This window comes from Eptesicus fuscus, chromosome 15 (genome assembly GCF_027574615.1).
Source record: "Eptesicus fuscus isolate TK198812 chromosome 15, DD_ASM_mEF_20220401, whole genome shotgun sequence".
In the NCBI taxonomy this organism is placed as follows: domain Eukaryota; kingdom Metazoa; phylum Chordata; class Mammalia; order Chiroptera; family Vespertilionidae; genus Eptesicus; species Eptesicus fuscus.
The window spans coordinates 15,035,442-15,107,530 of NC_072487.1; the positions used below are offsets into that span (position 1 = coordinate 15,035,442).

The following is a 72,089-nucleotide window of genomic DNA, read 5'->3' on the forward strand; positions in this document are numbered from 1 at the left end:
TCACTCACAGGTACTTTCATCTCCTCCACTCCCACCTCAGAACAAACTCAGAATGAAAGATACACACAGACTAAAAGTAAAGGTATGGAAAAGAATATTTTATGGGAATGAAACAAAAAACTGGGATAGCAAAACTTATAAAAGACCAAACAGACTTCAAATCAAAGGCTATAATAAGCGACAAAGAAGGACATTACATAATGATGAAGGGAGCAATCCAACCAGAGGATATAACCCTTGTAAACATTTATGCACCCAACACAGGAGCACCTAAACACATACCATCAAGCAAATGTTGATGAACATAAATAGAGGTCAACAGTAATACCGTTGTAGTAGGGAATTTTAATACCCTATTGGCATCAATGGTTAGATCCTACAGACAGAAAACGTAAAAGAACACAGTGCCCTTCAATGACACACTTGGTGAGATGGATTTAATTGATATCTTCAGACCATTTCACCCCAAAACAGCAGAATATACATTTTTTTCAAGTGCACATGAATCATTTTCTAGGATAGGCCACCTGTTAGAACACAAAACAAGTCTCAATAAATTTAAGAAGATTGAAATAATATCAAGCATCTTCTCTAACGACAGTAACATGAAACTAGATATCAATGACAAACACACAAAAAACTGAAAACACACAAACACATGAAGGCTAAACAATGAATGGGTTAACAAGATCAAGGAAGAAATCAAAAGATAACCTTGAAACAAATGAAAATGAGAACACAACAATCCAAAAATCTATGGGACACAGCAAAAGCTGCCCTAAGAAGGAAATTCATAGCATTACAAGCCTACCTCAAAGAACAAGAGAAATCTCAAATAAACAATTTAACTTTATACTTAAAGGAACTAGAAAAAGAACAACAAACAAAGCCCAAAGTGATTAGAATAAAGGAAATAATGAAAGTCAAAGCAGAAATAAACTAAATAGAGTAAAAAACAAAAGACCAATAAAACTAAGAGCTAGATCTTTGAAAAGATAAACAAAATTGACAAACCTTAAACAAAACTCTTCAGGAAAAAAAGACAGGACCCAAATAAAGTCAGAAATGAAAGAGGAGAAGTGACTGACACCACAGAGATACAAAGGATTGTAAGAAGCCATTATGAACAACTATATGCCAACAAATTGGACAATTTAGACAAAATGAATAAATTTGTAGTAACATACAATGTTCCAAAATTGAATCAGGAAGAATGAGAAAATTTGTATAGACCAATTACAACTAATGAAATCAAAGCAATAATAAAAAAACTCCCAACAAATGAAAGTCCTGGACCGGATGGCTTCACAAGTGAATTTTACCAAACATTCAAAGAAGAAATAACACCTATCCTTCTCAAACTATTCCTAAAAATTCAAGAGGGGGGAATCCTCCAAGATCATTCTATGTGGCCAATATTATCCTAATTCCAAAACTAGATAAAGACACTATAAAGAAAGAAAATTTCAGGCCAATATCCTTGATGAACCTGGATGCTAAAATTCTCACCAAAATATTAGCAGATTGGATTCAGCAATTCATTTTAAATGATCATACACCATGATCAAGTAGGATTTATTCTGGGGATGCAGGTTGTTGTAACATCCACAAATTAATAAATGTGATACATAATAAATGTGGTACATAAACAAAATGAAGAATAAAAATCACATGATCATATCAAGAGATGCAGAAAAAGAATTTGATAAAATGTGGCACCATCCTATCTAATAAAAGAGTAATATGCAAATTAAGCATCACTCCACGACAAAATGGCGGCGCCCATAGACACAAGATGGTGGCGCCCAGTGCTGTGCGATCAGCTGCCCCCCGCGGCCCGGGCCCTGGGTCCGGGCGGCGCCCGCGCACGGCCGGCATGAGCAGCTGCCTGCCGCAGCCTGGGACGTTGGTCTGGGCATTTGAGGCACATACATGGCCGGCGCAATCCTCTCCCAGCCCCAGCCTGGGCCTTGGGCCTGCGAGGTGCCCCTGTGCATGGCTGGTGCCATCTGCTGCCTGTCCCCGCCTGGGCTGTGGGCCTGTGAGACCCAGGGGCTGCCTATACACCTCCCCACCCCCCGTCAGCAATCAGCTCCCATCTGCAGCTGGGGGGTATAGGCCTGGGAGGCAGCCGCGCCCCCCAGAGCTATTCCCTCCCAGAGGCAGCCTGGGGTGTCAGGCTGCACCCCCATGGAGTGATCCCACACACACACTATAGCCTTGGAACTTCCCTTGCCACCAGCCGAGTGATTGGAGATGGGTGGTGATATCTGGGCGATGCTGCCCAGCAAACCTCTCCATTGGGTAGAAACTTCTGACCATGTTAGGGAGGTAAATGGGTTTTGTTTAAAATCTTTAGAAACCACAATGGAAATGTCTGAGGTAGGGTTTCACATCAGAAGTAACTTACAACTAATTTCTGAAGGCAAACCTGGACATTGCAGTTACATTACTGGAGAGTACCCCGAGGTCCGGAGGTTGGCTCTGCAGCGGAGGTGGCAGGTGCTCCCCACCCTGGTTCCTCAGCACCTTGGACAGGGCTTGAGCCCACCCAGGAAGGCCTTTTCCCCTACAGTTTTCACCAAGGCAGGGAGGTTTTGTAGACATGAATAAGAAGTGCCCAGGCACAAATCCTGAAGATGCTGGGGCCGAAAGAAATGACAATCAAACCGGGAAAAGAGCAAAATCAGAAACACCACCGATCCCAACATAGATCATCTTTTTCTTCAGATGATTGTGTGTTTCCCTCTTCTTTGTCTTCTGGAAGCGAGACAGATTCAAGTACTGACGATTCTACCAACGGAAAAGTTAAGAGAAAGAGAGGACAGAAAAGGAATAAAATGGAAAAAGAAAGAAAGGACAAAAGTTGAAACATCAAGAAAAAGAAAGAAGGAAAAAAGGAAGAAACAACCACATCATATCACCTTTCTAAAGTCTCATGAAATTCCTGTTTAAGTTTATTTTTTGACACTTTTAGTTTGGGTTTACATTTTTACTGGTTTGTGAAGACCATGGCAGGTACACTGTCCAATATGTTAAAGAAAAAAACCCTATCTACTAAAGAGGGAATATGGAGGGGAGAGCATTTGGGGGTGACTGGGCTGTCAGGGGAAGGCAGTTGGGGACGACTGGGCCGGCAGGGGAACAGTTAGGCATTGATCAGGCTGGCAGGAGAGTGGTTAGTTAGGGGGTGATCAGGCTGGCAGGCAGAAGTGGTTAGGGGCAATCAGGAAGGCAGGCAGGTGAGCAGTTCGGAGCCAGCAATCCTGGATTGTGAGAGGGATGTCCGACTGCCCATTTAGGCCCAATCCTACTGGTAGGATCGGGCCTAAACGGGAAGTCGGACATCCCTCGAGGGGTCCCCGATTGAAGAGGGTGCAGGCTGGTGTGAGGGACACCCCACCCCCGTGCATGAATTTCGTGCACCAGGTCTCTAGTTTATGATAAAAATCCTCAGCAAGGTGGGAATAGAGGGCATATATGAAAGCCCACAGCCAACAATCATACTCAATGGGCAAAAAAAACCCCTAAAGGTGTTTTCCTTTTACAATCGGGAAAAAGACAGGGATGTTAACTTTCACCACTCTTATTCAACGTGGTCCTGAACATCCTAGCCACAACAATTAGACAACAAGAAAAAAAAAAAGGCATCTAAATTTAAATAAGATTTTTTTTTAATTTCTTGATAAAGAATCCCAGTGTTGAAATTAGGGAATCATTGAACTATTCCCTAATTAATTGGCTTTTTAAACTAGAGAACTTCTCAGAGGTTTTCACATGCTAATATATATTGTGATTATATATTGTGGGATATAATATTCAGCATTTCCAAATTTATTTGACAGTGAAAGCTTTTTTTTTCCTTCATGAAATGCCTTTGATTATTATCCTAAGGAGTGCTTATAACAATTCTGTAGGCTTTGGTTGCCATTATTATCATAAAAAGTCACTGGCTGTTTTCCCAAAGACCAACATCACCAATTATTTCACTTTGTGAGAAATACACAGCAGATAAAGAAATACTGTCTTAGGGACTGCAATTTTATCCCTACCTTTCCACACTGGCACTCTCCACTAGTCAGTCACATTAGCAGGCTCACTCTCAGGGAAGGTAATCGCAGCATATTCATATAATCACAGATATTCATGCTGTCTGCTCATCCCCACGGTCTCCTGAAAATATACCCTACACATGAAAAGTAACATCCTTTTCAATTTTATAATGGTTTCTCTTACTTTTGTTTGCAACATACTATTACCATGCTGAAAGATTATTACTTATATCCCATAAATGTTCCTGCTTTTTCTCAGTAGTTACCTTTCATAAAATGACCAGAGAACTTTTGCCAAATTCTGTTTTACTGGGGAAAAACTCTCACTGATTCTCTTTTTTTTAAAAATAGGCTATTTTGCTACTTTTTTTTTTTTGGTTGTTTATTTAAAAAACAAGATTGAGAGTTAAAATGTCACCCATTTGGCCCTGACCAGGTAGCTCAACTGATACCTCGATTTGGTCCTGTACACCAAAAAGTTTGCAGGTTTGATTCCCAGTCAGGGCACATACATAGGTTGCTGGTTCGATCCCCGGTTGGGGTAGGTACAGTAGGCAACTGATCAATGTCTCTCTCTCTCTCTCTCCTCTCTCCCTTTCCTCTCTCTAAAATCAACAGAAACATATCCTTGGGTGAGGATTAAAAAGTATGTGCATATAACCCATTTGGAAATAAGAATTTGTTCTTACAGAATGTGTGTGACATTCATTTGCTTGGGAAATGGAACCATCCCTGAAGTGGCTGACACTGTACTTACTTGTCACTTTGAACGCACTTAGGATTTTTGTGATGCCCTCCTCTTAATGAGTACCTACTTTATGCAAGAGATATTGCTCAGCACTTTATACATGTCATCTCAATTTATCCTTGGAACATTCCATACGGAGGTTATTAACCTCATCTTATAAGTGGGGAAAACGAGTCTCAGAGAAAATAAGCTCACCACCCAAAGTCCCAGTTATTAAGTGATGAGCTGAGCTTTGAACCTATATCTGTCAGATGTATAAGTCTCTGATCAGAATACCACTCAGACATCTAAGTCACAATTTCTAACAACCCCTTAGTAAAGTAATGATCACATATTATCATAGCATTGATCAGAAATGGAAGAATCTTTCCCAATCCAGCCAAAAGTGCCATTCTTCACATCTTCTACTAAAAAGCAAAGGATTGCACTGGTCGGCGGGCTCAATTGGTTGGAGCATTGTCCCATACACCAAAAGGTTGTGAGTTCAACTACTGGTCACTGGGTTGTGGGTTCAATCCCCAGTCGAGCTCGTGCAGGAGGCAAATAAACAGTCAATGTTTCTCTCTTTCTTCCTCACTCTGTCTCTCCCCTGCACCCTCTCATCAATAAAAACAGCCCTACCTGGTTTGGCTCATTGGATAGTTTGTCAGCCCTGGGACTGAAGGGTCCCGGGTTTGATTCTGGTCAAGGGTACACGTACCTTGGTTGCAGGCTCGATCCCCAGCCCTGGTCCAGGCTCAGGGAGACAACCAATTGATGTGTCTCTCTCACATAGATGTTTCTCTTTCTCTATCTCTGCCCCTACCTTCCACTCTCCCTAAAATTGAATAGAAAAATATCATTGGGTGAGGATTAACAGAAAATAAATAAAATAAATAAAAACATATCTTCAGGTGAGGATTTTATAAAAAAAAAGCAAGGGATTTAAATTTCTGTGAATCTGGGCTAGAAGTTCTGGATAAAGAGAATGAAATGAAACAGTCCCCAGGATGAGCTGAATTAGAGTGACATCCATTAGATCTTCGAGACTTTACACTCAGATTATTTTAGAACAACTGAGCTACACTGCCTCTTATAGTATATTTATATGGTACTATCTTGCTGTAAATGGAGTACAGTATGTCCTTATAAAAGCATCAAAGTCTTTATATGAGGACTGCCCCTACAGACCCTGATTAATAAACCTTGGCTGTGAAGTGAAATGCAAGGGAACTGGTGTGTCAGAAATGTCCTTTAGGAAGTCAAGGTGCTAAGTAAGGCAGGTTGAACGGTATCAGTGTTAAAAATTAGGCACAACTTAAAGGTCATGAGAGATAGGAAAGCAGCTGAGGCCACTATGGCAAGAATTTATGAAATGACTTTCTCTTTGAAAAAAACAAATGTACTAACACTGTTACCAAATATAGAATATCTTGGCTGTGTGATGCCTTGCTGTTTCTCTGCTTCACTCCATCTTGCACATCTTGGCCATGGTATGGTGTGAGAATGATTAGACAACACCTGAATATTTGAGGATCCCTTGAGAGACATCAACTAGCTTCTGCTAATCAGAATAAAAGAAGATGGAAACTGAAATTAACATTTATTAAATACCCACTGTGAGCCAGAAACTCTAAAGGCATGTTGATCATGTTTTTGCATTAATCCCCCTAATGCTACAAAGTAGGTGTTCTGCCAATGAGAATTACTAATGAAGTGATGCCCTGGCTCCCTAAATCTCTCAACTTGTCTGAGGTTCAGCCTGGGTTTAATCTGAGATTTGCTGGCTCCAAAGACCATGCTCATTTCGCCACTCAATCTGCCTCCCTTGGGTTATTTTCACTGCCCTGACCATTCTGTAGAATCAGAAACTACTTCTAGAGAAAGCCATAGAGATTTCTTAGGTAACACTTCAATTTACACATGAGAAAATCTGGGCCCTCAGAGGATTTATAACTTAACCCAAATCAAAAGCTCCATGGTGTCAGAAGAAGGAATTAAACTCCAGTTTCTTTTGCATTTTTACTATTTCCCACTGGTTTCCTTGCTGTCTTTTTAAATGATGGTTAAAATCAAGTTTAGCACATCTTACAAATTCAGAGGATGCTGTTCATAGTGCAGTAAGCATCCCAAGTCAACCCTTTATCTCTTGGTTTATGCATTTGTTTTTAATAAAATTATAGTAAAAATATTCCTCTTTGAATAGATAAATGAAAAAAATGTGTAAAAACAATCAAAATCAGTAGTATTGTATGCATAAGATCCTATCCAAGGACATGAGGTATCCAATAATCTTCCCTCAGACTAAACTTGACTCAACCCTGACTTAACATACTCTTGGTCATCTTTCAAAATCCTGTTTGGTGTATCATTGCTTCCAGGGGCATTGCTGAGAATCCCTTCACCATAGCTCCCCCTTCAAAGTTAAGCCCTTCCTCCTCTGGTTACCTCAGCATTGTATTCATAATTCAATTATACTACTTACTGAACAGCAGGGCAATTTATTTTGGGTGTGTGCTAACTCTCACTGTTAGATTGCGCATAGTGAATGTATTTCACCCATCTCTGTAGACTCAGAACCTAATGTAGTATTTGGATATATGGTGCTCAGTAGATGTGTGTTGAAATGGCCTTAAATGGATAGAATTGGCCTTATTGAGTTGAATTTATTTAAATTTAATTGGCAGCTGTTACCATCTGATCAATCTGGTTACATTACCAACATCCTAGTCACTTCCAGGATGGTTTAATTAATAAAACACTTTTGGGTTAAGTTTTTAGAAGTACTTTCCTGAGGAAAAAAAAGTGTCACTGACTTCTGTGTCTGATGTCAGGAATGAACTGGTGAAGAGCAGGATGAGAGGGGCCCCGCACAGGGGTCTCACACTGCTGTGAGTTGTTTACTCAGGTCAGAACTTGGGGTTCTCTTCACACTGGCCTAACACTTTAACTGGATTACCATAAGTACGAGAAGCACAGTGAGGCACAGAAGCAGAAAATGAGACATGCCACACCTCTAAATATAACACAAGAGAGAAAGTCTGAGGTTCCAAAGAAAGCAACATAGAGGAATTCCTTACTTTGGTCTCTCACTGGGTATACTGCCAAACATTCTTGTCAAACATCTTCATGAAATTATTCTAAAATTGGTTTTAATAAATTTAATGATTTTTGTTTCAAAATCTAAGAGTTTTAAAATATATATTTTATAGTTAAAATCTATAAGTTGTTTAGCTAACCCATAGGCAAGTTTTATAAGTTTCTGTTGGTTACAAGGGTCAAACTACATGGCAAGAGGGACTCATGCTACATAGATTCAATGCAAATACTTCATGGAGAGATGCCATAGTGACATATTGCATAAAGAAATAGAACATGTAATCAACCCTAGTGAAGTAGAGAGGAACCATAAAGTTAGACAAAAATAAACCTGGAATCTTAAATGCTCATGGTATAGAGATGATGATGGAGATGATCTTCATATGGCTATAGGAGAGGAAATGCACTGCTAGAATATCCAAGGCTACAAAGACAAACTCATGGCCTCCTTTTCCAGTATTACTATGAGATTAATGGAGGGTTGATAGCTGTGCTGGAGATAACCACCTTGCAAATGTGATAGGCCTCTCCAGAAGGATATTATTCCTTGCAGAAGCAAAATTCCAGCACCATGGATCATTCAAATCTTATAGATAATCAATGGATAGATAAAACTTGATTTCAAATCTGGGATTTTGGTAAGTCAGGGAGATATCTCAGTGAGTCTTTTTGTTTTTTTTAATCTTCACCTGAAAATATTTTTCCCATTGATTTTTTAGACAGAATGGAAGGAAGGGGAGAGGGGAAGAGAAAGAGAGAGAGAGAGAGAGAGAGAGAGAGAGAGAGAGAGAGAGAGAGAGAGAGAGGTGGGAGAAACATCAATTGGTTGCCTCCCACTCCCACCCTGACTGGGGCCAGGGATAGAACCTGCAACTGAGGTACGGGAATCGAACTCACAACACTTTGGTCCACGGACCAACACTCTGACCATTGAGAAAACCAGCCAGGATTCAGTCAGTGTTGATATAAGACTGGAATGACTAAGTTGTATTTTATAAAACTTAATAATTTCTGAAACATATATAAATATTTAAGATTTTCTGAGACATAGAAATAATGCCTAGATATATTTGATCAAAACATGCTCTTGGAATATAAACTGCAAATGTATTCCTGAATGGTGTTAAAAAGAGCTACTTTTGTTTACATTATTAATTTTTTTTTCAATTGCAGCTACTTCTATGTCTTAAATCGCCAGCCGATTACAAAGATGAGGAGCTGAAGTCCCCAATGTCAATATAAGTTATTTTCAGAGTCAAATTCAAGGAAGGGATAAATCACTTTAGTTTTATGCTGTAGTCTCAACATTAAAGCTATGTACATACATGTCAGTGCTTTTATACAGAAAGTAAAAAAGGAAACCAGAAAATGGCTGATACTCCCTACTCATAAAAAAAGAAAAAAAAAATGCCTTAATCCCCTGTAAATCTGTTAAGAAGAAAAATGTAAAAGTCCAGTCTCTGAGGTTTAACGATTTAAGAGGGGGGAAAAAGAATGAAATACAGTATGTGACTTCGCCTTTCTTCAAATATGCAATTATGAGGTCAAAGTAGGGAAAATTAAGAAATAAACATTGTTTCACTGAGATGCAGCTTGTAGCAAGGGCTGAAGGAGATGCAACTTGAAATACAGATTTGGGGAGATATCTACATAGAGGTGATAGTTGAAGGCAAGAGTGAAGATGAGAACTCCAAGGGTGAGATCTGACAGAAATGGCCTTTGATTTTCAGACCAAAGAAGAGTGAGAAGCGAAGCACACAGATTTATAATGAAATGCTGGAGCCTCTATTTTTCACAATGGCAGGGGGCACAGAAAGAGCTTCATTAGGCAGCTGATTTCCTCTTTATCCCTATTGGGTCAGGATGCTGCGCTGGTTCTCATTCTGATGATTGTTCCTACATAGCTTTTCAGCTACATCAGGCTCCTGAGTCAGAGAAAGTGTGTACCACAGTGAGACACCCCGTGAAATGGGGTGATAATGACTGGGGGAGAAGGGCACTGCTAAGCCACCTGCTAGAACACTCATGTTGTAGGCAATCCATACTTTTGGTGTCTCTAGTTTATTTTTGTCAAATGGCTAAGATTTGAAATATTCTCTCTTTTTAAGTAAACTGGACTTTTTAAAAAAATGGCTAGAAATTCAAATATTTTTAATTTTGTCTTTTTCCGCTCATCAGCATCCTCCCTTGAACTCGACCAAGAAAATTATCACACATACAGAGTTTTTATTTTTTGTTAAAACAAAAGTATCAGTATATGTCTTCTGCTGTGTTATAAATGCAAATACATACACATATATATAGACACATATACATACATGCATCACTTCATCCTTCCCAGGCTATCCTGTCCACTACTAATAAAAAAGGGAGCCAAATACCATTTGCCCTTTCTGTGGTTATAAATTTCAGCACTCCTTCTTTTATTTAATAAATACATTTGTATGTCATTATTGCTGGGTGCATGAAAAAAAAAAAAAAAAAAGCAAAACCAGTGTGCCCCTACCATCATGGAATTTATATTCAGAGAATATATCTTTTCCCTAATGACAGTAGATTGTGACAAAAACTTAAAATTGAGACAAAGGAAAGGATGAAAAGGAGGGACAAAGCAAAGTTTATTGCATTTCCATATGGGAAGAAAGCAACAAAATACTCTTTTTTAAAAAATAAATAAATTTTTTTTTATTGATTTTTTACAGAGAGGAAGAGAGAGGAATAGAGAGTTAGAAACATCGATGAGAGAGAAACATCGATCAGCTGCCTCTTGCACACCCCCTACTTGGGATGTGCCCGAAACCAAGGTACATGCCCTTGACCAGAATCAAACCTGGGACCCTTGAGTCCGCAGGCCGACGCTCTATCCACTGAGCCAAACCGGTTTCAGCAACAAAATACTCTTTAAAATATTGCTGCTGTTTCAGATCATTGTGTTCAGTTTAGCAGCAGCATCTTACCTAATAATGGACAAATGTAAATTGACCGTACCTTGGCTACGCCCACAGCCAATCAGAGTGAGTATGCAAATTAGAAGGCCAAAGATGGCAGCCGCCCAGCTGCTCCAAGCACGGAGTGGCCAGGTGGGGCAGGATGCCTGCTATGAGAGGGAGGGCGGGGGGGGGGGGGCGCGGTGCAGGGGGAGGGTCAAAGGAATCTATAGGAGCAGAGTGCTGCAGCGAAGACAAGACTACAGACTCCGGAGTCTGCAGCAAAGACGAAGGCAGCAGACTCCGGCCGGAGCGAAGGCCTGGGTCCCGGGTGTCTGAGGAAAACAGGTGCTGGAAGTCAAGGGAAGGAAGGCCTATTGCACGAATCTCTTCATGCAATGGGCCTCTAGTGTGACTATAATCCTCTAATCCTCTGATCAGATGTGTAATAATTGAGTAGACGTATGTCAACATGCCCCTAAAAATATGGACAGGTTACACCATAATAGATCATAAAGATCCAAGCAGCACTGGAAACATTAAACCGTTCCTTCATCCAACAAACACATCAGCTGCCTTACGGGCTGCAGACATGCTCCTCGTTCTGGTGACTCAGCACAGAACAGCACCCTGTTGTCCTGAAGCCTAAAGCTTAGTATTTGAGCTCAACAACCCGACACTGCCCGTCTGCAGAGATTGTCTTTAGGAGTCAACAGAACCAGCCTGGCCATTAGCCTCCCTAAGTGACATCACTTTCATCCCCTCTGTTGTTTTCATATCTCCTGATAAAGCAGAATCATAGAATGCTAGAATTGAAAGGTATTTTAGAGTTTCTCTAGATTAGAGATGTATGAACTAGGGCCAGAGGTCTTAATTAACATCCAAAGGTTAGTCAGCAAATTATGATAATGACAAGACATTAGAAAAATAGTCCTTGTGTGTATATTGTATGTGTACATAGGTGTGCTGAGGGTATATATATGTAAAGGCCATGTTGGCTCAAAAAGAAGTAGCCCCCCCCACACACACCTTAAACACTGTTTTCTGAATTTTTCCCAGTAATAAACTTGCTATCTTACTGTTCAGAGCATTTCTCATTTATCAGTAAATTTTCCTTTGAGCTCTTAAACTTGGCAAACATTGAAAATCCTATAAAATTTTTTAATCCCTTGATGTCCCTTCAATAAGTTAATTAAGATAACTCATTTTCTCCCACATTTTCCATAATCCAGAAAATTAGAATGCAATGTAATTTTAAAACTCAGTAAAAAATCCTTTGACTTTCTCTTATATGATTGCCTGTTTTAGATCCTCTGAAAAATACAAAGCAAACTTCCAACACAGACATGTTAATGTTATATCCTGACTACATTTAAGATAACCTAATCATAGTCATTATATTAATACAAAGATAGTGAGAAGCCCCATGTTTGGTCTCAAACAACATGAGGTCATCAGCACATGAGGGAATCATGCACTCCTGGTCATTAATCTTAATTTCAGAAATTACATTTGAAGATTTAATTCCCTCTTACTATGTCTAGACAGGCAATGAGGAATAATCTTTCCAACTTTAATTGCATTTATTCCAATGACTTCATAAAAGACAATTCTAGTTACTATTTGCAAAAGAGAAAAAAGATCATATATAATCCTCATTATCACATTACAGTTCTCAGTAACGTCAAGAGCTGGACCTCCATGGGAGACATAAAAGAAATATAAAACAAAGTTTCTAACCTTAATAAAAATCATGATATTCATCAAGAAATTATTGATCATCTGCTGCTTACAAAGGAATGCAAAGCAGGGTTCCCTCCAGCAGCTTCCCTTCTGTTTAATGATGGAAGAAGGCTCATTACTTTGCTAGAGCTGCCTGAACAAAATACCACAGAGCGGGTGTCGTAGACAACAGGAATTTATTTCTCACAGTTCTGGAGGCTAGAAGTCTAAGATCAAGGTGACAGCAGGTTTGGTTTTCAACTGAGGCCTCTCTCCTTGGCTTCCAGTGGCCCCCTTCTCTCAGTGTCCTCGCAAGGTCTTTCCTCTGTGGCATGCATCCCTGCTGTCTTCCGTGTGCCAAATTTCCTCTCTCTATAAGCACACAAGTCAGATAGGCTTCATTTTACTTAATTACCTCTTTTAAGTCCCTATCTCCAAATAAGGTCACATTCTTAAATTCTGGCAATTAGAGCTTCAACATCTGAATTTTGGTGGCAGACAGAATTCACCCTATAACCCAAGGTATTGTGTGCTAAGCATATGTTATAGTAGCTCAAGGTAAGATACTGGCTGATTTACTAGGAATGTTCTGCACCAGGTAGCAAACAACAGAAAGGAAGGGGAGAATTAGCTACTGTGTGACAGTATCTGTGCTAGAGACTTCCCAGGTGTTACCATTCGTGAAGCACAAGGAAATCACAGTCCAATCAGTTATCTCCATTTTATAAGTGAGGAAACTGAGGCTCGGAGAGAGGAAAAGACTCCCCTATGCAATGCAGCTGGGATATGGCAGGGCCATTTTAAGAAATTAGGTTTGTCATCAACACTCACCTGCCTACAAAACAATATGTGTCCTCCTTGGTATTAGTCCCAGTTCTGCCACTCACTAGTTGTTGTTGGACACCTCATATAACTGACCTGGAAATCAACTTCCTAATCAATAAAATAGTCTCTTCATCTATTAATGTTTTATAATTTTCTATTATATTTTTCCTCACTGTAAAAGTAATATAACCCATTATATGCACTTTGGGATTCAAAAAAAATGGAGGAGGAGAGGGAGTTTGACCAAAATGCAGTATGCCACTCTAATAAAATCACCATAAATCTTTTGGCAAGTTTCCTTTCTAGTGCCATCTCCCCGAATATAGGAAGATAGAGTTTCCTTCTCGCCTCACTCATTTTTGGAGAAAAGCAAGTGGCCATATCATTATGGGACCCAGACCATGTAAGCAAAGCAGCAGGAGAAGAGAAACAAAGAGAACAATTACATTTCATGAGGCCCCTTCATCTTAGTATCTGGAAAGTTGGTTGGTCTTGGGATGCTTATCCATGAGGTGGGACTGAGATGCGCCGTTAACACGCATGCACATGCCACCTTTATGAAAAACAAACGGAATGGGACCTAAGGGCCACGAGGAAAGAGAAGCCCAACCCTGAAAGAAGAGCTGAAGGGTAAAGACAAAGGTACATTAAGGGAGGGAGAGAGGTGAGCCGCCCAGACAGAAGAGACTCCTTGATCTCCATCCAAATGGACTCATAATGGACCTCAAAGTGACTTGAGGAAAAAGCAACGAGTGGTATTGCACCATTTTCTGGCCACTGTGTGTGTGTATTCGATCATCTAAGACTTTCCAGTAATGGACTGGATGCCCTTCCAAAAATTAAGGGCATGGCAAAGTGATTACATAATATATCTTGTAGACTAGATATAGGCATAGATAGATACATACATATTAAACAGAGAAGTGTGTGTACAAATTTGTGCCCTGTCTCTGCTTCTATCATTTAATAACTCATAAGCATATTAAATATCATTATGTATTCTTCATAATCTCGATTTTAATGTCTGCATAATATCCAATTGAATAAAAATACCAACCAGTTTACTTAGTCATTACTCTATTTTTGGACCTTTGAAGTATTTGCATTTGTGTGCTGGTGTAGCAGTGTGCCCAGTGAAGCAGACTGTAATTTTTAAGAGAGAAAAATGTCCTGTAAAGATGCTAGCAGTTCCTTCATGAAGATATCAGTTATCTTAGAGAGACCCTTGGTTTGGAGAGAGTAGAATGAATGATACTTTGGTTTACAATATAAAACAGTAAACATCTACCCAAGATTATAGCAAATTTTAAAAATACGTAAGTGTTTAGGACTTAAAATACAGTGGAATTAGGCAAAATTCCTCTCCCACAAGGCCAGGTGCTCTAAAACTTTGCAACGGGCCGACGAGTCTTCTAAAAGAAGAACTATCCCCTGGGATGTTTAATGCCAGTGGGATCTGCCTAAAGCCAGATCATGGGAAAGTGCCCGTGCCCCACGAGAACACCCATAGAAAAATCATGTGATACTCTGGACTGGCAAATGGGCCCCACCACAAGCTCGAGGGTGTTGAAAAGAAGGGCTGTTTCTATGGCATTTGGCTGATACTGGAGCCACTCCTGATGCGCCCTGAATCCAGGAGCTGGGTGTGTGACTGAATGAGCTGGCCACTAAGAATTGTAACATCTGGGGCCAACATCCACTTTGATGTGAAGCAAACGTATTATAGGAAAACGTATCTTCTCTCCCTGCACACAAAGAAACAATTGCCAAGTTGGCAAGAGCTCGTTTCCTTGTTTTCCATGGTGATTCCAGTGGTGTTAAAAACCCTGATTTTGGACTTCATATTTTCAGAAATAACTCCATGTCACAGTAACAGCCATATCAGCCACAAGGAATAAATCCTTTTATAAGGTGAATGGATTTTTATAGATCTTTTTCAGTGGCATTATAATAAATTCTATGGACCAAATAAATATTCCTGAGACCTTAAACTTGGGAGAAGAATTCTGAGATGAGAAAACAGGATAGCAGCTCAGATTCATTGGATGTGAATGTTAAAAGGAATTCTGACCTTACTTTGTACTCTCAAACTGGTAAAGCAGGATGCAGCAACTTCACTCTGAAAAACAATGAAATGAGCATCTTCCAAAAGAGATTGCCAAAAATTTTTAACTCTGCCTTCACGATAAATTCCCAGAAACAGATGAAGGTAAATTTCTGCCATTTCTAGATTTCAATAAAAAATGTAAAGCCAGATAAGTTGGAAAGATGATATGTACCAAAGTTCAAAGAAAGAGAACCACTATGAGTTAAAGAATCAGATGAAACCTGTCTTCATAGAAAATGACGGATTTGAAATAGATAAAAAGGGTGGATTTAGAGTATAGTGAATGCAAATAGTGAGAATGTCTAGTTTCACTAGAACATTCATTCACTCATACAAGTAATTAGCACTAGGATATGCCAGCGATTGTTCAGGTAGTAGGAAGACAAGGAATCATACTGATTTCAATTAATTAAAAAGTTGGCAAACAAAGAGAACTTCAATTAACTTGTGTGTCCTTTGGTCTTTCCTCTTGCAGGAAAATAGCTAATTTCATTTACATATGGAATTTAGAGGGGCTTAAATCAAACCTCACTTCATTCATTCATTCCATCTAATCATTCACATCGACTGAGTCCCTTCACGGGCCAGGCACTCTGCCAACAGCTGAAGAGAGAAATGAGAGAGATGACGAAGCTCCTTTTCTCACTGTTTGGATATATATATTTGGATATATATATTTATATATATGTATAAATATTTCATAGTGGATTCATAAACCCATAAACTTATGTAGATTATGACATTTAAAAATTCCTCTTCCTTTGTCCAAGAAATCACTATTTTTTATAGTTTCAATTTCTACATAAAAGTTTTTAGGTTTCCTTTTTTTTCCTTGGGACCAAGCCTTCTAGAATTTTCATTTTAATAAAATTTTAGTCAAAATGCTGATCAATATGAGTAAACTGCCTGAAGGCAGCTTTGTGAAGGGCTTGCTATTAACTTATATTAGCTGACCCTGAAGGACAGGAGCGCATATGGACCTTTCTCATTTTAGTACCTAGATTGTTAGAGATGCTTTGTAGTGTTTAACGTGCTTATCTAACACATTTACGAAAAAAAAAAAAAAAAAATCAAAAGTCTAGCTAAATGGCCCTAACCGGTTTGGCTCATTGGATAGAGCGTTGGCCTTCGGACTGAAAGGTCCCAGGTTTGATTCCGGTCAAGGGCATGTACCTTGGTTGCGGGCACATCCCCAGTGGGAGGTGTGCAGGAGGCAGCTGATCAATGTTTCTCTCTCATCAATGTTTCTAACTCTCTATCCCTCTCCCTTCCTCTCTGTAAAAATCAATAAAATATATATATATATTTTTTAAAAGACTAGCTAAACAGATTGGGTAGTTTCGGATACTCATTTAATTTCTTCCTCCAGAAATTGTGAACACAATACCTTCCCATCTGGGTTCTGAAAAAGCTTTTCTTTACCTCCACATTTAGGCACAAGGAAAGGACTTAGTATGCTGTATGCTGCCACTCAGGCTGTACTGGCCCCAGAGAAAAGATGACAATGTTTCAAAGAAAACGAAACCATCACATCAGGCCTAAGAATCACTTTATCACTTAGATAGATCAGAATGTACTACCCAGTATTTCTTGGCAACCTGACATCATGAAATGTTAGCCTCCTCAAACACAACTCCCCTACCACAGGAGCCCTGGGCAAAATCTCCACTTATTCTCCTTTCCGCAGTCATCAGGCCAATTATAGTCTCTCTATAAGCTTCCTTCTGTCCCTGTGCCTCCTATTTAAAAAAACAAAACAAAATAAAAATAAATAAATAAAAGATACAGAAATCCAAATGTAAAAATAAATAAATAAAAATAAAAATAAATAAATAAAATAAAATAAAAAAACAAAACACAAATGGCTTATCAACCAAAGGACTTCTATGCATGCATATAAGCCTAACCAGTGGTCACGGACAACAGGGGGGTGGGGGCATGCATGGGGAGGGGTTTGGGATGGGAATTGGGGGATGAGGAGAAATATGTGATACCTTAATCAATAAAGAAATTTAAAAAAAAACACAAACGGCTTACCTTGAATTCTCTTCTTCAAGTAAGATTTGTACTTGAATAATAATACGTAAGGCCAGGCACCAAGTTTTTGTTATTTCAATTACCCTCAATGCACCTGGCACACAGGTGCTCAATGAATTGATTATTGAATTTGCCCATTATATGCAGATTCTTTGCAATCATATCTTGGGAGAAATCTGACTGAAAATAATTGATTCCTGAAGATCACCTGAACTGATTTAGATCTTAATAGAAGTTTTTTCATGTTTAAAATATATTTTTGAGCACCTTTTAAATAATCTACATGTGTCAGTAATAAAAAAGTTCTAGAATTCTGGTGACATATCTTCTACTCTAAATGAATAAGCCACCCATCTAAGACAAATGTCCATTTCATTTCTTCCTTCTGAAAAATTTGACCAATACTATAGTCCTTACTATTCATGCTACTTCCGTAACAAAAACATCATTTAGCCAAGAATTTGCTGTGATACATCTGATAAGGGTTTAATCTCCAAAATGTATAGGGAACTCATACAACTTAACAAAAGGAAGATAAAAATCCAATCCAAAAAATGGGCAAAGGACCTAATTAGACACTTCCTGAAAGCAGCCATAAAGAAGGCCAAGAGGCCTGTGAAAAAATACTCAAAGTCACTGATCATCCAAGAGATGCAAATCAAAACACAATGAGGTATCATCTCACACCTGTCAGAATGGCTATCATCAACAAATCAACAAATGACAAGTGCTGGTGAGGATGTGGAGAAAAGGGAACCCTCGTGCACTATTGGTGGGAATGCAGACTGGTGCAGCCACTGTGGAAAACAGTATGGAGTTTCCTCAAAAAATTAAAAATGGAACTCCCATTTGACCCAGTAATCCCACTTCTAGGAATATATTCCAAGAAACTAGAAACACCAATCAGAAAGGATATATGCACCCCTATGTTCATAGCAGCACAATTTACCATAGCTAAGATTTGGAAACAGCCTAAGTGCCCATCAGCTGATGAGTAGCTTAAAAACTGTGGTACATCTATGGAATAGATGGAATACTATGCTTCTGTAAAAATGAAAGAACTCTTACCATTTGCAACAGCATGGGGGGACCTGGAGAGCATTATACTAAGCGAAATAAGCCAGTCAGCGAAAGATAAATATCACATGACCTCACTCATCTGTGAAATATAATGAAAAACATAAATTGAGGAACAAAAAATATATCCAGAGACATAGAAGCATCAAACAGACAATCAAAACTCAGAGGGAAGGCGATGGGGGTGGGGGGGGGGGGAGCGGGGAGTAAGAGATCAACCAAAGAACTTGTATGCATATAAGCATAACCAATGGACATGGACAATGGGCGGGGGGGTGAAAGTCTGAGTTGGGGGCTGGGCGTAGGGGTGGGCTGGTTGAGGAAAAAGGGGGCAAATGTAATACTTTCAACAATAAAGAATTTTTAAAAAATAAGTTGCTGTGATAAACAGAACTTAGATACAAGACCAAAACAACAGTGGACTCCTGATGCACAAGTTATTGCTTTTCATTAGGAGCCTAAGTACTCCCCTCTGCATCACTCTCAGGGTGTCTTCTGAACTTTAGGGACTCACCACAAGCATATGTTTAGAGGACTGCTACAAGGTTCTGGAGAAATGGTACATCCCTTACACTCTGAAAATATTTTCACTGCTGTAATCAGAATGAATTAAGAAATGAACCCACGGGAAGAATTACAACTATTCACTCCTTCTCTCTTAGCGTGGGGAATGAATATCACTTCCCCCGGACACTTCATTGCATGTTAATTGATCTATTGCGGTAAGTGACAAGCTTCTCGAAGGCCCGCAGAGGACTGGGATGGCCTTGCCTATTTCTTGGAGGCTCCTGTCATTCTGCTCAAGATCATTGACTCAGGGCTTCAAATATATTTTTTAGCTTGAAAGTAGAACTATAAGTAGCAAACACTTGTTTATAAGCATATTATAAATAGTTTCTATGACTTGCACTTTATTTCAGAATAACATCTTTGATTCTAAAGTAGTGATGTCCTCAGGGCTATAACTGGAAATGACTTATAAACATACACTTGTAGATATTGTAGGGAAAGAAAATATCCTCTATAATAAAGAGCTAATATGCTAATTAGACCAAACAGCAGAACGACCGTCCGGATGACCTTCCGGAAGACCATCTGGACAAAGCCGGGGCTACGAGGGCCAAGCCCCTCACACGAATTTGTGCATCAGGCCTCTAGTATAGTTATAATAGAAAAGACATGCTCCTGCCCAGTCTGTCTATTTATTTTTGGGCCAACCCCTCCCTATGTTAAGGTTCTGCAACAATAGTTTCACACAGTATTTCCATGGGTTTGAAGAAGTTTTCAATATTTTAAAAGTGTATTATTTCCATAGAATGTTGTGTATATCCTTATGCCAGTACCTCTCAATCTTCATTATTATAGCTTTCTAGTAAGTTTTAAAATTAAAAAGTATAAGTCTCCCAATTTTTTTTATCTTTTTTCAAGATTTTTTTAGCCATTGTGGGTCATTTGCATTACCATAAGAATTTCAAGATTAGCTTGTCAATTTCTGCAAAAAATTTCTACCTGAGTTTTTGACAGAAATTATGAAGACTCTGTAGATCAATTTGGGGAGTACTGGCATCTTTAAAATAGAAATCTCCCAATCCACAAACAATTAAGATCATTCCATTTATTTAGGTTTAGATTTCTAAAGTTTGTTTTCAATAGTGTTTTGTAGTTTTCAGGTTACAAGTCTTATACTCTTTGGTTAAATTTGTGAAATATATTACTAAGCACTTATTTTTTATGCTATTATAAATGGCATTTTAAAAAATATTTTGGATTGTTCATTGTTAGTGTATAAAAATACAATTTTTAATGTTGATCTTGTATTCTGTTACCTTACTGAATGTATTAGGTCTAATAAAGCTGTGTGTGTGCTTTTGGCAGAGGGAGGATTCTTTGGAAATGTCTATATACAAGATCATGTAATCTAATCTAATAATAGACAAATATGCAAATTGACCGCACCTTCGCTACACCTAAGCCACGCCCACCAGCCAAGCCACGCCCACCAACCAATCAGGATGAGTATGCAAATTGCCCCAACAAAGATGGCGGCTAATTTGCATATCAAGACAGCATCCAAAGAAGCCAACAGCTGCAGAAGGGAGTAAAGCTTCGAAGAAGCAAGCAAGCGGGGGGGGGGGGGGTGGAAGGGCGGGGCGGAGGCGGGGCCGGGGGAGGAGAAGGGCGGGGCGGAGGCGGGGCCGGGGGGGAGGAGAAGGGCGGGGCAGAGGCGGGGCCGGGGGGAGGAGAAGGGCGGGGCGGAGGCGGGGCCGGGGGGAGGAGGAGGGCGGGGCGGAGGCGGGGCCGGGGGGGAGGAGAAGGGCGGGGCGGAGGCGGGGCCGGGGGCGAAGGGAAACACGGACGGGCTGGAGGAGAAGGTGGGGCGGGGGACAAGGGCGGAGCGGAGGCGGGGCTGGGGGCGACGGGAAACTCGGGCGGGCGGGAGGAGAAGGTGAGGCGGGCAAACAAGGGAGGAGCGGAGGCGGGGGTAGAGTGCAGCAGGAAATCCTATTGCAGGATTTTTCCTGCAACGGGAAAGCTAGTTTGTAAATAAAGATAGTTATATCTCTTCCCTTCTTAAAAAAGTGTTTAATTTCAACTTTGTGATTTCAGTATGATGAAAACTGTGTAAAAACTTTAGAAAGGTCGCCATTAGAATCTATTTTATAGTACCTTCCAATCCTTCTCACCCCGGTTCACACATGTGTAATATATATATTTCTACTACTTTAGAATGTTAGCTCAGGAATTCACATCCCCAAATTGGTAGAGCTCGGGGATCTAAGCCCAAGTGATTGCCTCCTTTTAGAATGCATTTAATTTCAATGTGAGTATAAATTAATTATCCTCCACCTCCAATTGACACAAGCCAATTTGTACTGAGAGGTAAGAGTGGCAAGGCAAAGGGGTGATCGATAGCCTGTTCTACAGGGCCACAGGAATCTGATCCCCAAGGTGCTCAGAAAGCCAAGGAGGGCAAGAAGTTAATGGGGGCAAGATAGCAAATCTACACTATAATTTAATTTGCAAGTTGAAAAACTGTGACTATTTTGCCAAGAAGTCTTTATCCCATTTTCTTCAATAGCAGAAATCCATGATTATCAGTCTTTCATCCCATTTGAATTAAACACACATACAGAACAGAGAGCTAAAACCCAAGGGAGATTTTATTTAATTTTGACAAATATTTTAGTGGGCTTAATAAAATAAATTATTGTTCCAGAAATGTACTGGTTTTCCATGATAAGAATCAAGAGTTATTTTATTTAAAAATTATCATAACAGAGCCACATCCAGCAATTAGATCAACCTAGACTCAACCAAGGTTCATTCAAATATTTGGAGTAAAGCTTCATGTAATGATTGCCATTCTGAGTGCCAGGGATGCAGAGATACAAGATAAAAGATATACTGTCTAAGCCCTCAATGAGCTCACAGATGTAGAGGGGAAGACAAGTCAAAAATATTAGAAACATACTGTGTACATGTCTAAATAAGAATACTTACAATTCTATTATCGTTTAATTGTAAGAACTAAATGTGATAATCCATATAAATTATTGAGCAAAATTTCTGGGACTTGATAATTTAAATAAACACTAGTACCAGATGATTATGACAACTATGATGGTGATGATGATGATGATGATGATATGATGATGCCACATCCCAGGCACACTGAGGACACACAAGGGAGATTAGAAAAGGGTTTGTAAAAGAAATCTTTCTTATAAGGGGTATAAATCTCAGCTAAATTTTTAAAAAGTGGATAATAAGAGTAACTCAATAAAATAAAGGTTAGAGCCAAAATCGGTTTGGCTCAGTGGATAGAGCGTCGGCCTGCGGACTCAAGGGTCCCGGGTTCGATTCCGGTCAAGGGCACGTACGTTGGTTGCAGGCACATCCCCAGTGGGGGGCATGCAGGAGGCAGCTGGTCGATGTTTCTCTCTCATCAATGTTTCTAACTCTCTATCTCTCTCCTTTCCTCTCTGTAAGAAATCAATAAAATATATTTTTTTTAAAAAAGGTTAGGGAGGAAATAGAAATGTTCTAGACAGATGTCCTAGATAGAAGTTCCAAGGCTTCTCCCTGTCCCCTGAGCAGTTCAGGTACTTTTGAATACTCCCTCCTGAATCTGGGCGCAGCCCTGGACCGCACATCTAGTACCTGAATCCTCTCTGATGTGATGTCCAGGGCAATGCCCAGACACCTTGAGGGACCCTTGTATCTGGACACAGGATCCAATTTACATGAGTCCCCACATTCCCATCCTCTTACATTCTGGTAAGAAACTCTTGCATGATTAATTTATAACATCAAATTGACTAATATCATGTTTTGTTTGGCCTTTTCTATTCATATAAAATCTATTTGTCCTGATATTTGAAAATATATATCTGTCTTTTCCTATTTAAGTAAATGTCATTAAATGTATTCAAGTCTTACCTGTAGTACATACTGCTTTATTCTACTCTTTCGGAATATGTACACTCGAGTATATTGTTAAATAAATTTATGTTCATTTACTCGGGCATCTTTTATTCTTTGTGTGTGCTTATAACATACAAGATATTGTATTCCACGAATTTGTAAAAGGTGTTATATATAAGGGGATAAATATGGTATTTTCCTCCATACAGCTTGAAAACTAAAAGGATATATTAAAAGGATCATTAAATCCACAAATGCTAAATAAGAAATTCTTAAAATCAGTTAGAAGACTGACATCCAAAAACATGTCATCCTCACCCTCTCTCCTGCTCCCCTACCATCAGGGGCTTCTCTCTCTTCCTCCAGAGAGAGCCTGGTAAGTCGCCACCTCCACAATCTATGTTCTCTGTGTTTTGTTTTGTTTTGTTTTGTTTTGTTTTGTTTTGTTTTGAGGGGAGGGGGCGGGTAGCATTTCTAGGCAGACAAGAGACATGTCACTGACCATGGCTGCACCTATCAGCCTCAGACCACATGGACTCCACCTGACTTGACTTTGAAGGAGCTGAGGGCTCACTCCCATATCCCCTCACAGAAGCTGGATGTGCTGGGTCTGTGGACTGAAGACTGGAACGGGGCTGGGGCAGAGGTAACTGCTGAAGGACCTCTGTGATTTGAGCTCTGTGGCCTTCTACAAAGCCCAAAGCCTGATGTTCTGACCTCCTGGCACACTCCATGAAGCCCCTTATAAGGTCCCTTCAGCTCACACAAGCTTAAGTGGGTCCTGCTATTGCAACAGTGGTCCCTGTGACTGGCTGAGCCCCCCCAGACCTGCTCTCCTGCCTGAGAAGAAAGATCTCTGCACCTGGAGGGAGAGGAAACAAGTTAGAATGCCCAGGCTCACACCTACCTGTGTCCTGGATGACAGGGCCCGGCTGCTCAGCTCAGTCGACTTATGGAGCAGGGCGAGGCCGGTGTGGGCTAGGGATGGGGACGCAAGGGGATCATGGGGCAGAGCACAGGCAGGATGGATGGGACCTTCCAGCTGGGCTTGTCACTCCCAGGAATCTTCATCTCCTCCCCTCCTAGCCCTTCCTCCTCCCTCCCTCCCTGAACTCTCAGCCCCATGTCTCAGCACCCCTGCTTTCTCAATTGAGGCTCAAGGTGGGCAAGATGACCTTGGATGTAGGAAACTGCCCCCAGCACCTTAAAATCTTGTTTACATTGGACAAAGAGTCTCCATTTCTAGAGACCTGCCTTAAATAAATAAATATTTAGGCACACAGATGTTCCCTTTAGCACGATGGTGGGAGTGGAAAATCTGAAATGGCCCATATTCCACAGTGAGGGCTGTGGAAATTCTGATGTGGGGACACAGAAAATATCAAAGACACTGACTGGCAGTTTCTGCCCCTAAGGATATGAGGTTTGGGAAGAGCACAAGCCTAAGAATCCTTCTTGTCTAACACACATACACACACACACACACACATGAACACCTGCAGGCTCCCACACATGTAGGCATGAGCACAGAAACAGTTGTACACACATGCACATGCCAACACTACATGCACACATATGAAAAGCATCCCTGTCAGGGCTCCCCTTCCTAGACATCACTTCCAGGAGAAGATAAGAGATTTGTAAGTCCCACCCCGGAGGTGACCATCATGAGTGGCCTGATGGGTATCTCTCAGGCTCTGATTCTCTCATTCTGTCTCATCTCTCTCTAAACAGGCAGACTCATTTTCACTCATGAGTATCTGCCTGTGGAAATCACATGTATGAGGTCTAACAGCTGGGATCCTGGATGTAAACAGTCCATGTATCTCAAGTGAGAGGACCCCTCAGGTCTTTGCTGGCACAGGGAGACCCCTGCACCCACTTTAGCAGCTGCTCAGATTTCCTCGTCCATGTGGACCAGGATTGGCGGATCCCATCCCCTCTCCTTGGACATGCATATTTTTCCCAATTCCTGGCTATTTCATTGGTGCACTAATGTTAGCCTCAGAAAATACATCTTTGAAAACTTATGCAAGAACTTCTGTGGGGTAACCTGCGAGGATGGGCACTGCCAGGTGAAGGGGAGCACCTGTGGAACTTTGGTGGGTCCAGCACACTCTTTTCCCAGAGCGGGGGCCTTACCCCTTCTCTCCAGGGGACCTGCTGGGGCCTCCAGGGCTGGTCGCCACCAGACCAGAAGCCTGCCAGTCTGATGGTGACAGTGCTCACCCCCAGTGTTGACAGTGTGTATGTCCCCATCGGGGAGGTCACGCATCTCTGACATGTACTGGCATGTGCACTGCCTCTCATTGGAAGTACATGTGTTTGCCCTCTGATCCTTTAGAAAACCCCGACTTTCAAGAGTTGTCGGCTCCACAGGGGTGTGAGACCTCTCTCGGGCCATCGGTTGTGAGGATTGCTTCCCAGCTTGGGGTTTGTCTTTTCAGCTTTCTTCACTTTTCTCCTTTTTGGTTTGGGAAGAGCCAGCCATTGCCTCACTGGCTTCTGGCCCTGGGGTCACACTTAGCACAGTGGTCTCTACCCCGAGACGGTGCACACACTTACTAAGGGCTTTTCTCTTACATCTGATCTCTAATCCATCTGGGATTTCCCGTTCAAATAACAAAAATGTTATTTCACATAAGAACAAACAAAAGTATGTGAGCAGACACAAAAAGGCACCTACTATAAGATTCCATTTACAGGAAATGTCCAGAATAGGTAAAGGAGCAGAGACAGAAAGCAGATCAAGGGCTGCGAGGGGCAGGAGGCGTGGGGAGGGAGTACTGTCGGTGCAAGTTGTCCTTGTGGGGTGACAACTCTGCAACTAGATAGTGGTGTGGCTTACCCAGCATCAGGAATGTACTACATGCTCATTGGAATAGCACCATTTAAAATACAAATTACTTTGTTATTACTTAACATGAATCATGCCATTAATAAATGAAGTATAAGAAAAGAAATTTAAGAAATAAAAAAAACCACAGCCAAATAGCATATAAAATAAATAAATGCATCACACCATGAAGACAAGAAATAGGTAACAATTACAAAAAATAAGAGAAAATGGTAAAAGAGTGGGGGTAAAACAAACTCTTCTGGTGGCCTAGAGAACTCAGATTCCAGAAGCAGCTCTGTGTCTGCCCAGGACGCCTCTTCCAGCCAGTCCTCTGTGTCAGGAACCAGGGCAGGGGTGCTGGGGCCTCAGTTGGGTGAGAGGCTGCACAGGCCGGGCCCTGTCCAGGGCTGCAGCTGGAGCTGCTGCTGGTGATGGCACGACCACTGGAGGTGGAATCCCTCCAGGTCTGGAGCGGCGACCAGGTCTGTGCCTGCACGGGGCTGCTCAGGATGTGCAGCAGGAGCAGGCTCTGCCTCCTGGGCTGGTGCTGGAGTTTCAAGAGGAGAAAAGATCACCCACCCACATGCCTGCATTTCCACATGCTCCTCTCCACGACCCTGCCCCAAACACAGAACACAGCCGCAGCCCAGGATGGCCTCCCTGCCGGCAGTCCAGCAGACGGGTGGTCTGAGGCAGGTCCTGGCCCCTGGCCAGCCTCTGGGGGTGCTCCATGTGTGTCCGGCACCGACCCCTCCCCATAAGCTCGCAGCCACCTCCAGCCCACATCCCACCCCCACCTCCCCACCTTCTCACCATTGGGCTCTGCCTCCTTGAGCTCCAGGTCCCCAAGCCGGGTTTGTAGAGCATGGGCATGGTGCTCCAGGATGGAGTTGGACATTGTGAGCTGCCTGTGGAGCCTGGGCGGCTTTGGCGGAGGAGTCTTTTTCTGGCCAACCAGGGGCCCAGGTTCCCCAGACCCCCAGGTGGCCACATTCACTCTGGGCCTGCTCTGGTGCTCAGTGGTGTGGCTCACCGGCCCCTCACTGGTGGACATGGGGTGGGGGTCTTTGTCAACCATCTGCTGCTCCTCCTGGCTTGAGTTCTGCCATGACAGTGACCGGTAGCCTGTCGGAGATACCTCAAGCTGTGCCAGGCCCCAGTTGCTGCTACTTCTGCCCCCTGGACCTTCTGTTCCCGGATCAGGCCCAGCCCTGTGTCTGCACAGACCTCCAACCAGGGCAAATGTGATTCTCCTTCAGGGCTCGGGGTAAACCTCGGGCAGTTTAACATCCACCCAGTCAGGCTTAACCTGGGGTGTGAGATTGACAGACCTGCAAGGCTTTTGACTCCTCCTCTGTCTATTTATTTTTTGGTCCAGGCCCTCCCTATTGTGAGCCCCCTTACACACACACATATACACGGAGGGGACATGGGTCTGCTCAGGTGGGATCAGAGTGGTGGCCTGACCCAAACAAATCCTCCCTGGGCCTCCCTGTGCTACCTCTGGGTCCCGCCTTGAAAAGGGCCAGAGGCATCTGGGCTGATTTGGAACCAGCAGCCACAGCAGGCGACAGCAGGCGACCACAGCGGAACAGGCTGTTACTGCTGGCTCTTTGGCAATCACAGCCTCGGGACTTGGGCATTTAACGGCAGAACCTGTTGTAGGTTGTAGATGAGCTGGGTAGGGGCTGTTTTAGAATGTGGCTGCCTGGATACCAGGGTTCCAAGTTCTGTAGGGCTCCATTGTCAGAAAACAAGGTCACTGACTGGGTTCCCTACCCTGAGCATCTCCTCAGACAAGAGCAGGACCTCACTTGTTCTGCCGCTGGCTTCTAACTCGGCCTGTGGCCCTTTTCAACTCGGGACCGGAGGTACACAGGGAGGCCCAGGGTGGGATTGTTCTGGCCAGGACACCACTCATCGCACCTGAACAGCCCTATGTCCCCTCCCCGTGTGTATGTGGAGGGATGGGGGAGTGTGTAAAGAGATTCACATGGTAAGTGCCTGCCCCCAGCTGGAAGAGGCTGATGGGAGAAGGTTAGAAGCCTTGTGGACCTGTCATGTGCACACCCCAGGTCAAGGATGGCTAGATGGACATGGATATGGAGCGTGAGAGGTGTCCTCTACCTGAGGTCTATCCCGAGCCCTGGAGTGAAGGTCTGTGCAGACACAGGGCTGGGCCTGATCTGAGAGCGGAAGGTCCAGTGGGCAGAAACAGCAGCGACTAGGGCTGGCCAGGGCTTGAGGCCTCCCTGACTGGCTATTGGTCACTGTCATTGCCGAACTCAACCCAAGACATGGAGGAGCAGCAGATGGTCGACAAAGACCCCCACCCCATGTTCACCAGTGAAGGGCTGGCGAGCCACACCACTGAGCACCAGAGCAGGCCCAGAGTGAGTGTGGCCACCTGGCATCTAGGGAACCTGGGCCCCTGGTTGGCTAGACAAAGACTCCTCCCACAAAGCCGCCCAGGCTCCACAGGCAGCTCACAATGTCCAACTCCATCCTGGAGCACCATGCCCACGCTCTACAAACCCGGCCGGAGGACCTGGGGCTCAAGGAGGCAGAGCCCAAGGGTGAGAAGGTGGGGAGGTGGGGGTGGGATGTGGGCTGGAGGTGGCTGCGAGCTTATGGGGAGGGGTCGGTGCCGGACACACATGGAGCACCCCCAGAGGCTGGCCAGGGGCCAGGACCTGCCTCAGACCACCCATCTGCTGGACTGCCGGCAGGGAGGACATCCTGTGGTGGGTCCTGGGCTGCGGCTGTGTTCTGTGTTTGGGGCAGGGTCGTGGAGAGGAGCATGTGGAAATGCAGGCATGTGGGTGGGTGATCTTTTCTCCTCTTGAAACTCCAGCACCAGCCCAGGAGGCAGAGCCTGCTCCTGCTGCACATCCTGAGCAGCCCCGTGCAGGCACAGACCTGGTCGCCGCTCCAGACCTGGAGGGATTCCACCTCCAGTGGTCGTGCCATCACCAGCAGCAGCTCCAGCTGCAGCCCTGGACAGGGCCCGGCCTGTGCAGCCTCTCACCCAACTGAGGCCCTAGCACCCCTGCCTGAAGGCCGCCCCAACCCCCGAACCTGCCCTGGTTCCTGACACAGAGGACTGGCTGGAAGAGGCGTCCTGGGCAGACACAGAGCTGCTTTTGGAATGTGAGTTCTCTAGGCCACCAGAAGAGTTTGTTTTACCCCCACTCTTTTACCATTTTCTCTTATTTTCTGTAATTATTACCTATTTCTTGTCTTCATGGCGTAACGCAATTTATTTATTTTATTATAGTATTACTAGAGGCCCAGGGCACGAAATTCGTGCACGGGGTGGTAGGGGGAGGAGGAGGAGGGGGTTCCCTCAGCCCAGCCTGCACCCTCTCCAATCTGGGACTCCTCAAGGGATGTCTGACTGCCCACCAGGATCGGGCCTAAACGGGCAGTCGGACATCCCTCTCACAATCCAGGACTGCTGGCTCGCAACTGCTTGCCTGCCTGCCTTCCTGATTGCCCCTAACTGCTTCTTCCTGCCAGCCTGATCACCCCCTAAACACTCCCCTGCTAGCCTGATTGATGCCTAACTTCTCCCCTGCCAGCCTGTTTGCCCCTAACTGCCCTCCCCTGAAGGCCTGGTCACCCCTAACTGCCCTCCCCTGCAGGCCTGGTCACCCCTAACTGCCCTCCCCTGCAGGCCTGGTCCCCCCCCAACTGCCCTTTCCTGCAGGCCCAGTCACCCCCAACTTCCCTCCTCTGCTGGCCTGGTCACCCCTAACTGCACTCCCCTACAGGTTTGATTGCCCCCAACTGCCCTCCCTTGCAGGCCTGATCATTCCCAACTGCGCTCCCCTGCTGGCCTGATCGCCCACAACTGCCCTCCCTTGCAGGCCTGGTCCCTCCCAACTGGCCTCCTCTGCTGGCCATCTTGTGGTGGCCATCTTTTGTCCACATGGGGGCAGAATCTTTGACCACATGGGGGCAGCCACCTTGTGTGTTGGAGTGATGGTCAATCTGCATATTACTCTTTTATTAGATAGGATAGAGGCCTGGTGCATGGGTTGGGGCCAGCTGGTTTGCCCTGAAGGGTGTCCCAGATCAGGGTGTGGGTTCCTTTGGGGCATGGTTTGCAGGCCAGCCACGCCCCTCAGCGACCCAGGTGGAATCCCTGGTATCTGGGATTTATTTATCTTCTACAATTGAAACTTTGTAGCCTGGAGCAGAGCCAAGCCTCCTGCTCGCTCCGTGGCGGCAGCCATTTCTGTTGGGATTTATTTATCTTCTAAATTGAAACTCTGTAGCCTTAAGCAGAGGCCAAGACAGGCCAGGGCTGCAGAAGCTTGGCTTCCTAAATCACCGGGGGCAAACCTAGCCACCTGCTCTCTCCAGCTCCATGGCTGCCGCCATTTTTGTTGGGATTTATTTATCTTCTATAATTGAAATTTTGTAGCTTTGTGTGGAGGCCTGGGCCTGCCAGGGTGTGTGGAAAGCTTGGCTTCCTCCATCGCCGGGGAAACCCAAGCCTCCCTCCTGCTCGCTCCATGGCCGTAGCCATCTTGGTTGGGGTTAATTTGCATACTCGCTCCTGATTGGCTGGTGGGCATGGCTTGTGGGTGTAGCAGAGTGATGGTTAATTTGCATATTGCCCTTTTATTAGATAGGATTTGTCATTCTAGGGGTTAATTTCTTTTTTATACTTAGTTTATTATTGGCACGATTTATGTTAAAAAATAAAGTGTGTGTTTATATTCTAAATTGTGTCATTCCTGAGCATGAAGCACATTCCTGATGCTGTGCAACCAACACCACTCTCTAGTTGCAGAACCCTCACCCGCAAAAGGAAACCCTGGACTGGCTGGTGTTCTCAGTGGTTGAGCATCGACACATGAACCAGGAGATCACAGTTTGATTCCTGGTCAGGGCACAAGCCCAATAGGAGACATGCAGGAAGCAGCCAATTTATGTTACTCTCTCATCAATGTTTCTAACTCTCTATCCCTCTCCCTTCCTCTGTCTCTAAAATAATAAATAAAAACAGTTTTTAAAAATAAAAAGGAAACTCTGCACCAACAGTACTCCCTCCCCGCTCCTCCTGCCCCTGGCAGCCCCTAGCCTGCTTTCTGTGTCTGCTCCGGTACAGATTCTGGGCATTTCCTCTAAATGAAGCTTAAAATTGGTGTCTTTTTGTGTCTGGTCACATACTTTTGTTTGTTCTTATATGAAATAGCATTTTTGTTATTTGAACGGGAAATCCCAGATGGATTAGAGATCAGATGTAAGAGAAAAGCCCTTTAGTAAGTGTGTGCACCATCTCGGGGTAGAGACCACTGTGCTAAGTGTGACCCCACGGCCAGAAGGCAATGGAGGGCTCTTCCCAAACCAAAAAGGAGAAAAATGAAGAAAGCTGAAAAGTCAAACCCCAAGCTGGGAAGTATTCTTCCCAACCGATGGCCAGAGAGAGATCTCACATCCCTGACAACTCTTCAAAGTCAGTGTTTTCTAAAGGATCAGAGGGCAAACACATGTACTTCCAACGAGAGACAGTGCACACGCCAGTACATGTCAGTGATACCCGACCTCCCCGATGGGGACACACAGACTGTCAACACTGTGGGGAGGGCCCTGTCCCCATCAGGCCGGCAGCTTCTGGTCTGGTGGTGCCCAGCCCTGGGGACAAAGTGAGGCAGCAGAGGCCCCAGCAGGTCCCCTGGAGAGAAGGGGAAAGGCCCCTCCTCTGGGAGGACAGTGTGCAGGGCCCATCGACGTCCCACAGGTGCACCTCTTCACCTGGCAGTGCTCATCCTTGGAGTTTCCAAATATTTATCATGTATTCAGTAGGTGTCAAGTATTGTGCTAGTTGTTGTGGATATATAATAATGAAAAATGCTATCTTAACTTCATGGATCTTAAGTCCAGGAAAGGAGAAAATATTAAAATCATAATGGTAGTATTACAAATAAATTTTTAAGTTATAACTGCAATGCAAGACGGCTCTAACACTGTCTAATCATGGGATCTTGTCTTGATAGGACATCAGGAAAAATCTCTACTAATGAAGCATTCTTAAATCTAAGACATAAAAAATGGGAGTTCTTTCAGGCAAATGAAATAACATTAGTGAAGGTCCACAGAATATAAGATACTTTGTATTTGCAAAAAAATTAAAGAAGCTGAAGCTCAGTGAGCAGCAAAGAAGGAGGGGTACAGGTAGAAAGATAGCCAGTGCCCAAATCATTCAGGGCTTTATAGATCGCATTAGAAATGTTGTATTACAGCCTAAAAGTTATACAAAGATTTTGAAGGTATAAGACAGACCTGAAATTGAAAACATCACTCTGCTACCAGATGCCAAGAACAATTACAAGCTGTGATAAATAAAATATGAGTGTGTGGTGTGTGGTTTTTTCTGAATATGCAAGTAGCCCAATAAAACAAAATTGAGTCCAGAATCTATACTAATAAAAGGGTAATATGCTAATTAGAGCAAGAGACTTTCCGGATGTCCTTCCAGACAAAACCATGGTGGTGGGGCCGAGGCAGAGGAGGTTAGGGGTGATCAGGCCAGGAGGGGAGGGCAGTTGGGGGTGATCAGGTTGGTGCGAGGGGCAGTTGGGGGTGAGCAGGCCGGCAGGGGTGCCAGTTGGGGGCGAGCAGGCTGGCAGTGGGGGCAGTTGGGGGTGATCAGACTGGTGTTGGGGGGGGCAGTTGGGGGCAATTAGGCCGGCAGGGGGGGGGCAGTTGGGGGCGAGCAGGCCAGCGGGGGGAGGGGCAGTTGGGGGCAAGCAGGCCGGCAGGGGAGGCAGTTGGGGACAAGCAGGCTGGCGTGGGGGGGAGGGGGCAGTTGGGAGTGATCAGGCCGGCAAGGGGGGCAGTTGGGCGCGAGAAGGCCAGCAGCGAGGGCAGTTGGGGGTGAGCAGGCCGGCAGGCAGAGTGTTTAGGGGTGATCAGGCAGGCAGGCAGGTGAGTGGTTAGAGCCGGTGGTCCCGGATTGTGAGAGGGATGTCTGACTGCAGGTTTAGGCCCGATCCCTGTAAACCGGCAGTAGGATATCCTTCGAGGGGTCCCAAATTGGAGAGGGTGCAGGCCGGGCTGAAGGACAACCCCTCCCCACAACCCGTGCATGAATTTCATGCACCAGGCCACTAGTAATTCTTATAATTATGGAAATTTGGAGAATGCTGAAAGATAGAATTTCAAATACAAGAATAAAGGACAGATTGCTGATTAAGTGTGTTGGAATGATTGACCTTGCAGCTGGGGAAAAGTTATGATCTACCTCTGTGTATTGACTATACAGCTGCTATAAAAAATAGATCCTAAAATCTCTGGTTTAAATCTACAGAAAGAAGTTAATTTCTTGCTCACATACAGTCTAAAATTGATGGGTGGCTCTCCTCTAAGTGGTGATTCTTGGATTTAGACATTTCCCAAAATGACTTCGCCGTCTTCAACGCAAGTCCTCCAAGGTCATTTTGGAAGAGGATCTCTCTTGTAAGTTTGTTGTACGTCAAGACTCTTAGTGATGGTCATCACTTCTACTCTCATTCTAGTGGCTGCAATTCAGTCATATGGCCTTGCACAGCTGCACAGGAGGCTGGGAAATAGAATCTAACTATCTAAATGGAAAGATGATATAGGTGTTGGCATAGCCAGAAATATGAGCATAACTTACATCTTATGCAAAATTAAAATGTGTAAGTATTAAAATCCTATCTAATAAAAGAGTAATATGCAAATTAACCATCACTCCACTACACCCACAAGCCACACCCACCAGCCAATCAGGAGTAAATATGCAAATAAACCCAACCAAGATGGCTACAGCCACAGAGAGCAGGAGGGAGGCTTGGGTTTCCCCGGCAATGGAGGAAGCCAAGCTTTCCACCTGCCCTTGCCGGCCTAGGCCTCCACTCAAGGCTACAAAGTTTCAATTATAGAAGATACATAAATCCAAACAGAAATGGCGGTGGCCACAAAGCTGGAAAGAGCAGGAGGCTAGGGTTGCCCTTGGCAATGGAGGAAGCCAAGCTTTACACACACCCTGGCTGGCCCAGGCCTCGGCTTAAGGCTACAAAGTTTCAATTATAGAAGACACATAAGTCCAAACAGAAATGGCTGCCGCCATGGAGCAAGCAGAAGACTTGGCTCCACACCAGGCTACAAAGTTTCAATTGTAGAAGATAAATAAACCCCAGATACTAGGGCCTCCGCTTGGGTATCTGGGGGCATGGCCAGCCTGCAAACCACCACAGGCCCCTTGCCCAGGCTGCCCCACACCCCAAGGAAGACCCCACCCTGATCCAGGACACCCTTTAGGGCAAACCAGCTAGTCCCCACCCATGCACCAGGCCTCTATCCTATCTAATAAAAGAGTAATATGCAGATTGACCATCACTCCAACACACAAGATGGCTTCCCCCATGTGGTCAAAAATCCTGCCCCAATGTGGACACAAGATGGCCACCACAAGATGGCCAGCAGGGGAAGGCAGTTGGGAGGGACCAGGCCTGCAAGGGAGGGCAGTTGTGGGCGATCAAGCCTGCAGGGGAGGGCAGTTAGGGGTGACCAAGCTGGCAGAGGAGGGAAGTTGGGGGCGACCAGGCCTGCAGGAAAGGGCAGTTGGGAGGGACCCAGGCCTGCAGGGGAGAGCATTTGGGGGGGACCAGGCCTGCAGGGGAGGGCAGTTAGGGGCAAACAGGCTGGCAGGGGAGCAGTTAGGCATCAATCAGGTTGGCAGGGGAGTGGTAGGGGGTGATCAGGCTGGCAGGCAGAAGCAGTTAGGGGCAATCAGGAAGGCAGGCAGGCAAGCAGTTGGGAGCCAGCAGTTCTGGATTGTGAGAGGGATGTCCGACTGCCCGTTTAGGCCCAATCCCCCGGGGATCGGGCCTAAACGGGCAGTCGAACATCCCTTGAGGGGTCCCAGTATGGAGAGGGTACAGGCTGGGCTGAGGGACACCCTCCATGCACGAATTTCGTGCACCGGGCCTCTAATATAAAAGTGCCAGAAGATATTTTAAAAGAATATATTTCTTGCCTTGATCTGGTAAAGACCTTCTTACGCAAGAAATGTAATGCAGAAACCACCAAGGAAAAGAATAAAAGATTTGCCTGCATCAAAATTTCACATTTTTCTGTCACAAAAGACAGATCTAAAAAATAAGTGGTACCCTTAGAAGAAATATCTGCAAAACATATAAACAGACAAAAATATAATAGCACTACTGGATAAAGAGACTGTACAAATCCTTAAGAAAAAATAAACCTTACAAAAATCAACAAGAAAAATAGAGCAAACCTACTAAATCAAGGAACATGTGAAAATATATTCAAGCTCACCATTTCAGGAACAACAACAGCAAAAGAATAATAATATGATGATGATGATGATTTACCATTTTATCCAATCAAATAAACTAAAACATGGTTATTAAATAAGCACCATGAACCATGGTTATTAAATAAGCACCACTGAATTCTTGGTGGAAATACAAGCTGGTGCAGTTTTGGGAAGGGAAACTCTGGACTATATGTAAATATTCAAATTGACTTAACAAATCCACTTCCAGGATCCATCCTACAGAAATACACATGTGCTCAAAGATACAGATTAGATAGATGGGTGGCAGGTAGGGAAGGAGAGAGAGAGGACAGGACAATAGGAGACTAAGCAAGGAGACTATGGATATGGGTGCTCAATGCAGCACTGTTGGTAATGGAGAAAATTATAAATAGCCTATGTAGATAATAGTTAAAGGAATTATGATACATTCATACTAGAATGAGAGGTAGCTGCTAAAATGAATAGGGTAGACTGAAATATGTCCATGAGAGTATGCATAAGCCATGCAAGTTACATAACAATGAAGCTAATCAGGAAGAGGTAGGATGAGTAGAGATGTAAATGCACAGGAAAAGCTCTCTGAGAATTAACATCAAACATGCAGAGAGAGGTATGAATAGGAGTTGGGAATAGGGAGGAAAACAAAGAACATAGAGTGGATATTTGCTTTTTATATATTCTAAATTGTTTTTGTCTTTTAAAGTATATGTGTTTCTCTGAAGTTAAAATAAAAATTTATTGTAGCTGGAAAAAATGCTAATAAGGATTAATAACTGACTGCTCTGATGGGAGAGCCTTCTGATAGGTGAAATCTACACACTTGTCATCACCATATTTCTACATCATGGCTACTGCACACTTCAGGTAAGAATTCTAACCTTACTTGAGCATAGGGCCCTTGGATGCTTGCCAACTTCCCACCCATTCCACAAACGCCCAGTACCAGCATCTCATCTGTGTTTGCATAGGGCTATGAAATTAGAGCACTTTACATTGTATTAAAATCATTTGTCAACCCACCACTGAACTTACCCATCTAAGTCCTCGGTGCTCATTAAAGAGGATATTAATGAGAAATTTTCTGCACAGATGCAACTGAGAACAAATTGCAGTGAAGGGAAGTCATCTCCGACTTTCGCCCTCTCTTCACCTGGTAAATGGTGTGGGAAAGGGAACCATTTCCATAATTCATAGGCATCCTGTGATGTGCAAGGTTATTTTTGAATTTGTTTCTCCTGTAAGAAAAGACTTCCTTCCTAAAATTAGATTGTGAATCTACTTCCAAAGCCACTAATCAAACAGAAGTTGAAGCTACTTAAATAAGGAAGAGAGAATTTTAGAGCTCTACAATCATTAGAAATAGGTCACCAAGAGCTTCAATAAAACTTCAGAAAAGGTTCTAATAAAAAAAGGTATTCTCATTAAGAAGCTGTAAAGTAATCCTGCTATCAAACAGAAAAAATTACATATGCAAAAGCAGCGAAATATAGACTATAAAGTCATTTAATGAAGCAGAAATTTGTATCTATGCCATATCTAATGCACTTCTTGAAAAACCTTGGCATATTCACTAATTATAAACCATATATTCTACACAGTTATTATGAGTATTATCCAGCAATAGAAGATTTAAAGTTGGTTGTCTCCTGCACCATAGTTAGCAATGAAATACTGGCACATATATGATCTGCTTAAATAGAAGAGAAAATAGGAAGGAATTGACTAAGTAGCCCTTTAATTATGCAGAGTTTCCATAATTCTGACACTGAATTCCATGACACCCACAGATTTCCCTATAATCTAGTTGTAAATAGTAATTACAATGTCCATAGTAGAAAATGCTGTATTTTAGGTGGCAAAACAGTCTCTATTATTTTCCCCTGTAGTAAGTTATTTAATAACTGTCTAAAACTTTCCCAGCAGGGTGATTTTTATATTATTTAAAAGCTATATTTTTCTTTATTTTTATGAAAAGTGTAACAATAATTTGTTCAGCCATTTTCAAATTTAAAAGACAATGGAGCCAAAACCGGTTTGGCTCAGTGGATAGAGCGTCGGCCTGTGGACTCAAGGGTCCCGGGTTCGATTCCGGTCAAGGGCATGTACCTTGGTTGCGGGCACATCCCCAGTGGGGGGTGTGCAGGAGGCAGCTGATCGATGGTTCTCTTCTCATCGATGTTTCTGACTCTCTATCCCTTTCTCTTCCTCTCTGTATAAAATCAATAAAATATATATTTTTTAAAAAGACAATGGAGAAGGAAATTTGCCACTGAACTTTAAGACATTATATTTAGCAGGTCCTCAGTGCATTGCATAATCAGTTCAAGACAATGGATTAACAATCAAAGGAAGCTCAGACACTGACCTACATTAGAGAAACCCTATTCACACATCCAAGAATTCCTCGTCCCCAGAGGACTGAAAACCTACCAGGTAACCTGCTAGCTAAGCAGCACACATCCCAATATTATGGGGCTAGGGACCAGGAAAAAGTCATAATGATATGCACTACATTAAAGGTGAGAAAAACAGTAAGTCCTACATAACCCAGCCTTCGTTTTCAGATGTAGACAATAGTGCTGCAAGGCAGCAATCACTTAACAAGTTATCATACAGGTTTAAATCCACATCAGGAAACACATTTGATGAGGCATTGTTTTCATTCTCAGGATGTTTAACACACAAGTTGCCAAAATTAATTGAGCTACATCAGAAGCAGAATAACTTCAAATATCTTGAGCTTTACAACCAAAACTGGCTCCTCCTCCTGTGTTTCCTATCTCAGTGAATAGACCCTCTATCTACTCAATTGGTTGCTCAAGCCAGAAAATCTTTTTAAATTTTTAATTTAAAAATTTAAAAAGATTGATATTGAGAGAGAGACAGAGAGACAGACAGAGAGAGAGAGAGAGAGAGAGATTTGCTGTTTCACTTATTTACACATTCCTTGGTTGCCTCTTGTATGTGCCCTGACTGGGGATCAAACCATATCCAGACAACTCTCTAACCAACTGAGCAAACAAGCTAGGGCCTAAACATTATCTCTATAGTTTCCGCTTTCATTTTAAACATCCAATCACTAGTCTTTCAGATTTCCTCATTCATTCATTTCTCTTCTTCCCCACTGCTACCACCATAGTTCAGACCACCAATGTCACTTCCCTGGACTTAGAGATGAATATAGGAAAGAACTCATGAGTCTTAGGTCCCCTACTATAGCCTTGTATCTAATTTTGGCTTCTAATTTTTCTGTTATTTTTCTTAAAAAGTATCCCAAAATATATAACCTGTGTACCCTACCTAAAACTGTATCTTCTGCTGTCTAAATTACTACAAAAGCCCCCATGACCTTCCAGCTTCCAGGCTGGTCCCATTCCAATCTCCACTCAGCACTGAGATGAAATGCTCTTCCTAAAACACAAGTACGGCCTTGCTCTCCCATTGCTGAACAACCTCCAATCGTGCCATGTTTTTCTTATGATTTAGTCTCAACTCCTTATCATGACTTAAATTTTATGTCGACACAAATGTTATGATCTACACACAACTTCTCCAGCTACTCTACAGCCCTTACACTATGTTCTCTGGTCATACTGGTACTTCCGATCCTCTCTTCTGGAGAGAGCAGAAACAAGGGTGTGTTTCCTGTTAAATCAGCAGCACTTAGCACTACTGTGTCACTTAGTAGGCATTTCATAAATATTAAATAAAGGAAGACATGAATGAAAAATGATGCACTCTGCATCCCGGGGGCAAATTCAGGCATAGTGATCCAAAACCCATGAGGGATGGATCTAACAGGAAAAGCATGAACTGATTCCTGGAAATAAACTGCAGTTGAATTCCCATATTTGTGAGCAATTACACTGGAAAAAAAATTGTGTTGAATCATCTCCTGGGGGAACAGTCATTAAATCCGACTCTAAATTTCTCTCTCCCTTACAAATCTGCATTTCTTCCCAATTTCCTATTGCTGTGAATGTAATACCTGATACACCGTATTTTTCCTAGCTGACAATACTCTTCCTACCAAACAATGAGAATATTACAAACAGTGCTGAATCTAGGCCCTGAAAACAGATGACCTTTTCCTTTTCCAAAGCTACTATTTTTTATATATTTATTTTATTTTATTTTAGTCTTTCACCAAAATGTAATGCTTGGGCAAACTTCAAAGTTTTTCCTCATCCATATTTCCTCCAAATAGATTCTTACTTTCTATAGATTCATACTTATTCAGATTACAACTCATGATGCTATAAGCCTTTCAATAACTGATTACAAAGCACCACCAACTTTTTTATATTCACTCAATTATGAAACATTCATTGAATACTTTATGTGCTAGGTAGTGTACTACAAGGTACATAAAAAAATTTTTATTGCTCTACTAGTTTTTCTCATGTAGAGATAGCTATATATATAAAAGCCTAAGCGACCGGCCGACTTGCTGACCATTCCACCGGCCGACCGTTAGCTATGATGCACAGTGACCACCAGGGGCAGACGCTCAATGCAGGAGCTGTCGTGCTGTGGAGACTTGGCAGCTGTGGTTCTCAGGTGATGCACCTGGAACCAGAGAGAAGGGATCCTGATTCTGGGGTGTGTCACCCAAGAACCACCCTCTTGCAATCATGGATACCTGGGGATGTCAGAGAGCTGGTTTTGGCCCAATCCCCACAGGCCAAGCCGAGGGACCCCACGGGTGCACCAGGCCTCTAGTAATTTAATAATGTTTTATACTGCCCAGTAATTCTGAGATGCTTTTATATGGTTCCTGCATATTTTGTTGGTAAATGTTCCAAATATGCAAATATTATAGATGTATAGATTGAGATGGACTTAAATATTAGGATTGGATTCAGGTAGGTAAATAGGTAGATAATTAAATATTATATCCATACACATTTCTATTAAAATCATGTACATAAATTAGATTAAATAACTTACAACACACTTTTTTTTTAAATCCTCACCTGAGGGTATTTTTTCCCATTGATTTCCAGAGAGTGGAAGGGAGGGAGAAGATACAGAGAGAGAGAAAGAGAGAAACATTGACATTAGAGAGACACATCGATTGGCTGCCTCCTGCACATGCCCCTATGGTGCTGGGGAACCTGCTACTGAGGTACGAGCCTTTGATTGGGAATCAAATGCTTGACCCCTCAGTATGCATGCCAAGGTTCTAACCACTTAGCAGACTGACCAGGGCACAACACACTTTTTAACCATTGAATCAATGTAGTTTTTAATAGCTCATGGGGTAAGCCTTTCATCCATTACCTGTTGTGTCAATATTTTCTTTCTTTTTTTTTTTTTTTTTACTATTTGTTGAATTTATTCATGTGACATTATTTAATAAAATTATATAGGTTTCAAGTGTACTATTCTGTAATACATCATCTGTATATTGTATTGTGTGTTCACCACCCCAAGTCAAGTCTCCTTCCATCACCACCTATCCCCCCTTTTACCCACTCTACCTCCCCGCATCCCTCTGGTAAGCACCATACTGTTGTCTGTCTGTATTGATCCCTTCACCTTTCTCACCCAACCCACCAGCCTCTTCCACACTGACAGCTGTCAGTTTGTTCTATGCATCTAGGAGTCTGTTTCTATTTTGCTAGTTTATTTTGTTCATTAGATTTAAGTGAAATCATATTTTTCATTTAAGTGAAATCATTCATTTAAGTGAAATCATATTTTTCTTTCTCTGACTGGCTTATTTTACTTAGTATAGTAGTATAATACTTCCCAGGTCCATCCATACTGTCCCATAAGATGAGATGTCCTTTTTACGGCCAAGTGGTATTCCTTGTGTAACTGTACCACTGCTTTTTTATCCACTCATCTCCTAATGGGCACTTGGGCAGCTTCCAAATTGGCTATTGTAAATAACACTGCAATGAGCATGGGGGTACATATATTCTTTTAAATTAGGGTTTCTGGATTCTTTGGATATATTCCCAGAAGTAAAATTGCTGGGTCATAAGGCAGTTTCATTTTTAATTTTTTGAGGTAACTCCATACTGCTTTCAACAGTGGGTGAATCAACTGTGCATAGCAACCAACTGTGCACAAGGGTTCCCTTTTCACCGTATTCTCACCAAAATTTGTTGTTTGTTGATTTATTGATGATAGACATTCTGACAGATGTGAGGTGATATTTAATTATGGTTTTAATTTGCATCTCTCTTATGATTTGTGACATTGAGCATCTTTTCATATGTTTATTGGCCATCTTACTGTTCTCTTTGGAGAAGTAGCTATTCAGGTCCTTGCCCATTTTTTAATTGGATAGTTTCTTTTTTTGATGTTGAGTTGTTCTGTATTTTAGTTGTAATTCCTGTTTGGTCCTGGGAGAAGGTAAGTGTAATATCCACCTACTCCACTTCTATCTTATCAATATTTTCTTAGTTCTTGCTTTTGTCCCTCTTCTTGGTGAATTTTAATATGATTTAATCAAGTTTAAAAAAGGTATTGAGGTTCTAAAGAGGAATTAGATCTGCCCCACTAATTAATTCGTGAAGGGTCTTATGAATTACTATGTAAGTAATTCATAAGACCCTTAATAATAATGATCAGGGACATTCTGTGCTTGACCATGCTTGTTCTTAGTGTATTTAAATCTCCATATACCAAAAATTTTTAACATGAACAATCCATACATTTGATCATTGCTGAGGCAAAAAACAAGAAAAAGGGAAAAAAATCACACTATGTTAACATAATGCACATTTAATTTTATATCACAACATCAAAACCTGTACCAGATACGCAATGGTGTCGAAGATCTAATACTATTCATTGGCTGGAAGAAGCCATACTTACACAGAATTCAATGAAAGGACGAGCTTTCCATCTGGCATTCTTTTAGTAAAAGAGAGATTGCCTATGAGCACTTCATTTCCAATCCCAATACAGGTGGTCTACTTCCTCAATACCAGACTAGAACATATTTTAAGGTCCTAGATGCAATGGTGTTTTAACTCTAAGAAGTTATATCGGAAGATGATAAATCAAACCAGTGAGATTAAGCACAGGCAGATAAGAATAAAAATTGCCTGTTCTGCCTTCACAGACTCGTGATTTTGAATCTATGCCAAGCGAGAAAGAGTAGCACATTGCCTGTGAGGACTTGGGGAGCAGAGGTCTTCTCTTTATTCTATCACAAATTTATACCCAGAACGTGGCCTCATAGGGTTGGGGCCCAAGGGGTGGGGGTGTTTCAGAACATCCTCGCCATAATTTTTAGACCCTAAGTAGTATTTTTTGAATATTCAAAATGAAAATACTGTAGGCCATGCTTACCTTTTGATTGGTACACATATTCTATCCGTTAAGAATCTCTTTAGAGCCAGGATCCCTGTCTGACTTAGCTTTTTACCAGCAGCATTTAACATTGACCAATCTTGAATACATTAAAGTAATGAAAAAATGGTATTGTTCCTAGAAATGAAAGTAATAAGCAAATGCATGAATGTGTGTGTGAATATATATATATTCCTATGTTTTTATTATACCCAAATATAAAGATACATATGACCAGTGTGAGTTTATGCTCTGGAAAGTGTGAAAATAATTGGTTTGGAATTAGCAAAGTTACTGACATTTTAAAAGGCCAATGCTAGAGAAAAAGCACATTATGTTTTTTACAAGTTGCAAGGTGAGCTCTAACAATTATGTCTATGAACATACCCTCACAACTCTAGAAGTCAGAAGTTTTTTAAAACTAGTTGGGAAGCACTAGTTGACCTTTCCCTGTCTTCCTTAGAGTGCACCTTTATTAAGGCGCCCTTCACAAACTGCAAACTGCACCGAGATATGAAAACAGGCTCTCCTAAAGAGAGAGAAAGGGACGTAAGTCATGATGGATCCAGCCTCTGGCAGACGCCCTTATACCTTGTTCTTTGGATGGCTCATCCTTTTTGTCAACTCTAGAAAGCAAAGTGTGTGTGTGTGTGTGTGTGTGTGTGTGTGTGTGTGTATCTTTGTATTTTTGAACTACAACTTAAAAATGCCACTGTTCAGGGAAACACAAAAATGTTAACATTAAAATGACTATAGCAGGGGCCCAGGAGATGGCAGAAATGACAATATGGCCTCTGAGAAATGTGTGCAAGGCGTCAGTGCAAGCTCCCATTTGTGCATTCTCTAATACATTTTCATTGATGAACCAAAGGTTTTATTCAGAACAATGTTTCATTTGGAAAGTGAAGCAGTAGCACCAAAAAAAAAAAAAAAACTAAGAAAAACAAAATCTAAAGGATGCCTATCTCATGATGGAACACCTGCCAATGAGATCGCCTTTGTCGTGACTGCATTTTTAACCAGCCATGGAAAAGCTCTTCTCTCAACAAAGGATGCAACAAGCACTGCGTAGCCTGCTCTTCTGCAAAGCCCAGCATCATGGTGTTTTCACAACACCTACAAAGTCCTGTTATAAATTACAGGAAATCGCCTGCTTTCTTTCCTTTTTGCTCACCATCGCACAGAAGAGATCATTGCTGATTAAGTTCAGGTACTGAGAGTGATATGGGCTCAAGAGTGAATGATCAGAGAACAGTAGGAGGGATTTTGAAAAGAAGAATCTGCATCTCTGTGAATACATCTTTTATAACTGCTCTGTTCTCTTCGAGGGTATTGTAGAATATTTTTGTCCTAATCTCCTTAAGAAGCAAGAGTACTAAAATGTTATTTAAGAAACTCAATCCTATGTCTCAAATAAACTGAAGAGATACAGAGTGTAAGTTAGGGAAAATGTGGTACTGTATAGAAAGCACGAATGTATACAGAGAGAGTCATATCTTCTTCAGGCCATAGTCTCATTTGTTTTCCATTACGGAGAGAGGGCAGGGAATCAAAAAAGGACAGAAAAATGTACTAGACTCCTAGTACGTCATATGTAAAAGTCCATTCCAGGAGGACATAGTGGTAAATATGAAAATAAAAACAACATTTCTAGAAGATATGCAAGTGAAAATCTTCTAGATGATTTTGTGGTTAAGAAATATTTCCTGAATAGAGAACAAAAGGCACTAACCAAAGATAAGAAATTAAGAAAATTGGGCTACTTTAAATCGAGAACTTCTTTTTATTAAATGATATTATTAAGGAAGTGAAAAGTTAAGCCAAAGACTAGGAGATAATACTTGCAAAAAATATAATTAACTACAGGCTATTATAGAGTATACATAAAGAAATCCAAAATAAGAAAAGGCCAGAACTCAATCGAAAAAATGAACAAGAGACTGTAGACAAGAGTTTTATGAAAGAGGATATCCAAATGTCCAGCAAACACAGGCAAGGGGCTCAACCATATTAGTAGTCAAGGAAAGGCAAACACAGACCTCTACAAACTCATCACAATTCAAATGACCAAAAATACTAAGGGTTGGCTAGGCTGAAGAGCAACAAGTAGTCACATACTACTGGCAGAAATGGAAAACCATTTGGATACTGCTTGGCATTGTCTAGAGTCTAGACAGATTAAAGACAACAGATCTAGTGACCCAGCAACTCCACATGTGCACATATTAATCAAAAGACACATGCAAGAACATTCATAGCGACATTATCTGTAATTGCTGAAAAGTGATGACAATCCAAATGCCCATTGACTGTAAAATAAATAAAATGACACACTTATATAATGAAACACACTACAGCCTTTAAAATGAACAAACTACTCCCACATGCAATTACAACAATGAATCTTACAAACATAATTTAGCAAAAGAAGCCAGGCACAGAAGAATACATTATATATAACTTCATTTACACAAAGCTAAAGACAAACAGAAGTAAGCATAACCAATGCATGGTGTTAGAAGTCACCACAGTCGTTACTTCTGGAGGAGGGAGAGTCAGTGATGACGAGGGCGGGGGTGTGGCTGCGAGGGTGCGGGCAGTGTTCTACTTCTTGAGTAGGGAGGTAGTTTCACACGTGAGTTCATTTTGAGACAATTAATTCAGCTGAACACTATTTCTGCACTTTTCTGTGTGTATTATACTTCAATTCAGAGAGTTTCTCCTTTCTTTTAAAAGTGGTCAGATGCAGTCTTTCTTTGCAGAAATGAAAATCAAGCTGTTAATATACTTGATTCCGCCCTGGCCAGTGTTGCTCAATGGTTACAGCATCAGCCTGCAGATCGAGGGTTGTGGGTTCAATTCCAGATCAAGGGCACAAAGCCAGTTGCAGGTTCATTCCCAGAACCAGGGTGCATGTGGGAGGCAACTAATTGATGTCTCTCTCTTCCCCTCCCTCCCATTCTCTCTAAAAATAAACCCATGGAAAAAATATCCTCAGGAGAGGATTAACAACAACAATAACAAAAATACTTAATTCCTATCAAATACCAAACATTTATCAAAATGATCTAATCTTCTGTAAAATGTAAGTCTGTACAATTTTTTTTTTAAATTGAGATCAACCTGTTTTAAAGATGAACAAAGAGGTTGAGTGATCTGTCCAAAATGTAAAGGTCAGTATATCCCAAGGCTGGAATATGAGCACCATGCCCAGGACTATTGATATCCTATCCTATATAATAAAGAGGTAATATGCAAATTGACCCTCACGTCACAAGTTTGCCGCCCCCATGTTGTCACAAGATGGCCACCCCCACATCATCACAAGATAGCTGCCCCCACATTGTCACAAGATGGCCTGCAGGGAAGGGCAGTTGGGGGCAACCAGGCCAGCAGGGGAGCAGTTAGGGGGTGATCAGGCTGGCAGGCACAGTGGTTAGGCACAATCAGGCAGCCAGGCAGGCAAGTGGTTAGAAGCCAGCAGTCCTGGATTGTGAGAGGGATGTCTGACTGCCGGTTTAGGCCCGAACCCTAAACCAGCAGTCGGACATGCCCCAAGGGGTCCCAGATTAGAGAGGGACACCGGGCGTCTAGTATAATAAAAGGGTAATATGCAAATTGACCCTAATGGCGGAACAACCAGTTGCTTTGATGCACACTGACCACCAGGGGGCAGATGCTCAACACAGGAGCTGTCCCCTGGTGGTCAGTGCACTCCCACAGGGCTGATGGCTGTGAGCACAGCAACAGTGGCGGGAGTCTCTCCTGCCTCCTCGGCAGTGCTAAGGATGTCCGACAGCGGCTTAGGCCCAATCCCCCGGGGAGTGGGCCTAAGCTGGCAGGTGGACATCCCCCGAGGGGTCCCAGACTGCAAGAAGGCACAGGCTGGGCTGAGGGACCCCATTCCCCCTGAGTGCACAAATTTTTGTGCACTGGGCCTCTAGTCATTACATAATTGCTTTGAAGTTTGAAGTGTAGTGTTTTGCTGCACATCTTCAATCCACCCACAAATGGTGTTTAATAGGATAGATATGCTAATCTCCATTGTGCTGGCAAGAAATGATGTGTGCTGAAGGCCTGCTGGTGAAAAGATCCCTCCTGAAAAGCCATCAGGCATCCAATATCCCTACAGGCTACCGCTCAGGGCATCCACTTGCAAAGGTCTCTGGGCTTTGAATACCATGACCTGTGGCCTGACTTCTTCTATATTTTAGTGGCTAAAGGCATGGGTTTAGAACTTAGAACCGACAAGAGTCCCAGCTCTGTCAGTATTTCACTTCTCTGAGTCTCTGTTCCCATAGCTATAGATCATGGACAAGAGTCACACCTGCCTTCCAGAGCTGAGATGAGCAATAATCCGTTTTCCTGACATCAGGTAAGTCAAGAGACAAGTAAACAATGTCCTTGGTACTGTTTTGGTTGTTGTTGTTCTAATGCCAGGTGAGTATTTGACTCAAAGATACACGAAGACCAGTGGCCTCGGAGGTGGGCCTGGCATGAGGAACCAAGCAACAAGGCCTCTCTCCTGCAGAGCGCCAGGTGGGCCCAGCTACACACTCTCTGTGTGTGAATGCAAGGTGTGGAGAGGGTGGGAAGCCAGTTAGGTGGAAGTTTAAAATCCTTATTAAGGAGGAAGAATCCATAAAGGGATAGAAACTAAGTAGGCAAAGACCATGAAGGACAGAAATGAGCAGAGAAAACTTTGTTGACCAGGCCAACACAGAAACTGAGAGATGATTAAGGTAACAGGGATGACAGAGCACGAAAGTGATGAGCACGGGACACCATTTCTGAGGGAAAAGTTCACAGGCTGACCGTAATTCAGCACTGCTGTGTGGAGAGCGCAGCACTGAGGGAGCGGTTCCCTGGGAGGCCTCCTCTGCCCACACAGGAGCTGAGTACCTCTCCACACCCGAAAGCTCTTCAGCACCTGAACTACCAATTAGGAGAGAAAGTGTCTGTCTTAGAGCCAAGTAAACCAGAATTAGCTTAAGCAGAAGGACAAAGGTCCAAGTTTATACCAAAAAAGGGGGCACTTTTAGTGTTACTTATAAACTTCTTAAACTTGTCAATCAGAGACTGACTGTTCAATGAAAAATTATTTCTAATTCTAAAGAATAATTTGTAGGATTGTCCTAGCTGTCCATATAGAGTAAACTTCTGGACCTGGTCCACACAGCCATCACCTGAGGCATTGCTTGTCAGTATCCAAATGGAAAACACAACCTCGGATGAAAAAAAATAGTCTTCAAAGTCTACACAAAGGTAAGCTGATCTGAAATGTGACAGTAAGTATCCCACATACAGAAAGATCTAGACTTAGACCAAAGGTTTGTATTGAAGTACAACAATACTACCATATTAATTATTTCTGTTTTGGTGATGAGAAAAACACATGAAAGAATAGAGGTAAACAGTTTTATAAGTAATAATAAAAGAAAAAAAAAAAAAAACACCCAGAAATTCTAAAAGACATTACTACCAGATAATATAATACTTGACTCTTAGAGGCTAAAGTTTTGAAAGATACACAGCTATTCCCTTGGGCTATATTTAAAATAATACTTAGCCCTAACCGGTTTGACTCAGTGGATAGAGCATCGGCCTGCTGAATGAAGAATCCTGGGCTTCGGGCCCGGGTGAGGCCGCACGCGCCCGGGTCTGGGTGAGGCCGCGCGCCCCTGGGTCTGGGTGTAGCTGGATCCCGGGTCCGGGTGAGGCCGTGTGCCCCTGGATCTGGGTGAGGCTGGGTCCCAGGTCCGGATGAGGCCGCGCGCCCCCAGGTCCGGGCGAGGCCGCGCGCCCCTGGGTCCGGGTGAAGCTGGATCCCGGGTCTAGGTGAGGCCGGGCAACCCTGGATCTGGGTGAGGCTGGGTCCTGGGCCCGGGTGAGGCCGAGCACACCTGGGTCCGGGTGAGGCCACGCGCCCCTGCGTCTGGGTGAGGCTGGATCCCGGGCCCGGGTGAGGCCGCAAGCCCCCAGGTCTGGGTGAGGCCGCGCGCCCCTGGGTTCGGGTGAGGCTGGATCCCGGGACCGGGTGAGGCCGAGCACACCTGGGTCCGGGTGAGGCCACGCACCCCGGGGCCCGGGTGATGCTGGGTCCCAGGTCCGGGTGAGGCCACGCACCCGTGAGTCTGGGTGAAGCCATGCCCCTGGGTCCGGGCGAGACCAAACCAGAGGGAGTCGGATCTGCATTACCACCATTTGTCCACCATCCAGAGCTGAAAAGTCAGTGCCGACATGTACACATAAGGAACTGGTGGACATTGAAATTGGGTCTCAAAAGAACTGTTGGCCCAGAAAGAAACTCACTACAGACTGATTCATTTGCCTGTCAGCATAACTATTATTGCTCGTCTCACATTCAGTTCTTACAAGTATATTTCTAGTAACACATGATCTCACTCATCTAGGGAAATGATGAACAACATAGACTGATGAACAAGAATGGACCCAGAAACAAGGAGGCATCAATCAGACTGTCAGGCCTCAGAGGGAGGGTAGGGGAAGGTAGGGGTAGGGGGGAGAGATCAACCAAAGGACTTGTGTGCATGCATACGAGCCTAACCAATGGTTAAGGACAACAGGGGGGTGGGGGCATCCGTGGGGAGGGGTGTGGGATGGGAATGGGGGGATGAGGACAAATATGTGACACCTTAATCAATAAAGAAATTAAAAATAATAATTAAAAAAAAAAAAGAATCCTGGGCTTGATTCTGGTCAAGGGCACATGCCTAGGTTGCGGGCTGATCCCCAGTAGGGGACGTGCAAAAGGCTGCTGTTCAATGATTCTCTCTTATCGTTGATATTTCTATCTCTCTCTCCCTTTCCCTTCCTCTCTGAAATCAATAAGAGTATCCTATCTAATAAAAGAGTAATATGCAAATTGACTGTCAATCCAACACACAAGATGGCCGCCCCCATGTGGTCAAAGATGGCTGCCCCCATGTGGACACAAGATGGCCACCACAAGATGGCCTGCAGGGGAGGGCAGTTGTGGGCAATCAGGCCAGCAGGGGAGGGCAGTTAGGGTTGACTGGGCTGGCAGAGGAGAGCAGTTGGGGGAGACCAGGACAGCAGGGGAGGGTAGTTGGGATGGACCAGGCCTGCAAGGGAAGGCAGTTAGGGGGCGATCAGGCTGGCAGGGAGGACAGTTAGGGGTGACCAGGCTGGCAGAGGAGGGCAGTTGGGGAAACCAGGTCAGCAGGGGAGGGCAGTTGCGGGGAGAGGGGACCAGGCCTGCAGAGGAGAGCAATTAGGGGTGACCAGGCTGGCAGGGGAAGGCAGTTAGAGGTTACCAGGCCGGCAGGGGAGGGCAGTTGGAAGGGAACCAGGCCTTCAGGGGAGGGCAGTTGGGGGGAACCAGGCCTGCAGGGGAGGGCAGTTGGGGGGGACCAGGCCTGCAGGGGAGGACAGTTAGGGGCAATTGGGCTGGCAGAGGAGCAGTTAGGCATCAATCAGGCTGGCAGGGGAGTGGTTAGGGGGTGATCAGGCTGGCAGACAGAAGCGGTTAGGGGCAATCAGGCAGGCAGGTGAGCGATTGGGAGCCAGCAGTCCTGGATTGTGAGAGGGATGTCCAACTGCCTGTTTAGGCCCAATCCCTGGCCTAAACAGGCAGTTGGACATTCCTCGAGGGTTCCCAGATTGTAGAGGGTGCAGGTTGGGCTGAGGGACACCCCCCCCCAGTGCACGAATTTTGTGCATGAGGCCTCTAGTATCCTATCTAATAAAATAGTAATATGCAAATTGACCATCACTCCAACACACAAGATGGCTACCCCCATGTGGTCAGAGATGGCTGCCCCCATGTGGACACAAGATGGCCAGCAGGGGAGGGCAGTTGGGAGGGACCAGGCCTGCAAGGGAGGGCAGTTGGAGGCGATCAAGCCTACAGGGGAGGGCAGTTAGGGGTGACCAGGCTGGCAGAGGAGGGAATTTGGGGGCAACAGGGCCTGCAGGGAAGGGCAGTTGGGGGGGACCCAGTCCTATAGGGGAGAGCAGTTGCGGGGGACCAGGCCTGCAGGGGAGGGCAGTTGTGGGGGACCAGGCCTTCAGGGGAGGGCAGTTAGGGGTGACCAGGCCTGCAGGGGAGGGCAGTTAGAGGCAATCAGGCTGGCAGGGGAGGCAGTTAGGCATCAATCAGGCTGGCAGGGGAGTGGTTAGGGGGTGATCAGGCTGGCAGGCAGAAGTGGTTAGGGGCAATCAGGCAGGCAGGCAGGCAGACGAGCAGTTAGGAGCCAGCAGTCCTGGACTGTGAGAGGGATATCCAACTGCCCATTTAGGCCCAATCCTACCAGGATCTGGCCTAAACTGGTAGTCAGACATCCCTCGAGGGGTCCCAGATTGGAGAGGGTGCAGGCTGGGCTGAGGGACACACCCCCCATGCACAAATTTCGTGCACAGGGCCTCTAGTTTAAAATAATACTTAAACTATGTGAGTTCCTTTGGCTCCAAGAAGGTAATGAGAACATGGCTGCATGTCCAGAGAAAGGTGAATCACGAGTTATTTGAATAACTAGAGGTTAATGTATTGTGTCCTTTTCAAAGTGAATCTTATAAATTCTTTGCTAGATGTTTTCTTAGATGCATTTTACCACTACAGACACCTTTTGAGGGTCACATGAAAAAAAAAAAAATCATATCTGCTCCAATTCAGGAAACAAACACCAGTATGTTGTAAAGAGGGACTACGTTCACTTTGCTGTGTTTAAATATGTCGCAGTGCCTATAGCGTGTAAACATCACACAGACTTTATCCTGCCGGGTTCGGATTAACCTTTGCAAGCTATGCAGAATTAGGTTATGAAAATAAATTGGAAATGGCATCTCCTTAGACTTACTTTGTGCTCTGCATTTTCTTAAGCTTTTATGTGACTGTCAAATATTCGTTCAGGACTCCATTTGTATTTATAGCATTTTATCTTTTCCTTTTTTTTCTGAAACGATAAGCACCAGTCTTCAGAGAATGCTGGTGACTATTGGATACAGAAAAAAACTTTTTCCTGAATGGTTAATGTTTCAAATATGAGCAAAGATACCAGATGGCAAAAGGGGAAGAAAGGATTCAAGTTGTTCAATGATAAGGATTTTTCCATCTGCTAGTTCAATACTAACTTCGTTTACATTCACTTAGAGCCAATACAATTAAAACTCTATTTGAAGTGAAATGTTTCAGAAAAATAAAACTAGAAACCTGAGAGATCCTTCTATGGGTTACATCCCATCCCTCAAATAGCAAAGCTTTTATATGAGTACAAATGTGAGTGCATGATAAAACAAAAGTATCAAATACTATATTTTGAAAAATTCTATATTCACATGCATTTAAGTAATTCTAATGAAGACTATATAATGATGGAAATGCAACTGGACATTTGTTAGAATTTAGAGTTTTGGTGAAATAAAATATATATAAATAATGTACTGGGAAAATCATTATAAAGGATGACATGGGAGACCACTGGTGAGTGAACAATTTGGCAGTAGTTGACAAGGACACAAGTTTGAATGGCTAATGCACTGAGACCAAAGAACAGATGATGAGGAAGAATAGCTTATGGCAATCACTAGCCACAACAGCATCTTACAGGATAGCAGAGACCTTGCACACTAACATAGTGTAAAGGAGAAGGGAGTACCCAGAGACAATTGGGACTCATGAGAAAAAGTCTCAAGTAAGAATCATGTGTATCATGTGTATGGGTACAAGACTTATCTGAGAGATAACTTTGTAAATTATATAACTGTCTAACCACTATGCTGTACACCTGAAACTATTATAAAATAACTAGAGGCCCAGTGCACGAAATTCGTGCATGGGAGGGGCGTCCCTCAGCCTGGCCTGCACCCTCTCCAATCCGGGATCCCTCTCTCAATCTGGAACCACTGGCTCCTAACCGCTCACCTGCCTGCCTGCCTGATACCCTTAACTGCTCCCCTGCTGGCCTGATGGTCCTAACTGCTCTCCCCTGCCGGCCTGATCCCCCTAACTGCTCTCCCCTTCTGGCCTGATCACCCTGCCTAACTGCTCCCCACTACCGGCCTGATTGCCCTAACTGCCTACTACTCTCCACTGCCAACTTGATCCCCCTAACTGCCTATCTGCTCTCCCCTCCTGGCCTGATCCCCCTAACTGCCTATCTATTTCCCTTATTGTCCTGATCCCCCTAATTGCCTATCTGCTCTCCCTTCCTGGACTGATCCCCCTAACTGCCTATCTGCTCTCCCCTCCTGGCCAGGGACACATACAGGCAGCGGCACGATCCCAGCCAGGGATGCACACAGGCAGCTTCATGTCAGCACTGGGTAGGGACGCATGCAGGAAGCGCCACTTCCTAGGCCAGGGACGCACACAGGCAGCATCATGTCAGCGCTGGGTGGGGATGCACGCAGGCAGTGTCACGTCAGCGCTGGGCGGGGATGCACACAGGCAGTGTCACGTCAGCACTGGGCGGGGATGCACACAGGCAGTGTCACGTTAGCGCTGGGCATGCCTCTGTCGGGGGCCACCCCCAGGCCGGGCTGCGCAGAGGCCCTCCTGGTGATGGCAGTCCCCGCCCACCCGCTCCTGCTGCGCATGCCACCTGCTGAACGGTCATTATGTGATGGTGTCCTGGCCAATTTGCATATTCCTCTATTATTTGTATAGATATTGAATGTCATCCATAACTAAAATATAAAAATAAAAGAAAATCAGGAAGAAAAAAGAATCATGGACATCAAGAGAGTTCTGGGGAGAAACCAAGATGGCGGCATAGGTTAAACACCTAACCTGCAGCCGGGCACAACAATTTCAAAAATACAACTAGAGGTCAGAACGGACATCGTCCAGAACCACAGGAAAGTTGGTGGACTGAAATGCCCACAGCTGGGGGGAAGGAGAAGGCCACGGGGACAGTCGGGGAAGCCGTAAAAGCCTGAGGTATGGAGAAACGGGCGGAGACACGAGCACACGCGCCTGCGGGGAGGATGGAACCGGAGAGGAGGGGGCGGCTGATGACCTGGCCGGAGTTCACTGGCAGGAAGGAGATAAAGGCTCCGGAGTGCGCTGAGCACCGGCTCCGATTGCACTGAATCCCATTCCGGGCGAAACCCTGGGAAACTCACTCACTTTCGCAACTCCGCCGCCCCCGCAGGCCGCCCGGCCCGGGATGCTGGGGACGCCGCCACAGCGGCGGCGCCCGGAGCCCGGCGGCCTCCCAGCACCCGTCCCCGCCGCGCAGCCCCCGCGCGCCTGGTGCCGCGGGCCGCGCGCCCCACACACCAGACGGAGGCCCGGGCGCCCTCTCCGTGCACCTCCCGGCAGCGCTAGACTTCAGTAGAGTTGACTGAATTCAAGAGATTAAGAAGTACAAATTGGAGGGACGCCGCGGCAGCGACGTCCGGAACGCGGCGATGGCGGTGCCTGGAGCTCGGCGGCCGCCCAGCGCCCGTCCCAGCCGCGCGGCCCTCGCGCGCCTGGTTCCGCGGGACGCGCGCACCGCGCACCGGACGGAGGCCCGGGCGCCCTTTCCGTGCACCTCCCGGCGGCGCTAGACTTCAGTAGAGTTGACTGAAATGAAGGGATTAAGAAGTACAAATTGGGAAGTTTGAAAAAGATGGCGGCGGAGGTTAAAGGCTGTTCTGTTGCCTCGCACCCAGCGAAATCGGAGGGGATGAGGTGTGGAGGTGCGTGGGTCTGGCTGGTGGCGGGGGAAAGGGGCTTTTGTTCCAAACCTAGGGGAGATTAGCTCTCCATCACCCTGAAATCCATCTTCTGGCGAACCCCGGGAGACCCAGATGCCTGCGGGGAGAGGCGGGACTCTTGCGGAGGTGCGCCCAGCAATCAGTGTTTGCTGCGCTGGAGTGCGGAACGAGGGGACTTAGATACGTGGAAGGCAGAAGGACCAGACTCACAGCCATCGTGGCTCGCCGCACCATGGCCTGTTGGCGCCCTGAGACCCCGCCCCGCCCTGGGACCCGCCCCGCACGTTTTGAAGACCTGCCCCGAAAGTCTTGCAGGCACACCTGCGCCCCAAGCAACGGCTTATGCATGTGGGTGGCCCGCCCTCTGGCAGCGGACCAGATGAACTGCTGTTCTAGTCGGACTTCTCCAGGGCCACTCAGACAGGAGGAAGAAACTACAGTTTTTGCTGTAATCCTTGCTGAGTGCCTAAGGCAGTAGCTGATCTACACCCCATTGGAGACCCAGAAACGAGGGCATCTAGTGGTCTGTGGGAGATGACACCAGATTTCAACCACGTGCATAAGGGACACATTCAACGGGAATATTCAGTGAGCGCCAAAGCTTTGCTGCACCAAGACCCGGCCCATAAACGTGTCTCCTGCACAGCAACTCTTCCTTTATACACAAAGAGAGCCCCGCCAGTGACACCAACAACAATCAAGACTTAACTATACAAAGGAGGACCAAGATGGAGGCATAGGGCGGAAGCCTGATTGTTGCCTACCACAACAACTTTGAGACTACGACAAGAGAGCAGAGCAGACACCATCCAAGACCACCATAGGGCTGGCTGAGTAGATGCTCCTACAACTAGAATAAAAGAGGGGTATGTGGGATGATGCTGATGCCGGTGACCCAAAGACCACACTTTAAGAACTACGGCTCAGGTGACACAAAAGAACTATGGCTCAGGCGATACAACAGCGGCCTGGAACGTGCTCAGCGCAGTTCCCCCGGCGGTCTCCGGCTTAGGGGACGGCTCCACTGGCAGCCAAGCACGGACAGACGAGCCCCTATGAGACATGGGGTGGGAGACTCCGCGCTTGCTGACCTCTGAGTCCGTCAAGAATCTCAACGCCCCGGAAGCGGCCAGGTGTGCATGCTCGGCGACCGGCCACCGATGCAGACCCAAGGGCCGACGCAGCGACGCCAGACTGGCCCACCGCCATGCACCGGGTGCACCGGAGCTTCGCCGAGCCGCCGCCCGACGAGTTCTGCAGCAGCCATACTGGAGCTCTGGAAGGATGGCCAGGGGAATTGCTGAGGGGGGATTGACCGGCAGGAATTGGGATCGGGAAGATGGGGCCCCGCTGAGACCTGGGTGCGGGCGGGGTTGCACGCCTCTGGGCTCGGGTGTGGTCACACGCCTCTGGGTATAAGTGAGGCCTCAAGTCCCTGGGTCTAGGTGAGGCCACATGCCCCTGGGTCCAGGTGAGGCCGGACTCCGGGTCCGGGTGAGGCCAAGTGCCCCTGGACCCGGATGACGCTGGATCCCGTGCCCGGGCGAGGCCAAGCGCCCCTGAGTCTGGGAGAGCCCACACACCCCTGGGTCCAGGCGAGACCATGTGTCCCTGGATCCGGGTGAGGCCGCGTGCACCTAGGCCCGGGTGAGCCCAAGTGGCCCTGAGTCTGGGAGAGGCCAAGCGTCCCTGGGTCCGGGTGAGACCATGTATCCCTGGATCCGGGTGAGGCCTCGTGCACCTAGGCCCGGGTGAGGCCACGTACCCCTGGGTCTGGGAGAGGCCAAGCGTCCCTGGGTCCGGGCGAGACCATGCGTCCCTGGATCCGGGTGAGGCCTCGTGCACCTAGGCCCGGGTGAGCCCAAGTGGCCCTGGGTCTGGGAGAGGCCAAGCGTCCCTGGGTCCGGGTGAGACCATGTGTCCCTGGATCCGGGTGAGGCCTCGTGCACCTAGGCCCTGGTGAGCCCAAGTGGCCCTGGGTCTGGGAGAGGCCAAGCGTCCCTGGGTCCGGGTGAGACCATGTGTCCCTGGATCCGGATGAGGCCTCGTGCACCTAGGCCCAGGTGAGCCCAAGTGGCCCTGGGTCTGGGAGAGGCCAAGCATCCCTGGGTCCGGGTGAGATCATGTGTCCCAGGATCCGGGTGAGGCCTCGTGCACCTAGGCCCGGGTGAGCCCAAGTGGCCCTGGGTCTGGGAGAGGCTAAGCGTCCCTGGGTCCGGGTGAGACCATGTGTCCCTGGATCGGGGTGAGGCCTCGTGCACCTAGGCCCGGGAGAGCCCAAGTGGCCCTGGGTCTGGGAGTGGCCAAACGTTCCTGGGTCTGGGTGAGACCACGTGTCCCTGGATCCGGGTGAGGCCTCGTGCACCTAGGCCCGGGTGAGCCCAAGTGGCCCTGGGTCGGGGAGAGGCCAAGCGTCCCTGGGTCCGGGTGAGACCATGTGTCCCTGGATCCGGGTGAGGCCTCGTGCACCTAGGTCCGGGTGAGCCCAAGTGGCCCTGGGTCTGGGAGAGGCCAAGCATCCCTGGGTCCGGGTGAGACCATGTGTCCCAGGATCCGGGTGAGGCCTCGTGCACCTAGGCCCGGGTGAGCCCAAGTGGCCCTGGGTCTGGGAGAGGCCAAGCGTCCCTGGGTCCGGGTGAGACCATGCGTCCCTGGATCCGGATGAGGCCTCGTGCACCTAGGCCCGGGTGAGCCCAAGTGGCCCTGGGTCTGGGAGAGGCCAAGCGTCCCTGGGTCTGGGTGAGACCATGCGTCCCTGGATCCGGATGAGGCCTCGTGCACCTAGGCCCGGGTGAGCCCAAGTGGCCCTGGGTCTGGGAGAGGCCAAGCGTCCCTGGGTCCGGGAGAGACCATGTGTCTCTCGATCCAGGTGAGGCCTTGTGCAACTAAGCCCGGGTGAGGCCACGTGCCCCTGGGTCTGGGAGAGGCCAAGCGTCCCTGGGTACGGGTGAAGCCAGATCCTGGGTCCGGGTGAGGCCGTGCGCCCCTGGATCCATCCGGGTGAGGCTGGGTCCCAGGCCCGGGTGAGACCACGCGCCCCTTGGGTATGGGTGAGGCCACGTGCCCCTTAGTCCGGGTGATGCCGTGCCCCTGGGTTCGGCCGAGACCAAACCAGAGGGAGTCGGACCTCCGTTACCACCATTTGTCCACCATCCAGAGCTGAGGGGTCAGTGCTGACATGTACACATAAGGAACTACTGGACATCGAAATTGGGTCTCAAAAGAACTGTTGGTCCAGGGGGAAGCTCGCTACAGATTGATTCATTTGCCTGTCAGCATAAATATTATTGCTCGTCTCACATTCAGTTCTTATTAGTATATATCTAGTGACATATGATCTCGTTCATCTAGAGGAAATGATGAACAACATAGTCTGAGGAACAAGAACAGAACCAGAAGCAAGGAGGCATCGATTGGACTATCGGGCCTCAGAGGGAGGATAGGGGAGGGTAGGGGGAGGGTGGGGGGAGGGGGAGAGTTCAACCAAAGGACCTGTATGCATGCATATAAGCCTATCCAACGGTTAAGTTCAACAGGGGATTGGGGCATGCGTGGGGAGAGGGATGGGATGGGAATGGGGGGATGAGGACAAATATGTGACACCTTAATCAATAAAGAAATTTAAAAAAAAAAAAAGAAGAAAAAAAAAAGAGAGTTCTGGGATCCCTCCGCATAATCCTTCGATAAAAAGAGGTCCTGGAGAAACCAAGATGGCGGCATAGGTGAAACACCTAACCTGCAGCCGGGCACAACAATTTCAAAGGCACAACTAGAGGTCAGAACGGACATCGTCCAGAACCACAGGAGAGCTGGCGGACTGAAATGCCCACAGCTGGGGGGAAGGAGAGGGCCACGGGGACAATCGGGGGAGCCGTAAAAGCCTGAGGTATGGAGAAACTGGCGGAGACACGAGCGCGCGCGCCTGCGGGGAGGATGGAGCCGGAGAGGAGGGGGCGGCTGATGACCTGGCCGGTGTTCACTGGCAGGAAGGAGATAAAGGCTAAGCGCCGGCTCCGACTGCACTGAGCGCCAATTCCGGGCGAAACCCTGGGTAGCCAGGCGCAGGCTGGGGGAATGAATCTGGGCTGTGGGGCGCAGGCACAGAGGAGCGGGGGAAGGCAGAGCTCCAGAGGCGCGCACGGGAAGGGGCGCAAAGGACGGACTGTTGCCTGCGCCACTGAACTGCCCTAGCGGGAAGGAGACATAAGCTCAGGACCGTGCTGAACCCCAGTTCCGACTGCACTGAACCCCAGTTCCGGGCGAAACCCTGGGAAGCCAGGCGCACGCTGGGGGAATGAATTTGGGCTGTGGTGGCGGAGGCACAGAGAAGCGGCGGCTCTAGACGCGCGCACTGGAAGGTGCGCAGAGGACGGACTTTTGCCTGCGCCACTGGGTGGCCCTGCCGGGAAGGAGACAGGGACTCCAGACTGCGCTGAGACCCAGTTCCAACTGCACTGAAACCCAGTTCCAGGCGAGAATCTGGGAGTCCAGATTCATTAGGGGAGGGACTGGACTGTTTGGCAGTGGGCGAAATTCCAGGGCGCGTTTCTCTCAGAGGTGTTTGCAAGGAATACAGAGGGACACAGACACAGGAGCTTCATAGGGCGGGGCTGACAGGAAGCCAAGGTTGTAGGCTCCACCCTGTAGCTCCGCCCCAGCCAAGCTGAGCAGAAGCTTTTTCCTGCTGAGTGCCTCAGGTAGTGGCTGACCCACACTGCATTGGAGACCCAGAAACGAGGGCATCTAGTGGTTGGTGGGAGATGACACCAGATTTCAATCACTTACATAAGGGAGGCATTCTAGAGGCCGACTCAGTGAGCGCCAAGGCATTGCTGCATCAAGACCCGGCCCACAAACATGTCTCCTGCACAGCAACTCTTCCTATATGGACAAAGAGGGTCCTCACGGCCAATTGGCCTGGAGGACAATTCCTCCCAGTGACACCAACAACAATCAAGACTTACCTGTACAAAGGAGGACCAAGATGGAGACATAGGGCGGCAGCCTGATCGTTGCCTACCACAACAATATTGAGACTACGACGGGAGAGCAGAACAGACACCAGCCAGAAAGACCGGGGGGCTGGCTGAGCAGATGCTCTACAACTAGAATAAAAGAGAGGGGTACGCAGGATGATGCTGATGCCGGTGACCCAAAGTCCACACTTTAAGAACTATGGCTCAGGCGACACAATGGTGGCCTGGAACGTGCTCGGCGCAGTTCCCCCGGCGGTCTCCGGCTGAGGGGACGGCTCCACTCGCTGCCGAGCACGGACAGACGAGCCCCTGGGAGACATGGGGTGGGAGACTCCGTGCTTGCTGACCTCCGAGTCCTTCAAGAATCTCAATGCCCCGAAGTGGCCAGGTGCGCACGCTCAGCGACTGGCCACCGTTGCAGACCCAAGGGCCGACGCAGCGACACCGGACCAGCCCACCGCCGGGCACCGGGCACACCGGAGCCTTGCCGAGCCCGCCGCCCAACGAGTTCTGCGGCAGCCGCCCTGGAGCTCTGAGAAAATGACTGAAGGAATTGCTGAGAGGGAATTGACCAACAGGAATTGGGATCAAGAAGACGAAACCCCGCTGAGACCCGAGTCCAGGCGAGCCTGCGAGCCTCTGGGCTCAGATGTGGTCACACGCCTCTGGGTCTGGGTGAGGCCTCGCGCCCCTGGGTTTGGGTGAGGCCACACGCCCCTGGGTCCAGGTGAAGCTGGATTCCGGGTTCGGGTGAGGCCATGTGCCCCTGGGTCCGGGCGAATCTGAACCCTGGGTCCGGGTGAGGCCGTGGGCCCCTGGATCCGGGTAAGGCTGGGTCCCGAGTACGGGTGAGGCCGTGAGCCCCTGGATCCGGGTGAGACCACGCGACCAGGGGTCTGAGAGAGGTAACGCGCCCCTGGGTCCGGGTGGCTTCGTGCACCTAGGTTCAGGTGAGGCCACGTGCCCCTGGGTCTGAGAGAGGCCACGCACCCCTAGGTCCGGGCGAGACCATGTGTCCCTGGATCCGGGTGGGGCCTCGTGCACCTAGGCCCGGGTGGGGCCGCGTGCCCCTGGGTCTGGGGGAGGCCAGGCGTCCCTGGGTCCGGGTGAGACCATGTGTCCCTGGATCCGGGTGAGGCCTCGTGTGCCTAGGCCCGGGTGAGGCCACGTGCCCCTGGGTCTGGGGGAGGCCAGGCGTCCCTGGGTCCGGGTGAGACCGTGTGTCCCTGGATCCGGGTGAGACCTCGTGCACCTAGGCATGGGTGAGGTCACGTGCCCCGGGGTCTGAGAGGCCAAGCGTCCCTGGGTCCAGGTGAGACCATGTGTCCCTGGATCCGGGTGAGGCCGCGTGCACCTAGGCCCGGGTGAGGCCAAGTGTCCCTGGGTCTGGGAGAGGCCAAGCGTCCCTGGGTCCGGGTGAGACCATGTGTCCCTGGATCCGGGTGAGGCCTCGTGCACCTAGGCCCGGGTGAGCCCAAGTGGCCCTGGGTCTGGGAGAGGCCAAGCGTCCCTGGGTCCGGGTGCGACCATGTGTCCCTGGATCCGGATGAGGCCTCGTGCACCTAGGCCCGGGTGAGGCCACGTGCCCCTGGGTCTGGGAGAGGCCAAGCGTCCCTGGGTACGGGTGAAGCCAGATCCTGGGTCTGGGTGAGGCCGTGCGCCCCTGGATCCATCCGGGTGAGGCTGGGTCCCAGGCCCGGGTGAGACCACGCGCCCCTTGGGTATGGGTGAGGCCACGTGCCCCTTAGTCCGGGTGATGCCGTGCCCCTGGGTTCGGCCAAGACCAAACCAGAGGGAGTCGGACCTCCATTACCACCATTTGTCCACCATCCAGAGCTGAGGGGTCAGTGCTGACATGTACACATAAGGAACTACTGGACATTGAAATTGGGTCTCAAAAGAACTGTTGGTCCAGGGGGAAGCTCGCTACAGATTGATTCATTTGCCTGTCAGCATAACTATTATTGCTCGTCTCACATTCAGTTCTTATTAGTATATATCTAGTGACATATGATCTCGCTCATCTAGGGGAAATGATGAACAACATAGACTGAGGAACAAGAACAGAACCAGAAGCAAGGAGGCATCGATCGGACTATCGGGCCTCAGAGGGAGGATAGGGGAGGGTAGGGGGAGGGTGGGGGGAGGGGGAGAGTTCAACCAAAGGACCTGTATGCATGCATATAAGCCTATCCAACGGTTAAGTTCAACAGGGGATTGGGGCATGCGTGGGGAGAGGGGTGGGATGGGAATGGGGGGATGAGGACAAATATGTGACACCTTAATCAATAAAGAAATTAAAAAAAAAAAAAAAGAGGTCCTGCTCAAAATATCATATGCATGATATTAAGAAGTAGTTTTCCAGGGTACCTGTCCCTTTTGTCCTGGAAACACTGTTAAAATGGGCATCCCTTGGTGCATAAAGCTTCTCAAGGAAGAGGCCCTGGCTTGCTCCTGATGCCTAGCCTTAGTCTGTGATTGATGTTCTACAAGTAATTAATAATCTTAATAGAATTGATCCAAAATTCCACCTGCTAAACTAATATTGCTCTGTTAGTGTGCATTGCCTTCCATCAGAGTAAGCTTATTCAAAAAATATTTGTTTCTTTATCCTTTTTTCCTTGGCTGCTTACAATAACAGCAAACCTAAATTTACTCTTAATAAATCATGACAAATATAATGGATAAAAAGGAATGCTCCCTCCAAGTCTGAAGCATAATGAGATATGCTTCCTTCTTTGCTCCTCAACCAGTAGAACAGGGGTCTCCAAAGAGAGGAGCAAAAAATGAACAAACAGAGGGGCATGCAGCCAAGAGGGTGGCAAGGTGCTACACTGAAGTCCAGGAAGAATTAGAGTTTCTATTTCTATTACTTTCACCTCATCCTTTAAAACCTCTGAATTCTGTACATGATTTATAATATAAGATGCATTAACCCATTAATAAATGCATATAATTTATAAATAAATAAGCACATTTAATGTGTGAAGAACTGAGAACACAATTCAAAAAAGTTTGGAGACCACTGCTAGAATACAGAATTCTTATAACTAATTAAGAATGACAGAAATATTTACAGAATTTAATATATATTTTATAATATATTTATATTTTATATTATTACTTCAGTAACTTTCCAAATATTAAACTATAATTATGTTATATAGTCTGGTTTGAATTGCTCTTAGATATAAACACTCATTCAATAAATGATGTGGGCCAAATACATGAATGAATGAATGGACATTCTGGCAGTATTGGAAAACCTGGTAAACTGAGCTATTGGTAATTTGGTATTTTGCAAATATTTTCTATTAGTTCTTGAGGAGCTCCATGGAAAGAGAGATATAAGTTCAATTAGTTATTCTATAGATGTTGTATACTATAGTAGACCCTTCAGAATCACAGCATAGATGAGTTTGCTAAAGGTGCAGGGAAATCCCCAAAGTAGAACCTCTTTCGCTTTGTTTATTACAGCACTTCCCATTTCCACAATTTATTTGACCACAACACTTCTCCCCACATAATATTAATCAACTACCCTCAGAGCATAGTGCTCCTCAGAATACACATGGTGAAACCCTATTTTAATGGGCTTCAACCTGGACACTGGAGGCTCCATTGAATATGGTATCATTTTTACTGGTTGTATATCAAGCTGAAGGGCAAGTCAAACCATTGTACATGTAAGTCTTACTATTCGGTGTCTCTAGTAATGACTTGGATTGTGAATATAGCAAGAATGTTCATTAAACTTCCTACAATGATTAACTTCCCAAGCATGTTGTTTAGACAAATATGTTTTAATCTCAGATGTTTAGACAATTTAAGTGTACAGCATCCTGCAGGAGATTGTTAATAGTATTTTTAAAAGGGAGAAGAAGAGGAAAAAAACCTATTTAACTAAAGTATTTATGATGTATCAGGCTTAATGCTAGAAACTTTAACTAGGTTTAATATTTAAATTTCTGGACATTTGTAATGGCTAGATATCGTTGTCCCCTTTTACCAATTAGGAAGCTGGGTGTCTGAGAGGCACCAACTAGTAACTGATGGAGCCCAAAGTAACCATTTAGATTACCATCGAAATTAGGATACTTTTGAGAATGTCCCACAATTATTCTGGAACAGCATTTTTATTTTTTTAAATATATTTTTATTGATTTCAGAGAGGAAGGGAGAGGGGAGAGAGAGATAGAAGCATCAATGATGAGAGAGAATCATTGATTGGCTGCCTCCTGCATGCCCCTATTGGGGATCGAGCCCGCAACCTGGGCATGTGCCCTTGATCAGAATCAAACCAGGGACCCTTTAGTATCCAGGCCAACGCTCTATACGCTGAGCCAAACCAGCTAGGGCTGGAACAGCATTTTTAACCTAACTTGCTCTCTTCAACATATCTTACAGAGGTATGATTTGAACTCACATCTCCCCAACCGATTTTCTTTCTATTCCACCTTATTGTTTGAGAGAGGAATAGAGTTTACACAATTAAAGGGGCATTCTTTTACAGTGTATACATATATCCAGACACCAGGTGGTATACTTTAAACACCTTACAATGTTTTCTGTCAATTATACCTCAATAAAGCCAGGGTGGAAGAACAAAGATTATAGACTGCTAGATAAATCGTCCATCAACTACTGGAAATAACAGGACTGCCTTAAAAATATTTTAACTGCATATATAGAAAATGAAAAAGGATGATCAAAACATCCAAAAAGAGCCCTGGCCAGTTTGGCTCAGTGGATAGAGCGTCGGCCTGCGGACTGGGGGGTCCCTGGTTCAATTCTGGTCGGGGGCATGTACCTTGGTTGCGGGCACATCCCCAGTGGGGGGTGTGCAGGAGGTGGCTGATCGATGTTTCTCTCTCATTGATGTTTCTAGCTCTCTGTCGCTCTCCCTTCCTCTCTATAAAAGAATCAATAAAATATATATTTTTTTAAAAAGCATCCGAAAAGAATTGTATCTTCCACCAATCCAAACATGATACTAAGCATATCCTTGTAGCAGTAGAACATGAAATGGCTGAGAATAATCCTTTATGCCAGGTTTAACATCACCTAGAATCCTTTTAAAACACTACGCTACTTTTTTATTTTACCATATATAAGGAAGATGTCAAGAAACTGGAAAAGAACCAGAAAACAACAACTAACATGGCTTAAAGGGTTGTAACACAGAAATCAGGGGGAAAGTAAATGAGATAGAATTCTGTAGTCTAAAGTGGAAAGTCCATGAGGTAACTTTAAAACTGCCTTCAAGTGAATTAAAAGCTGCTGAAAGGAGGTCTCATCTCCCAGGGGATACAAGAGGCATCCAGTTTAATGAAGAATTGTGAGATCCAGCATGCACACGAGGTCCTGGTGGTAAAAACTATGAAATGCCACAATAAGTTACAAGGGGGCATCTCCCAGACTCTTTTATGGGAAAGAAACAGCCAGCTGTGATGCCTTATTCCTTGATCCCTTTTTTTTTAAGGCAGCGAGAAACGACAATCACCTTTTGCCATAGAAATCCTATTTTCCCTGTTGCAATTTTCCTGATGTTAATGTTTATGTTTATGTTTATGTTAATGTTAATGTTTATGTTTATGTTAGTTATTCAACCTTCCCCACCAACTACAGTGTAAAGTTCAAACTCCTTATAATGTCCTAAACACATGTACTCATCACTCCCTACCCGGCCAGCATAACTTGCCACACCCTCACCCTGTCCTGTGCTTCTGCCACTCCAGCCCGGAAACCACAGGAGCATCACAAACCACACAGTCCTGACACCCCGCCTCGCCTTCCCACGCTGTTTCCTCTGAAAAGGATGTACTTCCCTCCTCGCAGCCTGGGAGCCCTCATTCCATCCTGCAAACCATTCCCATTCGGGAAGATCAAACTCCCACGCCTTTTTTCTGCGCCTGTACCAGGTGATAAAGTCCCTCTTCCCTGCATTCATTTCCATTCTTCCTGTGCTTTCAAAATACATTTTTGCCACCTTTATTAGGGCACATATATCATTACTCTTCAAAGTCTTTAATTGCCTGGCACCCCGAGTAGGCAGGGAAGTCTCTGGTGCCAGCAGTGGGGAGAGGAAGGGCTGGAAACAAGACCTTGGTTGGCCTAATTCTTTTGTTTCTTAGCTACCCAGCACATAGTAGGTCCCAAACTTTTTTGTCGAATCCATGAAGCCATTAGTTACCTGTTATGTGCAAAGAAATACTCAACATTCAAATGGTTGCTGTGGAAACCATATCTAGGGATTTGCGTTGGTCTTTAAATTCAATCCATTTAGACTTGTTTTCCAAGTTTCTTCTTAAAGCATTTTAACCTTCAAAAGATAGAATCAATAATGCATGTTTAAATGCTCTGGAACAAACATGTGTGTCTGATCTACTCTATCAAAACCATCGAAGTATCCAGGACTCCAGGGGTAAAAATAGTGAAGAACGTATCTGCAGAAAAGGATGGTTAGAAAGGGTAAATTTTCTCATCAAATCAGCTCTGGCAAAAGCTTCAGGGAGGCACAGAGGCACCCACATCCCCTTCAGCTTTATTTGTATATGAATAAGGACAGTGGGGTTTTCCATGAGGAGACATAGCGCATAAGGATGTTTTATTATTAATACGGACATGCAGCAATATCAGACGCCTTAAATACAGCTGGTCTCCTGTTGCCATTTGTACATTCTCTGCTCTTTGATGTAAAGTAAATTTATTTCTCTATATTTGTAACATTTGTTAAAGCATTTACCTTTTGAAGAAAATGAATAAATATGTCAAGTGCAAGGATGCATATTTTAAATGTAGTGTGTTTACCTTCATAAGACAATATACTTTCAAAATATTTCCTCATAATTTAAACATCTAATTGGACTCCTTTTAGATTAAACTATTCTTAATTGGACACTTCAAAAGGCAAGGAGCTACATATTCATGCATTTTAATGCATTTGACTTCATTTAACTCAAAATAAATTCTTTCTAGAAAACTAAAGAGCTAAAAAGTAATAGCTTAAATTAACCAAACAGTTCTATGCAGCTAAACTAACTTCAATTTCTAGTTAATCAAGAAACTAGAACTCAGTTCCTTAATATTAGTCACTCAAAGTTTTTAACATTTCCCTTTTTATGGTCACCCCCCCCCCCCCCCCCCCTCCCCGCCACCTTAGCATTTAGACTGGTCCAAATTCCTCCCATATTTAAAAACAAACTAACAGAAATGTATTCTGGCTATGTCCTTAGTTCTCTCTACCCTTTTAGACAAGCTCTCCATCCCTGTACTTCCTTTTCTCAATCCTTTCCTCTGGGCAACTTCTTCACAAGCTAAAGGACCTCCGTGACTGGACACCTGCTCATCTCTTCCCCTCTCTCACCCCCAGTCAACACCAGCTTCTGTCTGACCTACTTCCAGTTCCACCAATTTGCTATACATTTTCTTGCCACCTCAAATTTTAACGTTCTGTTCCTTCTTTTTGGAATACTTTCCTGCACTTACTCCTTTCTCTTCTTTTTATCATAATTTTAGATAAAAAGTGGGTTGAACACCCGTACTTAGTTGTTTTATTACATTTAGCTATATTTCTATCTTTGTGTCTTAATATTTGAAGAAAGTGTCAGATTTTAGATTGATTTACATCCTATCTATAAATTAATTCAAGGAGGTGTCTGGTTTTCTAAAAGAATAAGTTTTGAAATTCACTTGGAAGTAAATAGGAGCAGCATTGACACATCAAAATATACAAAAGCCTCAAAAATGCTAGAAAGAAACTTACGTATTTGCTGACAAGGAAACAAGATCCGTGAAAATATTAGCCAGTACTGTGTGCAGACTGGTATTTAAACATTAAGATGTAATCACAGTATTTTCCCTATACTCCCACTTCTTAACCTCATAATAAATGACTCAAAGTGAATATGTGTAATCCTTAAAAGGTAGAATTCTATATGGGATGCATCCATTCTGAGCTTTAGAATTTGACCCCAATTTTCAGCCTAAGACTTGCAAATCTACCTTAGCTGTCTGAATCAGAATTATATTGTGAAATATTAGTAGATGAGATTTTCCTACACTCTTCCTTTTTTATTTTATTTATTATGGTAAGAACAATACACTACTGTTGCCTATGGGTACAACGTTATACAGCAGATCTCTAGAGTTCATTCATCTCGCTCAACTGAAACTTTATGTAAGTTGGTTAGTAACATCCCATTTCCTCATCTCCCAGGCTCTGGCAACCAATAGTCCCTTCATTAATTCTATGAATTGTACTATTTAAAATACCTCATGGAAGTGAAATCATGAGGTATTTCTTTTTCTGTGACTGGCTTATTTCACTTAGCATTTTATCCTCAAAGTTCATCTATGTTGTCATATACAGCAGAACAGCCTTCTTTTTAAGACAGAACAATATTCCATTGTGTACACATACCACACTTCCTCTGTACTTTCATCTGCCGGATATTTGTTTCCACATGTTAGCTGTTGTGAACAGTGAGTGCTGCAATCAAGATGGAAGTGCTAATACCTCTTTGAGACCCTGATTTCAATTCCTTTGGAAAAATTTCCAGAAGTGAGATTGGTGCATCATATAGGCTAAGAAGTAGTATGAATTTGAAACTATATTAGAAAATTATTCTTTCAAAATTCTGGAGACTAAAAGCACAAAATCAAGATGTCACAGGGCTACCCTCTCTCAAAGGCACTAGAGGAGAATCTATCCTATTCCTTTCTCTCAGTTTCTGTTGTCATTAGTAATCCTTGACATTCCTTGGCTTACAGCTACTTAACCCCAATCCTTACCTTCATTGGCCCATAGCTTTCTCCCCTCCTGTCTTCACATTGACTACTCATAAGAAGACACCAATACCTGGCCTGAGTGGCTCAGTGTTTGAGCATCCACTTATGAACCAGGAAATCAAGGTCAGGGCACTTGCCCAGGTTGTGGGCTCGATCCCCAGTAGGGGGCATGTAGGAGGGAGCCAATCAATGATTTTCTGTCATCACTGATGTTTCTCTCTCTCTCCCTCTTCTTTCCTCTTTGAAATCAATATAAATATATATTTTTTTAAAGATGCCATCAGTCATATTGGGTTAAGGGTCCATTCTACTCCAGTATGATGTCATCTTAACTAATTACATCTGCAATGACCCTATTTCTAAACAGATCACATTCTGAGGTACTGGAGTTTGGAACTTCAATATATCTTTTTGGAAAACACAACTCAACCCATAACCAATGTCCCAGAAGATCTGGCCATAATGAGGCTTGGCCATATCCAAGGATTAAACAGAATTGTAGTGTCTTGTAGACATCCACTTAGAAGAAAAATGGTCCTGAACCAGATCTATTTCCCAACGCCCATGCTCCAACGCCCCTAGAACTTTGAACAATTCTTGGGAAAAGGAAATAAATGGTTAGAGAGGAAAATCATAAATTAAATGAGTTTAAAACTGAGATGCCCGGGCTTACTTTGAATTGATTACAATTTTTATTGTTGCAATCATATGAGGCCTCCAAAAATAAAACTCAATGGAGGAATTTTTTTTAAATGTTGTAATTCTGGCACACCTGAATTTATGAAAACAAGTACCATAACAATTATAAATCTATTCTGTAACAATACTTAGTGGGGGGTGGGGGAGGATGTTAGTCTTCTTTAATTGAGAACTTTACACAGACCACAAAGGGATTAATTAAGAGTGGCTAATGTAATGAAAACTACATACAATTTACTTAAACTAAAAATAACAAAGCAGTTCCTTTATTATTTTTTAATCTCACTTCACTAAAGAATCCAATGCCTAGTGTGAGTTAAAAAAAAAAAAAAGGCCCCTCTGCTCCTTTGCTATCATTGTTCAGTTTCTGCCTCACCAGCTTTCTCAGTAACGCCCACAGTTCACTTTCAACAGAGTACCTCATCAAGTATCTCCTTTGAAAATTTTTCTTAAAAAGAAGTATCTTTCTTATCAAACTCTAGACACAAATATTTGTCTTCCAATATCCTCTGGAAAATGCCTGCCACAGCTGCTATGAACCCAGCAATGGCATATCTCTGTGCTCAGCACACACTGGCCTCCCCTTCCTGCAGAACAGCCCATAGTACAGGGGTTAGAACGTGACTGAGTATACAGCTGTGGCCTTTGCAGATGCCAGATCTGCCACTTACCAGCTGTGTGACCATGGGACATATTATCTAACCTTTCTCTGCCTCAGTTTCCTCACCTATAAAATTGTGCCTACCTGATAAGGTTGTTTGATGTGTTAACACTTTTAAAGTACTTATAGTCAGAGTCCATTTAAATAATAAGCACTCAGTGTTTATTAATATTAAACATATAAAGAGTTCTTTCAAGTCAATAAGAAAAAAACAATGTAAAATGTGTCAAAAATAGCACTAGGCAAATCACAAGAGGAAACACAAAAGATGAAAAAAAACCCACACACAATAAAAATATACCACCTCAGCAGCAAATAGGAAAATGCAAATTAAAACAATAGAGCAATTTTTGGCTGCCTACTTATGAAAATGTGAAAGTTTGGTAACTTCCAGTGTCAATAAAAAGGTAAAGAAATTGGCACTTTCATTTATTATTGGTGATAGTGTACATTTTTATAATATTTTGGAAATTAAGTTAGTAACATTAATTTTTCTAATATGCATACTCCTTGACTGAGTACTTTTATTTCTAGAAATCTAACTAATAGGGCAAAAGGAAAAAAAATCATCAATATTTAATACTCTCAAAGTCTTACCGAAAAAAATATATCAAAAAATTTATAATAAAAAATCTCTGTAAACAACTAGAATGTCCATATATAGGAAAATGGTTGCCTAAATCATTATATATTAATACTATGAAACACTAAGCAGCTATTATAAGAAGTATAGATCATTAACTTAGGAATAGGTCCACCATATACCATTGATTATGCGAGAATAGCAAATCCTTGTTAAAGCCCCATATATCTGATGTTTTTTATCATATACTAGTATATGTAAACAATTATGTATACTATATATGTAAGACATATGTGTTTACATAAACAAAGAAAATAGTAGTTGACAGTGGTCACATTAGAGAATGAGATTAGAAAGTAAGACATTATCAATTTCACTTTTGACTATGTTTTGTTTGGGTTGGTACAGTAAGAAGATATGATTATATTTCAAGCAATTGAAAATATAAAGAATGGAGGCAAAGAAGAAAATGAGCGGGATGGGGGGGGCAATGGTAAGATATGTACACATATAATACCTTAATAAAAAAAATTGAAAAAAAGAAAATGTGTAATAAAAGTTATGAATCAGTTACTACATAGATACTTTTCTCAAGGCACAAAAATAGTGTTCATTAGTTACATATGAAAATGTTTCCAAAAATATGTTTAATAATGGAAAATAATTATATGTACAAATTGTGGAGTTCTTTTAAAAGTTTAGTTCTGGTTAAATCAATCAGTGTGAATTAAATCCCTTCATGCTCATTACATCTATCAGCAAAGGGCTACATATCACCACAGTACAATGGAAATGGGGAACGTATGCTGCCAACGTTGGAAATAGAATCAGGTTTTCTCTCCCTAAGGAGAAAATAAAGTTTTAATTTTTGGAACATTCATAACTGGCCTGGGGGAAATGCTAAAATGCAGCTTACAGTAGAGGAGGGAACACGTCCTCGTGGACAGAGGCCCAGTGCACAGCAGTATTCCCCTGCAGGCTGCGCTGTGTGGGGAAAGGATGCCTCAAGAATAAAGGAGCTGGGGCCTTAGCAGTGTCTGAGAAGCAGGAAACAGGCTACCCACTATCACATTCAATATTTCTTTATTTCACTGATTCTAAGTATGGTTTTCCACATTTGAAAATCATTAAAATTGGGATGAGTCTTAGTTTCAGGGGCATGCTGGCCAGGCGACAATTTTTATGTGGTTGTCATTGTCTTGATTATATATATTCACACTGGCACATTTCCATTGAGATTTGAGTATTTTAGATGCTCAAGTATTGAGTTTAATTGCCATTTAAAATGTATTTTATAGGATTACACTATGATTTGGCATTGAAGCAGGAGTCACTATATCTGCAAAAATATACAGAAATAGAGCAATGGGAATAAATTTGATTTAGTAAAGCAAATATCATATCAGGAATGACTAAAGCCCCATATTTTCTTATAAAACAATAATCATGTGTTTTATAGAACCTAAGAAAGAAAAATATCATAAGTAGATGAAGCTGTATCCAGTTTGGGCTCAGCATGGATGAAAAAGGAGTCTGTGCCACTGGATCCTACAGGACATCTACTACATTAGGCCACTCTACCAAGCCCAGAAGATGTAACAGCTCTACCTAATACATAGAAACAAACACAGGGAGGCTGCCAAAATGAGGAGACAAAGAAACATGGCCCAAATGAATGAACAAAACTTGAGAAAAATAACTAAACAAAACAGAAAAAATCAATCTACTAGAGGCAGAGTTTAAAACACTGGTTATAAGGACACTCAATGAACTTAGTGAAAAGTCAAGAGCATAAAAATGAACAGTCAGAAATGAAGAATACACTAACTGAAACAAAGAGTAATTTACAGGAAATCAACAGTAGGGTAGAGAATAAAATCAGCAATTTGGAATAGAAGGAAGCAAGAAACACCCAAACAGAATAGAAAAAAAATATATATATATTCAAAGTGATGAAAAGTAAGAACCTATAACCAAGATTACTCTACAAAGCAAAGCTATTATTTAGAATCAAATGACATATAAAGAGCTTCCCAAACAAGGAAAAGCTAAAGTAGTTCATCGCCACTAAACTAGCATTATATGAAATGTTAAAGAGACTTTAAGAAGAAGAAAATAGATAAAATATGAACAATAAAATGGCAATAAATTCATATCTATCAACAAATGAGTCTAAAAAACAAAATAAATAAAGAAGCAAAACAGAAACAGACTCATAGATACAGAGA

At 44.5% G+C, this 72,089-nt stretch overlaps 1 long non-coding RNA gene and 1 other non-coding gene across 2 annotated transcripts; both read left to right on the top strand.

Annotated features, from left to right (window-relative positions):
• The first annotated feature begins 25,223 nt into the window (after positions 1-25,223).
• On the top strand, positions 25,224-25,297 carry MIR9318A (microRNA mir-9318a). Its single transcript, NR_129073.2, is given in 1 exon segment — positions 25,224-25,297. It is a non-coding gene; the product is annotated as a microRNA mir-9318a (primary transcript).
• Positions 25,298-28,866: 3,569 nt separating this feature from the next.
• On the top strand, positions 28,867-47,658 carry LOC129151704 (uncharacterized). Its single transcript, XR_008558371.1, has 3 exons — positions 28,867-28,987; positions 46,775-46,842; positions 47,584-47,658. It is a non-coding gene; the product is annotated as an uncharacterized LOC129151704 (long non-coding RNA).
• Positions 47,659-72,089: the final 24,431 nt, after the last annotated feature.